Source organism: Doryrhamphus excisus, chromosome 17 (genome assembly GCF_030265055.1).
Source record: "Doryrhamphus excisus isolate RoL2022-K1 chromosome 17, RoL_Dexc_1.0, whole genome shotgun sequence".
Taxonomy (NCBI): domain Eukaryota; kingdom Metazoa; phylum Chordata; class Actinopteri; order Syngnathiformes; family Syngnathidae; genus Doryrhamphus; species Doryrhamphus excisus.
In genome coordinates, this window is record NC_080482.1 from 17,637,486 (window position 1) to 17,709,574 (window position 72,089).

The window sequence follows — 72,089 nt, forward strand, 5'->3', positions numbered from 1 at the left end:
AAGGGCAAATACACACATGGCATGATGTGGGGACACTGTAGGACTGCCCCAAACTTTTCAGGACCTGAGGCTGTTTTGCTAGGTGTTAGCATGGTAGCCGTTAGCATGTTAGCATTTTCGCTAATTTTCTAAAGTTTAAAGGCAAATACACACTTGGCATGATGTGGGGACACTGTAGGACTGCCCCAAACTTTTCAGGACCTGAGGCTGTTTTGCTAGGTGTTAGCATGGTAGCCGTTGGCATGTTAACTAATTTAATCACATTTAAAGGCAAATACACACTTGGCATGATGTGGGGACACTGTAGGATTGCCCCAAACTTTTCAGGACCTGAGGTTGTTTTGCTAGGTGTTAGCATGGTAGCCGTTAGCATGTTAGCATTTAAGCTAATTTACTCATGTCTTCAGTCAAATACACATATGGCATGGTGTAGGGAGGTTATAGGACAACCTTGGCACTTTCTAAACTTGAGGCTCTCTTGCTAGGTGCTAGCATAATGATTGTAAGCATGTTAGCATTTAAGCTAATTTACTCACGTTTAAAGGCAAATACACACATGACATGATGTGGGGAGGTTATAGGACAACCTTGGCACTTTCTCAACTTGATGCTCTCTTGCTAGGTGCTAGCGTGGTAGCCGTTAGCATGTTAGCATTTAAGCTAATTTACTCATGTCTAAAGGCAAATACACACAACGCATGATGTAGGGAGGTTATAGGACAACATTGGCACTTTCTAAACTTGAGGCTCTCTTGCTAGGTGCTAGCATAATGATTGTTAGCATGTTAGCATTTAAGCTAATTTACTCAAGTTTAAAGGCAATTACACACTTGGCATGATGTGGGGACACTATGCGACTGCATCAACTTTTTCCGTACTTGAGGCTTTCTTGCTAGGTGCTACCGCGGTAGCCGTTGGCCCACCGGGCCCGAGGTTCACAGCACAGGTGGCCAGTCCATCAAAATTTCCGCGGGAATTTTCTAGTTATTCTTATATCTTAATCTTCCACTTTTTGTGCGCGTAATGCGGCCAAAACCGCAAGAAGGACCCCCACACATGTTACACCGTCGGAATCGTGACGCTCGGGACTACAGCGGTATTTATTTTTTGGAACGTTTCGTGTAACCATGGCGACACTATTTGCGATAGAAAAAAAAATCGGCCACTAGATTAGGTACACCATTCTATTTTTAGAACAGCCGCATTCCAGAGAAAACGAGAATTTACAGACTTTTCACAGCCTTGTAGCTCAGCCATACGGCCACATAGAAACGTGGTTGATGGCTCATTTTTTAGATAAACTTCTGAACACTCTCTGTGGCTAAATGCTAATTGCTAGCATGTTAGCATGTTAGCATTTAAGCTAATTTACTCATGTCTAAAGGCAAATACACATATGGCATGGTGTAGGGAGGTTATAGGACAACCTTGGCACTTTCTAAACTTGAGGCTCTCTTGCTAGGTGCTAGCATAATGATTGTTAGCATGTTAGCATTTAAGCTAATTTACTCACATTTAAAGGCAAATACACACATGACATGATGCAGGGACGTTATAGGACATCCTGGGCAGTTTCTAAACTTGAGGCTGTCTTGCTCGGTGCTAGCATGTTAGCCGTTAGCATGTTAGCATTTAAGCTAATTTACTCATGTCTAAAGGCAAATACACACATGGCATGATGTAGGGAGGTTATAGGACAACCTTGGCAGTTTCTAAACTTGAGGCTGTCTTGCTAGGTGCTAGCATGATGACTGTTAGCATGTTAGCATTTAAGCTAATTTGCTCATGTTTAAAGGCAAATACACACATGCATGATGCAGGGACATTATAGGACATCCTTGGCACTTTCTAAACTTGAGGCTCTCTTGCTAGGTGCTAGCATAATGACTGTTAGTGTGTTAGCATATAAGCTAATTTACTCACGTTTAAAGGCAAATGCACACATGGCATGATGTGGGGAGGTTATAGGACAACCTTGGTAGTTTCTAAACTTAAGGCTGTCTTGCTAGGTGCTAGCATGTTAGCCGTTAGCATGTTAGCATGTTAGCATTTAAGGTAATTTACTCATGTCTAAAGGCAAATACACACATGGCATGATGTAGGGATGTTATAGGACAACCTTGGCACTTTCTAAACTTGGGATTCTCTGGCTAGGTGCTAGCATGATGACTGTTAGCATGTTAGCATTTAAGCTAATTTGCTCATGTTTAAAGGCAAATACACACATGCATGATGCAGGGACGTTATATGACATCCTTGGCAGTTTCTAAACTTGAGGCTGTCTTGCTAGGTGCTAGCATGTTAGCCGTTCGCATGTTAGCATTTAAGCTAATTTACTCATTTCTAAAGGCAAATACACACATTGCATGATATAGGGAGGTTATAGGACAACCTTGGCACTTTTTAAACTTGAGGGTCTCTTGCTAGGTGCTAGCATGATAACTGTTAGCATGTTAGCATTTAAGCTAATTTACCCACGTTTAAAGGCAAATACACACATGGCATGATATAGGGAGGTTGAAGGACAACCTTGGCACTTTGTAAACTTGAAACTCTCTTGCTGGGTGCTAGCATGTTAGCCGTTAGCATGTTAGCATTTAAGCTAATTTACTCATGTTTAAAGGCAAATACACACATGCATGATGCAGGGACGTTATAGGACATCCTTGGCACTTTCTAAACTTGAGGCTCTCTTGCTAGGTGCTAGCATAATGACTGTTAGCGTGTTAGCATATAAGCTAATTTACTCACGTTTAAAGGCAAATACACACATGGCATGATGTGGGGAGGTTATAGGACAACCTTGGCAGTTTCTAAACTTCAGGCCCTCTTGCTAGGTGCTAGCATGGTAGCCGTTAGCATGTTAGCATTTAAGCTAATTTACTCATGTCTACAGGCAAATGCACACATGACATGATGTAGGGAGGTTATAGGACAACCTTGGCACTTTCTAAACTTGAGGCTCTCTTGCTAGGTGCTAGCATGATAACTGTTAGCATGTTAGCATCTAAGCTAATTTACTCACGTTTAAAGGCAAATACACACATGGCATGATATAGGGAGGTTATAGGACAACCTTGGCACTTTGTAAACTTGAAACCCTCTTGCTAGGTGCTAACATGGTAGCCGTTAGCATGTTAGCATTTAAGCTAATTTACTCGTGTCTAAAGGTATATACACACATGGCATGATGTAGGGATGTTATAGAACAACCTTGGCACTTTCTAAACTTGATGCTCTCTTGCTAGGTGCTAGCGTGGTAGCCATTAGCATGTTAGCATTTAAGCTAATTTACTCATGTCTAAAGGCAAATACACACAACGCATGATGTAGGGAGGTTATAGGACAACCTTGGCACTTTCTAAACTTGGGACTCTCTTGCTAGGTGCTAGCATGATGACTGTTAGCATGTTAGCATTTAAGCTAATTTGCTCACGTTTAAAGGCAAATACACACATGCATGATGCAGGGACGTCATAGGACATCCTTGGCAGTTTCTAAACTTAAGGCTGTCTTGCTAGGTGCTAGCATGTTAGCATGTTAGCATTTAAGCTAATTTACTCAAGTTTAAAGGCAATTACACACTTGCCATGATGTGGGGACACTATGTGACTGCATCAACTTTTTCCGTACTTGAGGTTTTCTTGCTAGGTGCTACCGCGGTAGCCGTTGGCCCACCGGGCCCGAGGTTCACAGCACAGGTGGCCAGTCCATCAAAATTTCCGCGGGAATTTTCTAGTTTTTCTTCTTATTATATCTTAATCTTCCCATTTTTGCGCGCGGAATGCGGCCAAAACCGCAAGAAGGACCCCCACACATGTTACACCGTCAGAATCGTGACGCTCGGGACTACAGCGGTATTTATTTTTTGGAACGTTTCGTGTAACCATGGCGACGCTATTCGCGATAGAAAAAAAAATCGGCCACTAGATTAGGTACACCATTCTATTTTTAGAACAGCCGCATTCCAGAGAAAACGAGAATTTACAGACATTTCACAGCCTTGTAGCTCAGCCATACGGCCACGTAGAAACGTGATTGATGGCTCATTTTTTAGATAAACTTCTGAACTCTCTCTGTGGCTAAATGCTAATTGCTAGCATGTTAGCATGTTAGCATTTAAGCTAATTTACTCACGTTTAAAGGCAAATACACACATGGCATGATATAGGGAGGTTATAGGACGACCTTGGCACTTTCTAAACTTGAGGCTCTCTTGCTAGGTGCTAGCATGATAACTGTTAGCATGTTAGCATTTAAGCTAATTTACTCACGTTTAAAGGCAAATACACACATGCATGATATAGGGAGGTTATAGGACAACCTTGGAACTTTCTAAACTTGAGGCTCTCTTGCTAGGTGCTAGCATGATAACTGTTAGCATGTTAGCATTTAAGCTAATTTACTCACGTTTAAAGGCAAATACACACATGCATGATATAGGGAGGTTATAGGACAACCTTGGAACTTTCTAAACTTGAAACCCTCTTGCTAGGTGCTAGCATGGTAGCCGTTAGCATGTTAGCATTTAAGCTAATTTACTCATGTCTAAAGGCAAATACACATATGGCATCGTGTAGGGAGGTTATAGGACAACCTTGGCACTTTCTAAACTTGAGGCTGTCTTGCTAGGTGCTAGCATAATGATTGTTAGCATGTTAGCATTTAAGCTAATTTACTCACGTTTAAAGGCAAATATACACATGACATGATGTGGGGAGGTTATAGGACAACCTTGGTAGTTTCTAAACTTGAGGCTGTCTTGCTAGGTGCTAGCATGTTAGTCGTTAGCATGTTAGCATTTAAGCTAATTTACTCATGTCTAAAGGCAAATACACACATGGCATGATGTAGGGATGTTATAGGACAACCTTGGCACTTTCTAAACTTGGGACTCTCTTGCTAGGTGCTAGCATGATGACTGTTAGCATGTTAGCATTTAAGCTACTTTGCTCATGTTTAAAGGCAAATACACACATGCATGATGCTGGGACGTTATAGGGCATCCTTGGCAGTTTCTAAACTTGAGGCTGTCTTGCTAGGTGCTAGCATGTTAGCCGTTAGCATGTTAGCATTTAAGCTAATTTACTCATGTCTAAAGGCAAATACACACATGGCATGATGTAGGGAGGTTATAGGACAACCTTGGCACTTTCTAAACTTGAGGCTCTCTTGCTAGGTGCTAGCATGACGACTGTTAGCATGTTAGCATTTAAGCTAATTTACTCACATTGAAGGCAAATACACACATGGCATGATATAGGGAGGTTATAGGACAACCTTGGCACTTTCTAAACTTGAGGCTCTCTTGCTAGGTGCTAGCATGATGACTGTTAGCATGTTAGCATTTAAGCTAATTTACTCACATTTAAAGGCAAATACACACATGGCATGATGTAGGGAGGTTATAGGACAACCTTGCCACTTTCTAAACTTGAGGCTCTCTTGCTAGGTGCTAGCATGGTAGCCGTTAGCATATTATCATTTAAGCTAATTTACTCATGTCTAAAGGCAAATACACACATGGCATGATGTCGGGGGGTTATAGGACAACCTTGGCACTTTCTAAACTTGAGGCGCTCTTGCTAGGTGCTAGCATGATAACTGTTAGCATGTTAACATTTAAGCTAATTTACTCACGTTTAAAGGCAAATACACACATGGCATGATATAGGGAGGTTATAGGACAACCTTGGCACTTTCTGAACTTGAAACCCTCTTGCTAGGTGCTAGCATGGCAGCCGTTAGCATGTTAGCATTTTAGCATTTAAGCTAATTTACTCATGTCTAAAGGCAAATACACACATGGCATGATGTCGGGAGGTTATAGGACAACCTTGGCGCTTTCTAAACTTGAGGCTCTCTTGCTAGGTGCTAGCATGATAACTGTTAGCATGTTAGCATCTAAGCTAATTTACTCACGTTTAAAGGCAAATACACACATGGCATGATGTAGGGAGGTTATAGGACAACCTTGGCACTTTGTAAACTTGAAACCCTCTTGCTAGGTGCTAGCATGGTAGCCGTTAGCATGTTTGCATTTAAGCTAATTTACTCATGTCTTCAGGCTAATACACACATGGCATGGTGTAGGGAGGTTATAGGACAACCTTGGCGCTTTCTAAACTTGAGGCTCTCTTGCTAGGTGCTAGCATGATAACTGTTAGCATGTTAGCATCTAAGCTAATTTACTCACGTTTAAAGGCAAATACACACATGGCATGATATAGGGAGGTTTTAGGACAACCTTGGCACTTTGTAAACTTGAAACCCTCTTGCTAGGTGCTAGCATGGTAGCCGTTAGCATGTTAGCATTTAAGCTAATTTATTCATGTCTAAAGGCAAATACACACATGGCATGATGTAGGGAGGTTATAGGACAACCTTGACACTTTTTCAACTTGATGCTCTCTTGCTAGGTGCTAGCATGCTAGCCGTTAGCATGTTAGCATTTAAGCTAATTTACTCATGTCTTCAGGCTAATACACACATGGCATGGTGTAGGGAGGTTATAGGACAACCTTGGCGCTTTCTAAACTTGAGGCTCTCTTGCTAGGTGCTAGCATGATAACTGTTAGCATGTTAGCATCTAAGCTAATTTACTCACGTTTAAAGGCAAATACACACATGGCATGATATAGGGAGGTTTTAGGACAACCTTGGCACTTTGTAAACTTGAAACCCTCTTGCTGGGTGCTAGCATGGTAGCCGTTAGCATGTTAGCATTTAAGCTAATTTATTCATGTCTAAAGGCAAATACACACATGGCATGATGTAGGGAGGTTATAGGACAACCTTGGCACTTTCTAAACTTGAGGCTCTCTTGCTAGGTGCTAGCATGACGACTGTTAGCATGTTAGCATTTAAGCTAATTTACTCACATTGAAGGCAAATACACACATGGCATGATATAGGGAGGTTATAGGACAACCTTGGCACTTTCTAAACTTGAGGCTCTCTTGCTAGGTGCTAGCATGATGACTGTTAGCATGTTAGCATTTAAGCTAATTTACTCACATTTAAAGGCAAATACACACATGGCATGATGTAGGGAGGTTATAGAACAACCTTGGCACTTTCTAAACTTGAGGCTCTCTTGCTAGGTGCTAGCATGGTAGCCGTTAGCATATTATCATTTAAGCTAATTTACTCATGTCTAAAGGCAAATACACACATGGCATGATGTCGGGGGGTTATAGGACAACCTTGGCACTTTCTAAACTTGAGGCGCTCTTGCTAGGTGCTAGCATGATAACTGTTAGCATGTTAACATTTAAGCTAATTTACTCACATTTAAAGGCAAATACACACATGGCATGATATAGGGAGGTTATAGGACAACCTTGGCACTTTCTGAACTTGAAACCCTCTTGCTAGGTGCTAGCATGGCAGCCGTTAGCATGTTAGCATTTTAGCATTTAAGCTAATTTACTCATGTCTAAAGGCAAATACACACATGGCATGATGTCGGGAGGTTATAGGACAACCTTGGCGCTTTCTAAACTTGAGGCTCTCTTGCTAGGTGCTAGCATGATAACTGTTAGCATGTTAGCATCTAAGCTAATTTACTCACGTTTAAAGGCAAATACACACATGGCATGATGTAGGGAGGTTATAGGACAACCTTGGCACTTTGTAAACTTGAAACCCTCTTGCTAGGTGCTAGCATGGTAGCCGTTAGCATGTTTGCATTTAAGCTAATTTACTCATGTCTTCAGGCTAATACACACATGGCATGGTGTAGGGAGGTTATAGGACAACCTTGGCGCTTTCTAAACTTGAGGCTCTCTTGCTAGGTGCTAGCATGATAACTGTTAGCATGTTAGCATCTAAGCTAATTTACTCACGTTTAAAGGCAAATACACACATGGCATGATATAGGGAGGTTTTAGGACAACCTTGGCACTTTGTAAACTTGAAACCCTCTTGCTAGGTGCTAGCATGGTAGCCGTTAGCATGTTAGCATTTAAGCTAATTTATTCATGTCTAAAGGCAAATACACACATGGCATGATGTAGGGAGGTTATAGGACAACCTTGACACTTTCTCAACTTGATGCTCTCTTGCTAGGTGCTAGCATGCTAGCCTTTAGCATGTTAGCATTTAAGCTAATTTACTCATGTCTTCAGGCAAATACACATATGGCATGGTGTAAGGAGGTTATAGGACAACCTTGGCACTTTCTAAACTTGAGGCTCTCTTGCTAGGTGCTAGCATAATGATTGTTAGCATGTTAGCATTTCAGCTAATTTACTCACGTTTAAAGGCAAATACACACATGGCATGATGTAGGGAGGCGATAGGACAACCTTGGCACTTTCTAAACTTGGGACTCTCTTGCTAGGTGCTAGCATGATAACTGTTAGCATGTTAACATTTAAGCTAATTTACTCACATTTAAAGGCAAATACACACATGGCATGATATAGGGAGGTTATAGGACAACCTTGGCACTTTCTGAACTTGAAACCCTCTTGCTAGGTGCTAGCATGGCAGCCGTTAGCATGTTAGCATTTTAGCATTTAAGCTAATTTACTCATGTCTAAAGGCAAATACACACATGGCATGATGTCGGGAGGTTATAGGACAACCTTGGCGCTTTCTAAACTTGAGGCTCTCTTGCTAGGTGCTAGCATGATAACTGTTAGCATGTTAGCATCTAAGCTAATTTACTCACGTTTAAAGGCAAATACACACATGGCATGATGTAGGGAGGTTATAGGACAACCTTGGCACTTTGTAAACTTGAAACCCTCTTGCTAGGTGCTAGCATGGTAGCCGTTAGCATGTTTGCATTTAAGCTAATTTACTCATGTCTTCAGGCTAATACACACATGGCATGGTGTAGGGAGGTTATAGGACAACCTTGGCGCTTTCTAAACTTGAGGCTCTCTTGCTAGGTGCTAGCATGATAACTGTTAGCATGTTAGCATCTAAGCTAATTTACTCACGTTTAAAGGCAAATACACACATGGCATGATATAGGGAGGTTTTAGGACAACCTTGGCACTTTGTAAACTTGAAACCCTCTTGCTAGGTGCTAGCATGGTAGCCGTTAGCATGTTAGCATTTAAGCTAATTTATTCATGTCTAAAGGCAAATACACACATGGCATGATGTAGGGAGGTTATAGGACAACCTTGACACTTTCTCAACTTGATGCTCTCTTGCTAGGTGCTAGCATGCTAGCCTTTAGCATGTTAGCATTTAAGCTAATTTACTCATGTCTTCAGGCAAATACACATATGGCATGGTGTAAGGAGGTTATAGGACAACCTTGGCACTTTCTAAACTTGAGGCTCTCTTGCTAGGTGCTAGCATAATGATTGTTAGCATGTTAGCATTTCAGCTAATTTACTCACGTTTAAAGGCAAATACACACATGGCATGATGTAGGGAGGCGATAGGACAACCTTGGCACTTTCTAAACTTGGGACTCTCTTGCTAGGTGCTAGCATGATGACTGTTAGCATGTTAGCATTTAAGGTAATTTGCTCACGTTTAAAGGCAAATACACACATGCATGATGCAGGGACGTCATAGGACATCCTTGGCAGTTTCTAAACTTAAGGCTGTCTTGCTAGGTGCTAGCATGTTAGCATTTAAGCTAATTTACTCATGTCTAAAGGCAAATACACACATGGCATGATGTAGGGAGGTTATAGGACAACCTTGGCACTTTCTAAACTTGAGGCTCTCTTGCTAGGTGCTAGCATGATAACTGTTAGCATGTTAGCATTTAAGCTAATTTACTCACGTTTAAAGGCAAATACACACATGGCATGATGTAGGGAGGGTATAAGACAACCTTGGCACTTTCTAAACTTGAGGCTCTCTTGCTAGGTGCTAGCATAATGATTGTTAGCATGTTACCATTTAAGCTAATTTACTCAAGTTTAAAGGCAATTACACACTTGGCATGATGTGGGGACACTATGGGACTGCATCAACTTTTTCCGTACTTGAGGCTTTCTTGCTAGGTGCTACCGCGGTAGCCGTTGGCGCACCGGGCCCGAGGTTCACAGCACAGGTGGCCAGTCCATCAAAATTTCCGCGGGAATTTTCTAGTTATGGACTGGCCCAGTAGCCAGCCCATAGACTGCTACTTGCAGTAGCAGTCTATGGGCTGGCTACTGAGCCAGCCCATATTGTTATTGCTGTTTAGTTATTATTATTTTTTTTATTCTTATATCTTAATCTTCCACTTTTTGCGCGCGTAATGCGGCCAAAACCGCAAGAAGGACCCCCACACATGTTACACCGCCGGAAACGTGGCGCTCGGGACTACAGCGGTATTTAATTTTTGGAAAGTTTTGTGTAACCATGGTGACGCTATTAACGAAAACGTTAAAAAATGGGCCACTTGATTAGGGAATTTCTTGTTCTATTTTTAGAACAGCACATAGGAAACGAGAATTTACAGACTTTTCACAGCCTTGTAGCTCAGCCATACGGCCACGTAGAAACGTGATTGATGGCTCATTTTTGAGATAAACGTCTGAACTCTCTCTGTGGCTAAATGCTAATTGCTAGCATGTTAGCATGTTAGCATTTAAGCTAATTTACTCATGTCTAAAGGCAAATACACACATGGCATGATGTAGGGAGGTCATAGGACAACCTTGGCAGTTTCTAAACTTGAGGCTCTCTTGCTAGGTGCTAGCATGTTAGCCGTTAGCATGTTAGCATTTAAGCTAATTTACTCATGTCTAAAGGCATATACACACATGGCATGATGTAGGGAGGTTATAGGACAACCTTGGCACTTTCTAAACTTGAGGCTCTCTTGCTAGGTGCTAGCATGGTAGCCGTTAGCATGTTAACATTTAAGCTAATTTACTCATGTCTTCAGGCAAATACACATATGGCATGGTGTAGGGAGGTTATAGGACAACCTTGGCACTTTCTAAACTTGAGGCTCTCTTGCTAGGCGCTAGCATGTTAGCCGTTAGCATGTTAGCATTTAAGCTAATTTACTCATTTCTAAAGGCAAATACACACATGGCATGATGTAGGGAGGTTATAGGACAACCTTGGCACTTTCTCAACTTGATGCTCTCTTGCTAGGTGCAAGCATGGTAGCCGTTAGCATGTTAGCATTTAAGCTAATTTACTCACGTTTAAAGGCAAATACACACATGACATGATGTGGGGAGGCTATAGGACAACCTTGGTAGTTTCTAAACTTGAGGCTGTCTTGCTAGGTGCTAGCATGTTAGCCGTTAGCATGTTAGCATTTAAGCTAATTTACTCATGTCTAAAGGCAAATACACACATGGCATGATGTAGGGAAGTTATAGGACAACCTTGGCACTTTCTAAACTTGAGGCTCTCTTGCTAGGTGCTAGCATAATGATTGTTAGCATGTTAGCATTTAAGCTAATTTACTCACGTTTAAAGGCAAATACACACATGACATGATATGGGGAGGCTATAGGACAACCTTGGTAGTTTCTAAACTTGAGGCTGTCTTGCTAGGTGCTAGTATGTTAGCCGTTAGCATGTTAACATTTAAGCTAATTTACTCATGTCTTCAGGCAAATACACACATGGCATGGTGTAGGGAGGTTATAGGACAACCCTGGCGCTTTCTAAACTTGAGGCTCTCTTGCTAGGTGCTAGCATGATAACTGTTAGCATGTTAGCATCTAAGCTAATTTACTCACATTTAAAGGCAAATACACACATGGCATGATATAGGGAGGTTATAGGAAAACCTTGGCACTTTGTAAACTTGAAATCCTCTTGCTAGGTGCTAGCATGGTAGCCGTTAGCATGTTAGCATTTAAGCTAATTTACTCATGTCTAAAGGCAAATACACACATGGTATGATGTAGGGAGGTTATAGGACAACCTTGGCACTTTCTCAACTTGATGCTCTCTTGCTAGGTGCTAGCATGGTAGCCGTTAGCATGTTAGCATTTAAGCTAATTTACTCATGTCTTCAGCAAATACACATATGGCATGGTGTAGGGAGGTTATAGGACAACCTTGGCACTTTCTAAACTTGAGGCTCTTTTGCTAGGTGCTAGCATAATGATTGTTAGCATGTTAGCATTTAAGCTAATTTACTCATGTTTAAAGGCAAATATACACATGACATGATGTGGGGAGGTTATAGGACAACCTTGGCACTTTCTCAACTTGATGCTCTCTTGCTAGGTGCTAGCATGGTAGCCGTTAGCATGTTAGCATTTAAGCTAATTTACTCATTCTAAAGGCAAATACACACATGACATGATGTCGGGAGGTAATAGGACAACCTTGGCGCTTTCTAAACTTGAGGCTCTCTTGCTAGGTGCTAGCATGATAGCCGTTAGCATGTTAGCATTTAAGCTAATTTACTCATGTCTTCAGCAAATACACATATGGCATGGTGTAGGGAGGTTATAGGACAACCTTGGCACTTTCTAAACTTGAGGCTCTTTTGCTAGGTGCTAGCATAATGATTGTTAGCATGTTAGCATTTAAGCTAATTTACTCATGTTTAAAGGCAAATATACACATGACATGATGTGGGGAGGTTACAGGACAACCTTGGCACTTTCTCAACTTGATGCTCTCTTGCTAGGTGCTAGCATGGTAGCCGTTAGCATGTTAGCATTTAAGCTAATTTACTCATTCTAAAGGCAAATACACACATTACATGATGTCGGGAGGTTATAGGACAACCTTGGCGCTTTCTAAACTTGAGGCTCTCTTGCTAGGTGCTAGCATGATAACTGTTAGCATGTTAGCATCTAAGCTAATTTACTCACGTTTAAAGGCAAATACACACATGGCATGATAGAGGGAGGTTTTAGGACAACCTTGGCACTATGTAAACTTGAAACCCTCTTGCTAGGTGCTAGCATGGTAGCCGTTAGCATGTTAGCATTTAAGCTAACTTACTCATGTCTAAAGGCAAATTCACATATGGCATGATGTAGGGAGGTTATAGGACAACCTTGGCACTTTCTAAACTTGATGCTCTCTTGCTAGGTGCTAGCATGGTAGCCGTTAGCATGTTAGCATTTAAGCTAATTTACTCATGTTTAAAGGCAAATACACACATGGCATGATGTAGGGAGGTTATAGGACAACCTTGGCACTTTCTAAACTTGGTGCTCTTGCTAGGTGCTAGCATGTAGCCGTTAGCATGTTAGCATTTAAGCTAATTTACTCAAGTTTAAAGGCAATTACACACTTGGCATGATGTGGGGACACTATGGGACTGCATCAACTTTTTCCGTACTTGAGGCTTTCTTGCTAGGTGCTACCGCGGTAGCCGTTGGCGCACCGGGCCCGAGGTTCACAGCACAGGTGGCCAGTCCATCAAAATTTCCGCGGGAATTTTCTAGTTATTCTTATATCTTAATCTTCCCACTTTTGTGCGCGTAATGCGGCCAAAACCGCAGGAAGGATCCCCACACATGTTACACCGCCGGAAACGTGGCACTCGGGACTACAGCGGTATTTATTTTTTGGAACGTTTTGTGTAACCATGGCGACGCTATTCGCGTTTGAAAAACGCAAAAATCAATGGTTCAAAAAAATTAGGGACATTTGGGCTATTTTTAGAACAGCTCATGCCAGTGAAAAGAATGAGAATTTACAGACTTTTCACAGCCTTGTAGCTCAGCCATACGTAGAAACGTGATTGATGGCTAATTTTTGAGATAAACTTATGAAGTCTCTCTGTGGCTAAATGCTAATTGCTAGCATGTTAGCATGTTAGCATTTAAGCTAATTTACTCACATCTAAAGGCAAATACACACATGGCATGATGTAGGGAGGTTATAGGACAACCTTGGCACTTTCTAAACTTGAGGCTCTCTTGCTAGGTGCTAGCATAATGATTGTTAGCATGTTAGCATTCAAGCTAATTTACTCACGTTAAAAGGCAAATACACACATGACATGATGTGGGGAGGTTATAGGACAACCTTGGCAGTTTCTAAACTTGAGGCTGTCTTGCTAGGTGCTAGCATGTTATCCGTTAGCATGTTAGCATTTAAGCTAATTTACTCATGTCTAAAGGCAAATACACACATGGCATGATGTCGGGAGGTTATAGGACAACCTTGGCACTTTCTAAACTTGGGACTCTCTTGCTAGGTGCTAGCATGATGACTGTTAGCATGTTAGCATTTAAGCTAATTTACTCATGTCTAAAGGCAAATACACACATGGCATGATGTAGGGAGGTTATAGGACAACCTTGGCACTTTCTAAACTTGAGGCTCTCTTGCTAGGTGCTAGCATGATAACTGTTAGCATGTTAGCATTTAAGCTAATTTACTCAGGTCTAAAGGCAAATACACACATGGCATGATGTAGGGAGGTTATAGGACAACCTTGGCAGTTTCTAAACTTGAGGCCGTCTTGCTAGGTGCTAGCATGTTAGCCGTTAGCATGTTAGCATTTAAGCTAATTTACTCATGTCTAAAGGCAAATACACACATGGCATGATGTCGGGAGGTTATAGGACAACCTTGGCACTTTCTAAACTTGAGGCCCTCTTGCTAGGTGCTAGCATGGTAGCCGTTAGCATGTTAGCATTTAAGCTAATTTAGTCATTACTAACTGCAAATACACACATGGCATGATGTCGGGAGGTTATAGGACAACCTTGGCACTTTCTAATCTTGAGGCTCTCTTGCTAGGTGCTAGCATGATAACTGTTAGCATGTTAGCATTTAAGCTAATTTACTCACGTTTAAAGGCAAATACACACATGGCATGATATAGGGAGGTTATAGGTCAACCTTGGCACTTTCTTAACTTGAAACCCTCTTGCTAGGTGCTAGCATGGTAGCCGTTAGCATGTTAGCATTTAAGCTAATTTAGTCATGTCTAAAGGCAAATACACACATGGCATGATGTAGGGAGGTTATAGGACAACCTTGGCACTTTCTAAACTTGAGGCTCTCTTGCTAGGTGCTAGCATAATGACTGTTAGCATGTTAGCATTTAAGCTAATTTGCTCATGTTTAAAGGCCAATACACACATGCATGATGCAGGGACGTTATAGGACATCCTTGGCAGTTTCTAAACTTGAGTCTGTCTTTCTAGGTGCTAGCATGTTAGCCGTTAGCATGTTAGCATTTAAGCTAATTTAATCATGTCTTAAGGCAATACACACTTGGCATGATGCAGGGAGGTTATAGGACAACCTTGGCACTTTCTAAACTTGAGGCTCTCTTGCTAGGTGCTAGCCGTTAGCATGTTAGCATTTAAGGTAATTTACTCTCGTCTACAGGCAAATAGACACATGGCATGATGTAGGGAGGTTATAGGACAACCTTGGCACTTTCTAAACTTGAGGCTCTCTTGCTAGGTGCTAGCATAATGATTGTTAGCATGTTAGCATTTAAGCTAATTTACTCATGTTTAAAGGCAAATACACACATGGCATGATGTAGGGAGGTGATAGGACAACCTTGGCACTTTCTAAACTTGGGACTCTCTTGCTAGGTGCTAGCATGATGACTGTTAGCATGTTAGCATTTAAGCTAATTTGCTCACGTTTAAAGGCAAATACACACATGCTTGATGCAGGGACGTCATAGGACATCCTTGGCAATTTCTAAACTTAAGGCTGTCTTGCTAGGTGCTAGCATGTTAGCATTTAAGCTAATTTACTCATGTCTAAAGGCAAATACACACATGGCATGATGTAGGGAGGTTATAGGACAACCTTGGCACTTTCTAAACTTGAGGCTCTCTTGCTAGGTGCTAGCATGATGACTGTTAGCATGTTAGCATTTAAGCTAATTTACTCAAGTTTAAAGGCAATTACACACTTGGCATGATGTGGGGACACTATGGGACTGCATCAACTTTTTCCGTACTTGAGGCTTTCTTGCTAGGTGCTACCGCGGTAGCCGTTGGCCCACCGGGCCCGAGGTTCACAGCACAGGTGGCCAGTCCATCAAAATTTCCGCGGGAATTTTCTAGTTTCTTCTTAATATCGTTTTCCATTCAGAAAACATGTCTTCAATCGGGTTAAATTGTGGTGTGTAAGGAGGAAGAAACATTAAAGTGTGGTTTTTTTCTAAAAGCAGTTTAACATCATCATTTGCGTCAAATGGTACATTATCCATCACAAAAATGCATTCATTTAATCCTTTTGATTCCACAAAATCAGCAAGCTCAGACATATAGTTAGAAATTAAACCTCCATTGTAGGCTGTGTTTTGAGATTTGTAAAATTAAACCCGTTTTTGTTTATTGCACAGCAGATTGATATGTTCCTCGAGCGTATGCTTTATGCAGTTTTTATTGGTGTTTGTCCGACAGGTGCTCGTCCATATTTTGAACGCATCGACACACAAAAACCTACTTCATCAACGAAAAAAATACGCTCTTCAGCTACATTAGTCACTAAATCTTGAAATCTTTGAGCATATGCAGCTCTTGCAATTTTTTTGCTTCTGTTTCAACTCTTTCAGCAACAACTTGTATCCTTTTGAATGAAAAATGTAGATTTTTTTAACGTTCTGCATATTGCAGATTCACTTACTGTTATATAATATTTTTCCAAAATTTTTCTTTTTAATTGCCCAAGTGTAATATTTTACTTTACATCCACCTCATCTCTTATGAATTCGCGCATTTCTTGAGTAATTTTTATATTTTTGGCGCCTCCCATAGCTTTTGTTTTGATTCTTTGCTCATTTATATAAGAATAGACAATACTTTTTATTGTTGATTTCTTTGTGTTAAAAGTTCCGACCAATGTGGCAAAATTTGCGCCTTTTTCATAGTTTTCAATCATTAATATACGCAAATCATTAGAAACCATTTCTTTGAGTTTCTTCAGTCATATTAAGGTAAACATAACGCAAATTGATTAAAATCCGATTTTACCTCCTTAAATTCAAAGAAATAAAAAAAAAATTGTAAATAATTCATTTTTTTCTATTTTCAATTTAATCAATAAGGTAGGACGAAATTGAATGCTTAAGAGTCGAAATTGAATGCGGATCTGGTCGAAACTGAATGCAAACCCCTGTATTGTTTTTTTAAAAATATTGTGACATCCCTCGATTGCGTTATTGGTTCTTGGTAAATGATTGAGAAATATATTCGGGGGCAAGCCAATATTTTAAAGGAAATCGACTCGATCGAACAAATAATTACGTCTAAAGTAATCATATACAGGTTCTAAGCAAATAAGAAAATTTGGAGATGCTAATAAATTAGTAAAATCAGTTACCACTCTATCTTTTCTATCAATAAAAACTGAAGATGCCGAACAAATTTTTAGTTCAAAGAACAAATGTGATACCAACGGCAAAGCCGTCAGACTGTACTCTTCTGTATATACTCGGACTAGGTGAAACATACAGCCAGAAATAATTGTAATGGAGATAAGTATTCCATCACGTGAATAGCTGACATTTGTTATTCTATTTTCACACATCTGCATTGAATCAATAGTACTAGTCGTAAACGAATGAAAAGCTTAAATATAGGTTCAAATTTGATTATTCATCCTGATTATGAAATCGACTGGAAACACGTTCATGTAAATTAATGTCGAGATTATAAAAATACAAGGTAATCTTTTGTCACAATCCCAAAAATCCCATCCAATGTCCAAATAGTTGCTTGTTATAGTATTTGTATGCAACTCTGTGAAAAGTTGAGTAAAAAATCCTCATTCTTTTCAAATCTTTTACAATTTTCGATGCCATATTTAGTTAATTCTTCATTTTTCATTGTTTTAGAAAGTCTATCTGAAAATTCAAGTTTTCTATAGCGATATGGAGTTTGATTGAACATGGATAGACTGTAGTGTAGAGAGTCTTTTTTAAACTATCAGTAGATTAAAATATTAATTACTCTTCAGCATTGCATCTTGCAATACCCGGTTGAATGTATACCGTAAATTAATAAAACTATCGTCCAGAAAATTATTAGCGGTTATTTTCATGACCATGTGAGACATTTTCAATCATAAAAGATTCTAGGAACTGCTTTTCAGCGAGAGATGTACTCACTCGAGCAAGACAGACATCGAAAATGAACCTCCAAATCTTTTCAAATTGATAAGTTTCGAATCTTTATATAATATCAGGACATGAATTAAGAGCCTGGCTCCTCGTTCTGATATATGAAAGAACAATTGCTCTTCAGTCATCAGAATATTGGGTGAGAAAAAATCTCACATTTTGTCCAAAAAAAATCGGCAGTAAATTTTGTTTATCTTCGATCCATTTTATAGTGGTTACTTATGAAATCCGTAGAATTTTCCTGGCACCGTTACAATCATCAGACATTTGAGTTTCGACTTTGTGAGATCCTCAGCTGTGCAATTGTCTTTCATTCATTAAGAGTTAAAATTATGAATTCAAATTGCCCTTTTTTCGATTATTTAAATATTCACGCATACAAAATGCCATTAATGTATCGTGCGTCCATCAAATTTGAACGAAATGGGTGTATTATTTTGTTTTTTATCTAAAATTTATTTTTTCGGAGTATTGTAATCATTTAGAAATTTTGTTATGGTTTTTCGCGAGATCGTGAAACGGTGCAAATCAAATTTGGACCAAATGATTCTTTTTTCTTTAAAATCGGGAAACTGAAACTTAGAATTTTTATTCAATGCCTGACTAGGTTTTTGATAAGTTGCGTTTCTGACATGGTGATTGGTGGATTTCTATTCTTTCTATATATTGAAGAAAAAATCTATTCTCCTTTGTTTTTTTGCTCATCTTATCTATTGAAGAATTCATTCGTTGAAATGTCAGAATGAATCCTTGAAAAAAGTCATGATAAATTATATGCACCACCATTCATTTCGACTAAAATGTTTGTGCCTTTAAAATTACTAGACATTTTAAAACATTTTTATGAAACCTTCTACTGTTGAAATATTTTCCTCTTTAGCCATTTTTTCATGATGTGAATCTTTGACTATTTCATCTCGAGTTTTTTGAAACCTTTTTTACATCAATCTCGCTCATGATGTTACGCATAAAAGTTTCTTTTAAGAGATAATTAACTAATAATAAATCATTCAGCAGAATCACAAGGGAAAAATTCATAATGATATTTTAATCATAAAATGATCAAATCTGATTAAGCAAATCCCAAATAGTTAATTTTGCATCGAGCCACCCCAGTCAACAAAAAAACAACAAAAAGACACCCCCTCCATATACTGCAAGCTCCCATACGCCGAGGGGGTCCCCTCGCACCGGCGTTAAGTGAGAGAGCTCTTATTTATAAATTCGAAAATATCTTTTTGAATATTTTAACGCATCTGATTTGAATTTAACATCAATTTCTATCATAAAAGCATTATTTAAATTTTTTTTCTCGATAATAATAATTGTCATTCTGCTATGAAACATGGTCAAGTTTGCACAAATGGAATGTAACTTCAAAATTTTGAACAATGACAAGTTGAACGATCATTCTGCTCAACTCTCACATATGTTCATGTACAAAATGTACAGAAATTTCCCTTTTACAAGATTCTGAATACACCACAAATCTCACATTTTACCAATAATTTTCCTGTTATTATGTAAAAGAATAAGTTTAGAAGCTTTTTTTCATCAAATTTAGCTCAAATCCAATCACGACGACAGTAAGATAACACATTTGGACTTTTCCTATTATTCCCCCGGATATAAAAAAAGTCATAGCAATTTAATTAAGACTTTTCAAATTAAATCAAATCGAGATATTTTTGCACAATATTATCTTTGAATGTATCATTAAATGAAAAGAAATTAGAAATTTCGCCTTTTCTTTCGTAGAAACAACCATTTGATTCTTTCAATGATTTTTTTATCTTATTGTTGGAACTTTCAACATTTTGTGTGTGAACACCTGTTATTGGATCAACAAAATTATATTTATGACAGATAGTTCTATGTTGATAATTTCCATTCCTTGAACGTGCATTATATGCTGCCTATTCATCCGTGTGAATAGTTGAACCAGGAAATACAACGCGTTTAAAAATACTTTTCAAAGTATTTGTTGTTCTGTCGGGTACAATTGTAGCATATCCTTGTGCTGGTTTTGTAGAGCAATCAACAATCACAAATGCCCATATTTGACTGCTAGGTGCTCTTCCTCTATGAGCATTTACTTTGTGATTAAGCATTGATCCGAAACAGTGGATTATTACTCCAGATCCTTCCAGTTTGATTTCTTTTTTTCTGAAATACATTCTTATTCTGATAGAAATAAATTTTTTTTTTCAATTTTCTAAATTGCTAATTTTCGCTGATTTAATATCAGCAGCAAAATGCATACATAACTGCTTTAAGAGCCTTTCTTGTTTTAAGGGGTTAATTTTCTAAAAAAAACTATTAGTGAAAATACTTTGTGTTGTCTGATATTTATTGCAGATTTTGTACAGACATCTCCAATTTTTTCCTATTTTGGTATCTTTTGTGTTTTTCAAGACAATTTCGAAGCCACAACTTGAGCAGGGCATCCTATCTTTCATTATTCTTTTCTCATCAACCAATTTATGAAATCTACATTTTTTGATGATTCAAAAAATGTTAAAGGCGCTGAAACCTTCTTTTCGGGAAAATGTATTAAAAATATTTAAAAAATTTATTTTTATACCCCGATGTCCTAGTTTTCCCTCTGTCGGGGTGAAAACTAGGAAGGTCCCACATTTCACCGCCTTTACAAAAATCGAACGAGCAAGGGTAATATTTCAAAGCCGGCAGAATTATCGCTGAAATTTTTTCTTCTTAAACCCATAAAAATAAGGTATAGAGCAAAGGATTATAGGAACAAAAACAAATGAAGGAGGTATAAGAATAGTATATCAAAATACATTGTTTACATACGATTATGAATTGAACAATTCAATAAGGTAACGTAACTAACATCGACAAGGGTGTCGTGCAGAGGTTTGGACCGATAATAATTCAAAATATAAGTACTTCATTTATAAACACCATCATACTATCGATCTCAAAGAAGTTTTGAACCATAAATCATATACAGTATTCAAAGAAAATATTACTAACAGAAACGACGAATCATAAGATGTTCCCACCAATGTTACTGAAAAATGGCACTAGGATAAAATATATCTAACACTGATTTTTCAAAAAAAATACAAGGGTTCGAAAAAAAATTAGCTTTAGAAATGTCAGATCTTCTAGAATACAAAGAGGATCAGTATTTTCTTTTTGAGAATTATTTTAATTATCGTATTAATATTCAGACAGAGCATTTCGTTTTTTGGCGTTGTGAAGATCGAAATTGCACTGCAAGAGCAGTTTCAAATCTAGATTTTGTTGAGAATGAATCTTTCGTGTATAATGGTGATCATAATCACCCAGCAAATGCCAATGATATCCAAAAAGCGACAATAATCGAATTCATGAAAGATATAAGCTCATTTATTCATATTCCGGTAATAGAAATAATTCTCGGCCGGCTATTCGGACGAGGTGCTCACTGATAATCAATGCGGCACGATCGAAACGCTATCTCGAATGATCCGACGAGCAAGAGAAAAAGTCATGAATTCAAGACCATACGCATATACAGAATTATCACTTTCTTAGAGCCTTACTCGGACATGTAGAGGTGAATTTTTTTTCAATTCGGACAAGGGAATTTTCCAGCGAACATGTACCACATAAATGAGAATTTGTTCATCTTTTACTACCAATCTCAGTATAATATATCAAGGATAAGGATATTCGTGCACTTGATGGCACTTTTTATGTAGCACCTCGAGGGTACAATCAGTTGGTGAGAATATCATTTATTAAGAATGATCATGTTTTCCAGTGGTCTATTGTCTCACAACTGACAAAACACAGAGCACTTATTTATCTATTTACCGTTCATTGCACACCTCACATGGTCGTCTGAATCCGAGAATCTCAAAAGTGGATTTGAGTCGTCAAATATGAATGCTTTAGAAGTTTTTATCCAACAGCACATATAAGTGGCTGTAGCTTTCACTTAGGTCAAAGCATATACTGAAAGGTTAAAGAATTAGGCCTAAGAAATAACTATTATGACCCATTGGATCATACTGTCAAAAAAAAATACAAAATGCCATTCAATTCTTTCATTTATTCAACCGGAATTTATTGAGCAAACATTTGAGGAGTTATAGAGATAAAATGACTTTCCACCGTAAGGGACTGTTCGCCTAAGTGTAACTCAAGGTATAATTAGCGACTATTCGCCAATATGCAAAAATAAAGTTGATATCAATCATAATATTCTGAACTTTTTGCGAGTAAAGATCCTTTACTAATTCATGATAGGCTTTTATGTCATGAGTTCATCATGAAGAAACGTATGAGCCACATCATAAACAATTTCAGGGCTATCTTTCTCAATATGAAGACGAGCGAGACATTTACGATGCTCGCATCGCCATTTTCAAAAATCATTTCCTTTTTTCTTAGAGTTGAAAATGTAAAAATCTGTCACACGCATCCGTACGCCTCTTTACTAGTCATTTTTGTATTAAGATTTCTTTTCTTGCTTCACATCACACAATTGAGGTTTTGATTAAAAAAATTTACAATTAAATTCGATAAGGTGAACAGTCGCGTTTTTTATAAGTAAACACGATTAGACGAATATGACGACTGTTCACCTAAAGGCGAACAGTCATTCAGCCAAAATGCCTTTCAATTCTTTTTTTCATTGAACCGATTCTCTTGAGCCAACACTTGAGGAGTTACATAGACAAAATGACTTTTCACATGATTTGCAACCACTTTACAGCTATAATCATGAAAATTATATATAGCTCTAGATCATGATATTCATTTTCGAAATGGATTCTATTTTTGTATATGTCACGAAAAGTCCCTCATACAAATAATGAAATCGACGGATTCCACAGAGCTTTAACACGGAATTATCCTCTTGCAGCCGTTTGCCGCTTTTTGATTATTTTATTAGAAATGAAGAAGAAAGAATACAACAGAAAATATTAAGAGATGAACACAATGAGCAATTTTATCGTGTTTGGAGATATCCATCTTGGAAACTCTTTCTTCAATGTCTTTGATTATACCGAGCGCAAACATGGTGTCGAATTCAAACTAGGTTGTTTGCATTTGATTACTATCAAAATTGACTCAATTTTCTTCAAAATAATATTTTCAACTACCAAAAGTTTTTTGGAAATTTTATTTAGCCATTTTGTACGATCACCGAAAAAATGTCTCTCGAGTTGGGATATAACATTTAAGATTGCAATCATATAAAAAGATAGATATCTGCCAATAAAAAAGCGGTTTGATGTCAAAATATCTACACTGATGATATTACCGAAGAATACAAAACGACCTTGAGAGGAGATTCATTTCAAAGGTATAATTCAGGACCAGCAAATCCAGTAAAAAGAATTGTAATTTTTATGTCTTCCACTGTGGAGGATGCGGTATAAGATGCGATGCATGCCTAAAAGATGGCAGTTCTCTGAACGCGCCTGATGAATAGTTTCAAATGCTTTTTATAGATGGTGAATTTTTTGATGCCATAGAGCCACTAATCTTCAATATAAACATATTTTTACAAAGCAGTGTTTAATCAACTAAGCAGAATGCATACGTTGAGGCCTTCAAATCTGATCCTTGATTTCAAGAATGCTTTGTATAATGCTGTGAAAAGTACATATCCAACCGTCGACTTGCATGGGCTCTCTATTTCATTTTTTACAGAAACTTTGGCTTAATGTGCAAAATACGAAAGTTTTTACCGAATTCTTCACTAACATCAACGTAAGACAAATTTCGGGAAGGCTGATTAACCTAGAAATTTATTCCCGTAGACTGCATTGTAGACAAATCTTAGTTAATTGTTCTTGAACTAAAATACGGCAGTTAGATGATGTGTTTAGAGTATTCTTAGAATACCTCAAAAAATATACTATTTGATAAACTCATTCAATTACAAGCCAGTATCAGCAAACAGTTTTCCGATTGGATTCTTGAATGTCTTCTATCACGTTTTAGACGATATTACGAGAACAACAAAGGCTTGCGAAATATTTTACAGTGCATTGACTGATTACTTGGCAAAAGCTCATCTAAGAATTGGAAAATTGATTGATTGTCTCAAAATATATGAAGAAGGTGCATCCTAGAGGTGCACGGAAATATATCTCTTGAAAGTGGAAAAAACATAAATGACAATCTTTTTTGGAGATAGTTCTGAAAAATTAAAGTAAGTTCACTGTAATACGTTTTTTATTGCTATGAGTAAGATTTTTCATTACGAATATGATTAAATAAACAATTATAAGCTGCTTCTGCTTTTTCTTCTCTCATTTGATATCTTTTTTATGTTTTTTGAAGGGCAAAAATTAAAAAAATTCGCAGGTCATTTTGGCGGATCGGCAAAAATGACCCCTGTTTAAGGGTCGGGGCTCAGGAGGAATGATGAAGATTCGATTGTGGTGCAATATATCAAATCAAATGAATAGAAACACCATGAAATATCATTTTTTATTTATCTTGAGGAAAATATGAGTGAAATAATTTTCAGATTTGATGATTCTCTTGTGGTTAGAAATCATCCTTCTTAGAACCTAAAATCTTCCTTCTACATCCAAATTTGTTAAGTTTACTCAGTTGAGGGAGTAACCAGAACTAGAATTTGCATTAAAATCCTCTTCTATGATTGTGAGGAGGTCAGGATTGCCAATAATGATCTATTATATTCGTTGAACTAAAACTTGATTTTTGCATCTCGTCATTACATTTTTAATTATTGTACACTTTTATAATACAGTCAAATTTCTTTTCTCAAGCACTGTAATTGCATCTGCAATAGATTGAGGTTCACTCGCAAATTTGAGTTCTGACATAACATTTGGATAGCTACTGAGTGTCTTCTTCAGACGTGTAATTCTCGTATTCTGACTTTCAAGCTTCGATAAATACTTCATTTTTTCGGAAATATTATGTTTTAGGAAATCAGCACATCTGAGGAAAGTTCGCCATCTGGTTGTCACTGGAAAAGAAATCTTACGGAAACATGTTTCATTTGTGTACATTTTCTTGTTTTTAGAACTTCTGATAGTGACGTCCTTTAACAATGAAATAAAATCATTCAGTTTCGAACATTCTTCTCGAACAGTTTAGCTAAATAAATGTAAGTTGTGGCACAAATACACAACAATGCGCATCTCCGAAGAGAACATCTTATTTTTATTTGCTGATGAAAGACAAACTGGTGTTCCGTCTGCAACAACCAGTTTAAAATTAAATAAATCAGCATTTTTCGGTAAAATTTGACCGAGAGACAGATTCACCATTGAAGTGTATGTATCACCCGTGTCATCTAGCATTTTCAAGCTATCTATCAATAAAGGTTTTGTAAAAACTTCAGTGTTTATTGATCTGGCCATTATATGTAAGATTTTTGGCTGTTCACATCAGTAACCTCATCGAAATATACGGCTAAATCTTAATTTTGAGAGTACTACGGATATATGTTCGCATTTCTTTTTCAATTCTTGTAAAATATGTTTTCCTGTATGTTGTTTCTGATTTTAAATTAAACCGAATTCATCACAAGAAGATTCTCTATTATCGTCATCTTCATCGACAAATTGCATCGAAATACTATTTCTAAGTAAAAATTTACCGAATTTAAAGTGAGTTTCGTCATTATATCTACGTTTATTTTCATGATCCGTTTTCTTTTTCATGAGCTCTTTGAGTGCTTCTTTGTGTGGATCTCTGGTTAAATGCCGTTTTGGATTCAATTTTTGGCTTTTTCCTGGACTGAAAGATTCATCACAAATCGTGCAATTTACAAAGCCATCAGTTTGTTTTGAAAAGATTAGATTCTGTGATAGATAGTTATCTATAGCCGTATTTGACTCCTTTTTCTTGTTCAGTGAAGTTTCTTTTATAGAACAGCCATTTTTTCTCTGGAGGAAAAATTCACGTTTCGTAAAATAGAAAATTATATTTTTGCCTCCGAAAATACCCGGGAAAAAACAAAAACCATCATAAATGTTGGATGTGGTCATGTCAGAGATGACACAACATCATCCCGATAAAACAGATAAAAGGAATCTGTTTCAGAAAGGAGGTCGTTTTGAAATCGTGATATCAGGAATGACGTAGTAATGATAAAGAAATCATTAAATTCCGCCAATTGAGAAAAAGGGCTTACATCAGTGTTAGACATCTCTGGATAATCAGAGATAACACCGATGTGAGATTAATCTCATTCGTAGACGTTTCTTATCAGTGTTTCAGAGAAACTATATAAGAAACGGAAAAAGAATAAATTATCTTTTTATCCTCAAGGCATTTTTATTCACAATAACAACAAGAACAGCAGAAGAAATCATTACAATGGCCAAAGGTAAAGAAACTGGCACGGGAGGTGCCCAACCTCCCAAGCATAAATATAACTTTATATTCTAAAAAAAATAAATTCATTCAAACCCTATAATTCTCCATTTAGGAGCTTCGCAAAACTCAAATTCCCCCGATTTCCGACCCTTACCCCTGTTGAACCAACCTCAAAAAAAAATCAATCATAACAAGGTTGTAATCTTAAGTAAATTTCATGAAATCAACCAAAAATTTTTCATAAGAAACTTTTGTTCTTAGATGACTTATACCTTTTCAATGATTATTATCATAGGAACTACACGATATACATGTTTTATATATCTTTTTTTTTTATCATTTTTGCTAGATTTTATGTACTTGCTTCTTAATAATGGTAAAATGTTCTTTTGAAGAAGATTGTCAGAATGTATGGGCATATTAACTTCAATAATAGAATCATCTTATTTGAAAAAGACCTAATCAATGTATCTGCGTCAATATTTTAACTTTAACCTTGTAAATTATTGCGAATTAAAATTCTTTGAATCTCAACAACCATTTGTGAAATTTTGTTAGCATAAATTGTATCTTCCCTCAAAGTGTCGTGAATGGCTTATGTGCAGACAATCCTATGAACATGCGACGATGCAAGCAGTATTGATACTTCTCTATTTCCAACAATAACGCGAGGAATAGCTCTTCTGATATAGCATAACCTTCTCGGTATCAAGTATCCCATTCATGGTAAAGCAATCAGAGTGACATCTCGTCGGAAAAAAAACAAATACCAGACGCATCAGTTGCGATTATGAATGTCTTATTCAAATTCAAGTATTTTAAATTTAAAAAAATTCACCAACTATTTTTTAATTTGAATAAACGAGTTTATTTTCCACTGCATCTGCACAAAATTTCTCTGATTAGATGTTATATTATTAATGCTATACAAAATATCTTTTATTTTTGTTTGAAAATAGTCTTTGTTAATTGATTAATCCAAAAAACCGCTCAAATCAAATTTATCTTATTGCACCTTATGATCTAATATTCCTTGAATCCGAATCTGCATTCGTTTAATTGTATTATAAAAAAGTTCCATTCTGTAGAATCTATAACTTTCTTTCTGTATATACTATTATCTTTATTCACAATTAAGACGGATCTTTTCAGACATCAAAAATTTAAAATTGATTAATCCCAAGATTCCTTTCAATTTACCGAAGAATAATACTGTCATTTGAATATTCTTAAAATATATTGTTTATCATTCCTTTCGAATAAATTTTATAATACGTTGAAAAACAACCGAAGAATTTTTGCACCTTGCATAATGACTTTGAATTGATAAAGATTGTCTCATCATCTGGAAATGCGGTTTTATGCCTATCAATCTCGCTTAAAGGAATTTGAGATTTCAATCTTTCAAATCCAGATTCGTGAAAAATTTCTGATTTTTTGACATTTTCAACATCTCATGGATTTTTTCAACGAATATTTTACTATCTTTACAGAAGAGCCTCGATTTATGCGGCCAAGTGTGCTGAGATATATAAGACAAAAAACGACGCCGAATAACCAAAAACAGTACAGAGAAGATATAAAAAAATAGGAATTTAATTTCACTGATTCGTATAATCATTTTGGAAAAATCAGTAATTTTTCTTGTTTCTTGCTAATTCGTTTCTTTTTATAGAAAAGTTTTGTATATGGGTAGAAGCCCGTATCGATACGATTCAGAAAATCGCGTCTTCTCGCATGATCGTTCTCGATACTATTGGAAAAAAGCTTGACCTTATCACACATAATTCTGAGGGCTTCCATGTCAATACAAAGGAGGCGCATTCTGTTCTTCTCTGAAATTACTTTGAACATTATCTGAAGTTGTTGTTTAAGGTAGCTATTAGATCTTCAAAATTATGTTCTTCCTTTGTTATCTCATGTAAAATTGAAACATCTTCTGGATTTCTAAAAGACCCAAATCCAGACCGATTTGAAACTAAGCAGGTTTCATGGTCTCTTGATCGTTGAGATCATTTTTCTATCTTGCTCAATATTTTCAAGAATATTTTTGAATCCTGATTGAGCACATTTGACCGAAATTTCTCACCAGCAGTCCAAAAATATCTTGATCGCATCTAAAATGTGAATGCTTTCCAAAAACCCGCAATTAATGTACGAATTTTCATCAAGATTTAGTATGGATTTGGAAGCTGTTTTTTGATATTGGCAAATATATTCTTTTTTTATTGGTTGTATTGTTGAACTCATTCTTGGCGGAATGAAAATCACTTCGATGTTTTCATTCAATCGTATCAAGTCTTTTCCGTGTGATCCCACATTGTCTAACAAGAGGATTGATTAGAATTCTTGATTTTTAGACATGCAAAATTGTCCGACTTTTAACGTGAGACGTTTAACAAACCAATTTTTGAAAATATCTTTTGTCATCCAACTCGACTCATTGTTATCATGTATGTATTTTGAATTTTCGACGTTCGTTATTACGATAGCATAAAGTGTGCTCAGATTTCGGCTGTAAGTCGACTTGCCTTTTTGGCGAGTCGAGTAAAAGTCGCGGAGGTAAAATCTCGACTTTAAAAAAAAAACGGAATTTATTCCAAACTATTAAAAATACTACTTATTAAACAATTACAATGCATTTGAATAACCACTATCGCTATATTGGTTGATATGACTCAAAGCCATCTTTCGTTTGTGTTTCAAATTGGAATCTGTGTACGGTAATACTATCATAGAGCAAAATTTTATTTGTGTCACTGTATAAAAGACTTCGGATTCATAGCCTCTCAAATTTCGATGAAAAGAGACAAATTTAGATGTGCAGTTGCGAATGAGTAATTAAGCTCACGATGGAAGCCTTCGAGAGCACAGTTTGATGTTGAAATGTCATTCATAATGCATACATATGCGCTTGAAAATTTCAAATTGTAAATTGTAGGCTTATTTATCTCACCGTTATAATATTTCTTTACATACTGTAGAAAAACTCGATATTTTTCACCTAATCCCTTCACCAAAAACGCTGTCTCGACGCGAGAAATCTCATTTTGAACCTTATCTGGTGGGAAATAAATCAGATTAAGGATCTGTCTTGCAATTTTTCCCAAGAAATTATCGTTTCTGTATTCTTATGTAAAGCCTACCATCTGAATCTCCCGCCATATTGATTGGCCGTAATGAAACACACGGCCAAAAGAAAATGATTCCGGATAAATATCTCTAATTGCATTAATCAATGCCATTTCATAATCTGTCACAATAAAAGCAGAATAGAAATCATTCAATAGCATTCATAATTTAAGTAAAACTGTTTTATAGCTCGAATCTGTCCTTCGTTTCATTAATACGAAGGCAAGGGGATATGTTTTACCGATTATTTCTCCATGAATAATAAAGTTCTGCATAAATCCATGTGAACATGAAATAAAAGTAGCATCCATAAGCCATGTAGAAGTCTCCTTGAGCATTTCAATACAAAAATCTGTGACATAAATTACTATCCTCTCTGCATAATTTCGTCCTGAATCATATCTTAAAAACGATTCGTTTCTAGAATTGTGTTGTAAAATCGCGGGTATATCATCATTTCTTATATCAAATGGTGGATTTTCTGAAGCTCGAGTACGAGTTACCGAATCTCGATGCGCTCTTACGGGCGGCAACATATTTACTTTATCTGGATCTAATTTTTAATTTCTGTTTGTACGATTTGTCGACTGCGCTCCCTTGTTGTTTTTGCTCGAATTCGTAGTCGGCTTCTAACTCGAGCGGCCTGGCATAAAGTTGACGATGCTATATCTTTGTCATGATCACGTGCACGCACTACACTTTCTCCTCTTATATACGCTCGCCACTTGCACTGTCGTATACGACATCTCCATATGTCATTCTCATCGCGTGTACAATCAAAATGATACATAAAATCGTTATATATTAGTATTCTGCTACCGCTACGACGGCCATCGATAAATTCTTGTTCGGTCATGTAAGGGGGTAAAATATTTTCTTTTTTCAAGATCGATAACTTTTTGGAAAAATTGGATTTTCTAGAAAAAATAAAAAGATCAATGTATTCTTAGAAGTCGAAATCTTTACCTATACGGCGAGTCGACGTTGAGCGCTCGACTCGTTGTTATCAAGAAAGAATTTTGAATTTTTGATGTTCGTTATTACAACAGCATAAAGTTAGCTTAGATTTTCTCATGATTAGTGGGTTCAATTTGCAGGTTCCCGTTGCATTAGATCCTGCGAGAATGGTTATGTGCTTTTTATTTTACTTATGACCTTAAATTTTTGTTCATTCTTAGTTACGTAACTGTTTTTTTGTGCCGATTCATAATAAAGACCTGTCGCATCGACATTAAAAATTAGTTCTTTTGAAATTGTATTGTTCTTAACGAAATTCTGCAGCCATTTTTACAAATTTTTTGCGGCTTCTTTATCTGCATAAGCCTTTTCACCTTTTATTTTAATTCTATGTGTATCATATCGCTTTTTAAAATCTTCAAACCAGCCTTTGCTTGCGCTGAAAACAATTTTTTTCTCATCATAAGCTTGGATGTCATTTGAATCTTTGACTTGAACATATAAACTTTTGCCAGCGCCTAAATGATAGTTTTATTGACTAGTATGTTCTTTTCTACTTCGTCTATTATCCTTTTTTCGAGAATTTATTGGGCTTTTTGTATAGTATTGTTTCTTGTGTAAGAACTCTGTGATATTACAGATGTTGAATTTGTATTTGCAACGGATGATATAATAAAATCTTCATTTTGAATTATATGGCGGACAGTAGATTCTCTAGGAGAATATATCTGCAATATTTGAAAATTTTTGCTGCCTTTAGAATGAAGTTTAATGATATCTTATTACAACTGATGGTGATTACCTTCTTTTTTCATAACTGTGAAGTGTTGTTTTGGTCGATTTCTTAACCTTTAATCCGATAGGGATCTATAAAAACCTCAAACTCAAAGAAAGTTGTAAATAAAAAGAATCGAAAATGTTTTTCTAAAAAACTGATTGAATGACCACATAAAGCAAAGTCGCCGTCTTCTAGAACGTATAGAAAAAGGTTTCACTGTATATCTATTTCATTCCACAAAGTCAACAAGTTCAAACATGAAGTAAGAAAATATAATTTATTTGTAGGCCGTGTTCCAAGATTAATCAAATTTCTACCCGTTTTCTATTATTGCACAGCAGATTGATGTGTTCCTGGAGCGTATACTTGCTGCGGTTTTTATCGGTGTTTGTCCAACATGGGCTCATCTATATTTTCAACGCATCGACACACAAAAACAGACTTCATCAACGAAAAAATACGATTTTGAGAAATATTAGTTACTAAAACTCGGAATCTACGAGCAAATACCAATCTGATAAATAGAGTATCTCTTGTTTCTGCTCTTTCAGCAATAACTTGTATCCTTTTGTATGAAAAATGTAGAGTTAACAACGCTCTGCTTATTGCAGATTCACTTACTGTTATATCAGATTTTCAAAAAAATACCTTTTAATTGTCAAAGTGTTATATTACACTTTTCGTCCACCCTATCTCGTATAATTTCGCACATTTCTCGAGTTTTCTTTTATATTTTCAGCTACTCCCATAGCTTTTTTTTCGATTTTTTTTTTATTTATATAGGAATAGACAATACTTTTATTGTTGATTTCTTTGTGACAATGTCTCGACTAATGAGGTCTAATTTGCATCTTTTTCATATTTTTCGATGATTAATTTACGCAAATCATTCGAGACCTGATTCATTAAGTTTCTTTAGTCATATTGAGCCAAACACAGTGCAAATTTATCAAAATGCCATTTTACCTCCTTAAAAAAAAAATCAAAAATAATTCATTTTTAATATTTCCAATTTCATCAATGAGGTAAGATTAGGGCTTTCCTATATGACGAACAGTTCGAATTTCCGGGAACCGGTAATTGAAATTGTTGTTATGAAAAATCCATGGAAATTCCCATATGCAATGCAGATCAAATTTTCAATATTTTGTTATGAATTTCGGAGAATTACACGTTTACTGATTGTTTTCCTTCTCATCTTGGTAATACGATCGCAAGAATGTGAGGCAATCGACGCTTTGTCACTCAAACATGTTCGTGATCGAGTAATGTATTGTCTATTTTCCGAGAAGGCTCGCTCTGTTTCTACTTACGTGGGTGGTTTGGATTCCAATACCTGGATCAGATGATTGATTGTTGTTGTTGTTTTGAATTTTTTTTCGAAACTCTGAAGTTCAAGTGTGATTTTCTCTTTTAATGAAGGTAATCTTCATCTTTTACGCTTTCTTCCCCGATCCTTTATGGCAGCGTCCAATCATAATTTCAGATCAGAAATCGGGGTTTCGATGACAAAATCTTGATCGATTGTCCCGTATTCTTCACCTATCAACTAAACTGTCGACTCATCTCTTTTAAAATCCGGTTCAAACAATCTAGAAACGAGATATTCGGAAGAAGAAATGATCATCAATCTCGGTGGACATGAATATTATTTTCATAATACGCTAGACGTTTCAGATTGCTCATTACTTTCAATTTTTCCACTTTTTAGTAATTTAAACAGGCCTACTAAATGCGTCACTCTCCTCTCATTGAACCGTCTTTGTTGTGATTTTTTCAATTCTTCTATCTGTGAGGTTTGATCACTTAGTTCGCTTTGCATAAGAGAGAATACACCTTCAGAATTGAGCGGTGTTATTTTTCGACTACAAAGCCTGGTTGAACCAAGAACAATAGGTTCCAAGGCTCTCACCAGAGTATATAGCCATTCATATTCAGATTCAAAAAGTGTTATATAAATTTAGTAATCAATTAGAGGTTTCTTATTCGCAGACTGAGTTCTAGAAAACGTTGAATCATCGAATAAAGACTGTTCCATCATGTCTTACACTCTAACAGCAATACTGAATTCTTTGTATCGGTATATCTTGTTATGATATTTAATTTTAGCGGCGACGATTTTATTCTCTTTATAATTTTTCTAACTATTTGAATGACAAGCTGAGCTTCGATATCATCAGTATTTAAATTTCCGAGACGATTGAACCTTTATCGGCTAGTTTGGTTTGTTAAATGAATATGTTGAAAAAAAAATTTCCATCTTTTCCGACAGATTCTAAATCTGAACTGCACTCTCTTTGTCGAAGCTACATTTTAAACCGCTTGACTGTTTCTTCGATAAATTACATCACAAACTTTCAAATGTATAGCATGCGCGTAACACAACTGTTGTTCTGTGAGAATCAACCAGCCAAAATGTTTAATAACACAGCAAAATCACAAACCACGGCAATAAGATGTTTGTCGAACGAGATGCCAAATTCACTCAATTTTCCTTCGACTTTAATTTTCATTTTATCAGCAGGAAAGCTTTCTTTACTGCAACCATCCTTAGATTCCAGAAATTTGCAGCATTTTGATTCAAATTGATATTCAAATATCGCTTTCTAATTAAAGAGGTATAATCATCAAGCGTAACACGATACCTTTCTCAATTTTTAATGCTATAGATATTTGATTCTTGATTTTATCTTTAAAATCTGTAGAATATTTCAAAACCAATTGCATTGCAGGTCCAGGACTTTTTATAGCACCAATGATCTCATGTATCTAAATACCTAACACACTCACTTTTGAGTAGGCTCGGGTTGATATTTGGGACACCTCACCCCTCTACGAAAAAAATGAAAAAATGAAAAAAAAAACGATATGAATTCCATAAACTTTTCCTCATTTTCTTCACTAATTTTTTGCAATAAATTTTGATATGCATTTTTGAAATTTTCACAATTTCTTATTGAAAAGTTTCTTCTTTTCCATTAAAATTCGGTAATAAAATAGATCATTGATGTTCTGCTTACACCATTTCTTTGTTGATAAAGTTGTTTCATATGATACATAAAATTCTTGATTGTGTTAATATGATCATAATCTTGATTAACAAATTGATCATTATGTATGACGTTCGGTATTCATATCCTAAATCGTAGCTACATGTGAGTATGATGTCAAACAATCTGTTATGTAAATTGATCTCTCATTGACGTTATTTCCGAGGACGTTTTTCATGGTTTCAATTGTCCTATTTTGTACCAATTCAAGAAAAAAATTCTTTAATCTCTTTATATGTACCTCCAACGAGCCATAAAGCCTCGGGTATGCTCTCATGTGTATTCGTTGTATATGTAATTATCCTCACTCTATAGGTGACTGTTTCATCTATTTGCACTCATAATACCTCACTTCCTAGTTCACTTATCGCTGATTCTTAAACTCTTACAATTGTGGTCGTTATTTTTTTCTTTATTCGAATATATTTTTATTAAGCAAGACCACAAAAGGTAAGTGATTGAGCAATATCAAGCTCCATACTAAAACAAACTAAGCACTTTAGTTGCAACTTTATTTCAATTTTTGGATAGAAAAACCAAGAAATACTCAATCCTGCCTCATTTTTTAGACAAAATGAATTTCTACAGATCAAAATAAATCCACCACGTATTTATTCGCGATTTTTTACTGATATTTCTGTTCAACAATTTAAACAAGATCGATTTTGACTAATAATTTCTTTTTTTAGAAGAAAAGTGGGCGCTTTCTGCTCGTTTTTTAACTTTTCATCAAAAATATTGAAAATATCTAACATATAATGAAGCCATAAAAAAGGTTTTTTATTAACCGCTCAATCGTGGCCAGGGATAGTTGGAGCCTCATTTTTTCTTAAGTCTGTACTTTGGGACATTTCACTTAAACCCTTCTTAAAAATAAATAGACCCTAAGTGAGGTGTCCCAAAGTACAGACCAACGTCTTCGGAAATGCATGTATTGGAAATCCGTCGATTGCAATCAATTTTGCTGAATTTTCTTTTCTCTTGGGCTTTTTTTGAAATGAACAAGATTCGATTAATTTCTATTATTTTGAGTTTTTGACACATTGGTTTAAACTTGATTAGGATTTCTAACTGGAATAATCGTTTTCGTTTTTTATATTGTGTTATGTGTCCAAATGGCGAATCAAACTGCTCGTCGATTCACCATTGCACTTTTTGTTTTCGCCACAATGTGTGCACTGCGCTTCACCATCTTTGAATTTGCCTGTCTTAGGACATTTTACTTTGCGAGAGTGCTTCAAGACAAACTCCTTGCTCTGGTTAGAAATATCCTCATCCTTGTGGTTCTGGGTTAAAAAATGAAAAAAAAAAAGAACGGAAAATTTTCATAAATTTAAAAAAAAACGGGGAAATATAACTGCAATTTTTATTGATTTGCCCGGGAATTTCCACTCCCCTGATCCCGGTTCGAAAGCCTTAAGTAAGACGAAATTGAATGCAAAATTCGAAATTGAATGCAGATCACGTCTAAACTGAATGCAAACCCCCTGTAAAGACGAATCGATAAGAAACTTGTTTTAAGATAATTTAGAAAAAAATCTATGGAACAAAAGGTTAACATCTAGAATGCTTATTTGAACCGCATTGAGTGTCGATCACCCACTCTCAGTCAATAAGTATGATAACATTTATTTCTAAGGTGCAAATAAAAATCTTTTATTTATCTATGTTTTGTCGGAAAACCGTACGTAGATCATATAATTGGAAACCCATAAGTACTGAAAATCCTATTTCAAAGAAATACACATTCCAATGTAATTGACAACATTTGGAGTAGGTCTAATGATCTTTTGAACATAATGATATCATATCATCTTTTTTCATCATTTTTCATGCAAGAAGTGAAAAATAAAACCGGGCACCGATCAAAAAGCAATTGAAAGGATTGCAAGAAATATGAGGTTATCTTCTTATCTCAGAAATACACTAATCAGTAAAATAATTTTTCTATATTGAAAATAAGCCTCCAAAATTGATGATGTAAATCAAAAGAAACAATAAATCTAATTCAAAAGCAAAAAAGGAAGAAAAATAAGAAAATAGTCACTCTCTTATGTCTTGATTTGTTGTATCACCATCTGTTCGTGATACACAATAAAAATAATCTATAGTTCAAAACGGAAACTTCAGAAATAAAGTTATAATTACAGATACAACTAAATAAAGTATCTTTAACACTTTTGAACCTTAAACCTTTATTGTATACCTTCTACATTTAGATTTTACCAGTCGCTTTTTCAACCAAATGCATTCTTCTTTTCCGTATACAAAAAAAGAACAATTCCTCATAAAATCCTCGTAATAATTACCAGAGAAATACAATTAAAATTAAAATTATATTTTCTCTTTACACCGAAGGTTTAGATATTAGGTCTGTTCATTTTTTATAATATATAATTTGGGTGACCCTAAATTTTTCAATTGAGAGCAATATTTTACGATTGAGGTGAAAGGATCTCATATAAATGAAATGTCGCTTTTATCTCAGAATGCTACAATCTTTTTTTCGCTTTACCTAACTTTTTTTATGCCTGTCAATTAAAATGATGTTCTATATTTTCCATATCTATCATAAAAATGGATAAACGTTTCAATTTTTATAATATGAGAAATGATGATGATATGTTTTAGAATTCTATAACGTAAAATACCCCTTATAAAATATGGAAAAGCGAAAGAAGAAAATCAAATGATTGCAATTTGCAACAAAAAAGAGATCAAACAAATGATAAGAGAAGAAACGAACGATTAGATAAAATTGAGACCTTCACCAGAGTTCCTAGTTAAATTTAAAGCTGCTAAAAGTAATCCATTTTTTCTTCAACTCGCTTGGGAAGAACTCGCAACTGAAACGAATATGAAATCAAGAAACAAAAAGTTATTACTGAATATTCGCAACTTTTATCAAAATATCGAATAGAATTAAGTAAACAGGAAAAACTGGTAATCAAGCACCGCAGGGGACATATTGAAACCTATTTCATGAGACTTTCTCAAAGGATAAAAATATAATCATGAAAAATGTGACTGATCTTGGGTCTAGCAATGAAATCACTTTTTTTACATTTGATGAAACGATGACATCAAGAATTCAAGCGGAACTGGAGGAAATTTGCACTGATAATAAAAGGCAGCGAACGATAAAGTCCGCAAAAAGTGAATACATGGTGACTAAAATCTCTATTTTAAGACAGATATCGTCTTTAATGAATGAGGATATATCAAGTCAACAAGAAATAAACTCTTTAGCATCGCATGTTGGACGGATTGACATGAAAATGAACGTAATTGAGTCAAAAATTGATGATATCATCTCAGTGATCAATGTTGGTGGCAAAATCGAATTTTTTTGCGCAACAAATATTATTTGAGCAAAAGTAATTAAAATAATCAACTTTTTTTTACTTTAAAGCAATTATATTTTTAAATATTCTTGCCTAGTATGTTTTTTCGGCCATCAGTCATAACACTATTCATAACAAAAAGTTCGCTCAACAGCTACGTTTTTAGCTTTTAGAAACTTATATATAGTATTATTTAGATCATTCATTCTTATAAATTTTTCTAAATCAACATTTTTTTGTTTAATTTGCTCAAAACGTTTGATAAGATTACAATCTATTAATTTTTCATGAACTGACTCATAGATTGCAATTTATCGACCAATAGCATATCGTCTCTTTCTAGGCATTTTATCTCTTTCGATATGAAGAATAGTTGTGAACTGAATTTAACTTGTGTCTTAGATTTATATTACTGATCATGGTTTTGAGTTTTTTAAAGCGTAGATCGTCGTTATTCTTGCTGCTTTCTCGGATGTATGCACATATTTTTGCAAAATGGATATGAATGAAACTGGCACAGTTTAAATATGTTCCCCATCTAGTAAGTATGGGAAACCTTATATGTGGGATTCTTGTTATACTGGAATAAATGGCCATGTTCGTTTTATTCTTTATTAAAACATGTTTTAATTTTCAAATAAAAGTATTCAAGATCGAATTCAAAGTTCTTATTGCTTCTGCTAAATTGTGCAAATTATGCAAAAGGCAAATGACATGAGACATTTCTAGAAATGATTTCTTGAGTATGGCTCCAATTTTTCTGCAGTAAGCAGCACCATCGGAAATAATGACTTTGAATCTTGAAACGTTGTTTCCATCTCCGAGTATTGTACGAACTGTTTGAATTAAATGGGTAGTGCAGGTATCTGCATTCGTTTTTTCTAATTCAATCGACTGTAGGTGATAGACGCGCTCGCAATTGCCGGTTAATGGCACTCCCATCATATTTAAAATATATCTGCCTTTTGAATCAGTCGATTCGTCAAAATCTATTAATAAATCGTGGTTTTTGAATTTTGAAAGGACTTCTGCTCTTTGATCTTTGACTAGCTGTTCACAGATCGTATTGCAATATGTGTTTGATTAATAAAGATCTACGTTGAATCTATCCTTGAAAAACTATTTTACTTCAAAATCATCAAAAAAGTTTAGAGATACTGCTTTTCTAAGCATAAGCATGCAAAAATCGTAATGAAATAACTTCTTGGATGTTTTTGTTTGCTTTTATGTTCTTTTTTTTCTTTGAAATTTCTGATAGAGCATCTTTGTGGTCTTTAGTTGTGAGATGTGACTCCAAATTACGTTTTGTATTTTTTTGTTATTTTAAATTGTTCGAGATGACGCAACAATCGATTGAGTTTTCATTTTGTACAAAAAAAATTGAATTCTGAACGTATAAATCTAGACAGCTCTCATTTGAATTGATACTACCTTTCTTACAGCCCATTTTAGTAAAAAAATAAGGGCTTGGCCAATTTTCGCCGCGGAACTTTTATTTTTTCTATCATAATTTGGAGGCAACTTTTAATACATATCAAGTAAATAAAAGTTAGATTTATTTTTTTCCAAACAAAATGAATGTTTTTTGCGAAAAAAAAAGTTTTTCAGGTTCTGATTTCTCATTGAAAAAATCAAAGTTGCGTGAACTGCGTACCCTAGTGATCAAGTCGCTTGTAAAGAAACCTTTTAAAGATGAAGAAACACAGAGTAAATCAAACTTTGAATGATAAAGTATTTTATTCTTCGTAATCAATTATAAATTGTAGATAGCAAATCACTTTTGATTATCTTTATCCATTTTAACTTTGGATTCAAGAAGTGTTTGATTGTCAAATCTCTTAAATTTTCCTTTGAAAAGGCAAATGCGTTTTCTATTCTCAGTCGTGCTTCAGATAAGTTATGAAGTTCATTCTGTGAAAATGGCTATCTCTGTGTCGAAATTGTTGCTCTTATGCCTGCAAAACCAGTGAAAGCTGAGTCACCAACTCCATAAAAAAGAATATATCGAATCGAGATTATTTATTTAACCGCTAAAACTAGAGCTACGTAATATTAAATTGTCGTGCATTGATCCAAAACCAAAGTAACAAATCTAAAGCGCATTTGATGGTCAACAGCGGTTTCAAAAGTCAAGGAAAAAACGCTCTTCCTATTGTAATAAGAAAATGGCCGATTGGATGGCGTTGTGATTTGAATTTCTGTACCATTCATTTCAAGGCTACAATTTTAAAAACCTGAAATTCGTTCGAATACTGCTTCCAATTCTTTTACTTCAGCCAAAGCAGGAAATTAGATATCAAGATGTGCTAAAGTGCACAATAATTCCGCAATTTCATTTATATACGAGAAAATGGTCTAATGAGGCTTCCCAAATAATTCTCTTAATTCACGATACGTACTGTCATGGCCAATACAATAAATATATAAGTGTAAATTTTATATAATCCTTCTTATAGTGGGTTTTAACTGTGATATTCTATCTATTAGAGCCATCATACAACCCGATCCATACGAAAATCTTCGTAATATTGAATGTCAGATTGCTCATCAAGACGATCAAACCATTGATTTGATAAGATCATAGAATCCTCGGAACTCGAATCTATGATTAATAAAAGAGTTGCTTCCTGATGCATACGAGGTTTTTTGCGTCTCATTTTTTATATGATATAAAAACCTGAGATAGTATACAAGGGTCAGGTAAATTTTCATATATTATGAAAAATGAGACAAGTCTATTCTCTATCAAAAAGATGTAGAACAGACAAAAATAAAATATTGTGCCAACAAAAAAGTTCTCAGCAGTAAAAATCAATATGTAGGACAATACTTAAGATGAAGATGTCGGACATTTAAGATTTGAACCCAATAATATTGAAGTGTTGTCTATATAAATTGTAGGACACTCGGAGCATTTTAACCGAACCAAGATATCGCTCGACGAACGAGTTGATTTTATGAAGATAAGCAAAAACCGAAAAGTTTGCATCCCAACCAGGGGTTAATTAATTCTTCTCGTTGGTTGACTGAAAGTTCTTCAGCAGACTTGAATTAAATCAAAGTGTTTGGATGGCTGAAGTCCATGATCAAATATACCTGCTTATAAACTGTTCATCTTCAAGCTTACACAGATTTTCTACAGCAATATAAAGATGCCTTAAACACTGCTTGCTCACGATACTACTCCAATCTGATTACATCTAGTTCCAACAATCCTAAATCCCTCTTTTCAACAATCAACACACTGCTAAAGCCAAATGACAACTCCTCCTCATCCTTCACCACCACCAAATGCAACAACTTCTTAACCTACTTCCAGTCCAAAATTACCAAAATATACAGCTCCCTAAACCCCCCCTCGACTCACTCGCTTCCTCCTGACCCTCCACTATTTGGCTCCACCCAACGACTCTCCAAATTCACACCTATCTCACCCGTGCAACTCACTGAAATACTAACCGGTATGAAGACTCCAACATGCTCCCTGGATCCTATCCCTTCTTCATTCATCAAACCCTGCCTCCACATCATCTCCCCGCTGATCACAAGTATCATTAACTCCTCCCTTATCACTGGATCCGTCCCACAGTCTCTCAAGCTGGCGGCAATCACCCCAACACTCAAAAAGTCTGGTCTCGATCCCAATAACCTCTCCAATTTCCGTCCCATATCCAACCTCCCCTTTCTGTCCAAAATCCTTGAACGTGTCATAGCTGCTCAACTTCAATCTCACCTCAACTCCAACAGCCTGTTTGAATCCTTCCAGTCCGGTTTCCGTCCCAAACACAGCACTGAAACAGCTCTTCTTAAAATCACCAATGATCTTCTTCTCTCCTCCGATTCCGGCCATCTTACCATCCTCATCCTCCTAGACCTCACCGCAGCCTTTGACACCATTAGCCACTCTATCCTCCTGTCCCGCCTCAAAACCAGCCTCAATATCACCGATTCTGCTCTGTCCTGGCTCCAATCATACCTCACCAACCGTCAACAGTTTGTGCACATAAATAGCTGCTCCTCCTCCATAGCCCCTTTACCTCAAGGTGTTCCCCAAGGTTCGGTGCTTGGTCCTCTTCTCTTCATCCTCTACATCCTTCCACTTGGCAATATCATCCGTCGACATGGCCTCAATTTCCACAGCTACGCTGATGATATTCAACTATACATTTCTACCACCTCCATCAACTCCAACATCTACTCCACCCTCACCAACTGCTTAGCTGATATCAAAACTTGGATGGAACAAAATTTTCTCAAACTTAATAGTGACAAAACAGATATTATCATCATCGGTCCCAAAAACACCACGGCGCCCACCCATAATTTCCATCTTCAATTTGACAGCGCCACCCTCACTCCATCCCCGCTCATCCGCAACCTTGGTATCCTCCTAGACCCCACCCTTTCATTTGAACCCCACATCAAACAGTTAACCCGGACTGCATTCTTTCATCTTAAGAACATAGCCCGACTCCGTCCATCACTTCCATTCTCTGCCGCTGAATCCCTGATCCATGCATTCATCACCTCCAGAATCGACTACTGCAACAGCATTATCTACGGTGCACCATCCAAAACCCTCAACAAACTACAATATATTCAGAACTCCGCTGCCCGCCTCCTCACCTCCACCCGCTCCCGTGAACACATTACCCCTGTCCTCCAAAACCTCCACTGGCTTCCCGTCCCCCAACGCATTCACTTCAAAATTCTTCTCATCACCTACAAAGCCCTCCACGATCTGACCCCCCCATATCTCACAGACCTCCTCCATCCACATAATCCCCCGCGTCCCCTTCGCTCCTCAGACTCCAACCTCCTGGCACTCCCCTGTAAGACCAAGCTCCGAACCTGGGGAGACAGAGCCTTCTCCATCGCTGCTCCCACTCTCTGGAACTCTTTGCCCCACTCACTCCGTGCTTGCCCTGACCTTCCCACCTTCAAAAAACAACTCAAAACCCACCTCTTTAAATCTGTTTTTAATGTCTAACCTTCTATATCTGACTGCTGTGCCCCGCCCCGCTTTTTTAACTGTGTACTATCCAATGAATGTTGTATTTTGGTGTGTCTTTTATTCTGTTTACTTGCTCTATTCAACTTCATTCTTCTGTAAAGTGTCTTTGAGTATCTTGAAAAGCGCTATACAAATAAAATGTATTATTATTATTATTATTATTATTATTAATAACAAATATTATTCTGTTGAAATGTAGAACTATAGAAAGAATACAATATTTTCTAGCATCAGAATAATAATGATATGAACGAATAAAATCATCCAAATACTTACACACAACAATTGGCATTTGGTGCGCAAAGCTTGCACCTCCGGGTTGGTGGATGTGGGCGATTTCGCCGGAGAAGAAGAGCTGGCCATTCTAGACACAAAAAGAGATGATAAAATGTGCAGATGTTCACATTGACTTAAACATGAATTGCATTCAATGGTCAAAATAAGGGCAAATAATAAGAAAGCACTTACCTTTCAGCTGTGTTAATTGGGAGGCGACTGAGGTGGAAATAAAAAATGACCAAATGGCTTCTTATTTATAATACTGTGTCATGTGACCATGTCATGGGCGTGACATTGCTGGACACCAGACAGTTAGGCGACATTCTTCGACGCTCCAGATGTGTTGACGTTATTTTAATAAATTGTATATTACACCATTTCTGTTGTTTTTATAATTAATGTGATATGTTTTGCTCATGAACTGCACATCAATTCCACCTTGAAAGAGCGACAGTTCCGTAGAAAAAAACAAATATATATATATATATATATATATATATATATATATATATATATATATATATATATATATATATATATATATATATATATATATATATATATATATATATATCGCACAGTAACCATGTGTAATGATGTTGTAACATCACAATCTCAGCAAGTTGTAAATGAAAATGAGATGATTTTTCATTATAGAAAAAATCAAATCTGCTCCATTTACTCTGTCTTTAACAGAATGTAATAATGGACTATCAAATAGAGAAAAAATATGAACTTGATGATGTATAATGCATATTTCTTTAATCTTTTTCAGTACTTCAAGTCAATATTTGAAACAAACAAAAACCATGAAAAAATACGCTAAACATGTATTAGTCTCCTTTGACAAAGATAAAATATCTATTTCATCTTTGAACAGTAGTGACTTTACAAGAGGTGCCGGGGCCTCAAAGCGTGTGTCGAGTTATTGAGTGGGCACTTCCCGGAAGCGTGGACCGAGGGGTGATTCATTGAGGGGAGGGGCCTGAATCGATGACATCCGAAGCCTCGCTGCCCGGCTGTACCACGTGACGGATTCCGGAAAACGTTTAGAATTTGCCGCGATGTTTTCCTATCAGTCGGCGATATAAACCCCTCAGGCTTAAACATTAAAATGTGGGGTTTTGTGGTGAGAGTCAGTCTGTTGAGCGTGTGGATAGTTTGTCGATTCATTGTCGACATGTATCAAAAAAGAGGAATCGCCTGAAACCAAAAATTGGTAATAAAAAAATATTATTGAATAAAAAAATAATTATATCTTTCATATTCTATCCAGGTTACACAAGCATACATCTTTTAGTTACACAAGCACTTTCCCTGAAACCATGGCCGCCAGGTGACATAAAACCATGATGAAGATAGCCATATCACGATACATGGCATTGATGGACAATAAAACATTCAGTATGTTATATATACTGTATATTTAATCTTACGCTTTTTAGGTTAATTAAGTGGTTCTACAATGTTTTGTAGTACATAATCATATCCTAGAGCCAAAACAGATCAGCATTTAATGCATCACACATGAAGATACAGCCGCATGTAATTCTATCCAAGGCCAGTAGGTGGTTTCGTGTGCACATGAAGCTTGAAGAAATGAATCATTTGTCAAACCAGTTGATTGAAATGGTTCAAAGCCTCACGGGGTGACATCTTGCCATCATTATTGGACATAGTCTGAGAAATCTCCATTTGAATTATATAACCTCAGGGTACATCAACATCAAAACGAGCATATGAGCATCTGGTAGAAATTGTTGCAACACATGGCTGAAATGCAGAAAGAATGACATTTTCATGACCTTAAGACACTTGAATAAACATTAACACATGAAACTTCTATACTTAGGACAGGTAAACTTCACCAACCAAAAATCACTCAGAAAGCCGCCAACAACATCCATTCATTTTCTCCTGCTTTGTCCTTACGGGTGCTGGAGCCTATCCCAGCTGTCTACGGGCGAGCGGCGGGGTACACCCTGGAATGGTGGCCAGCCAATCACAGGGCACATATAGACAACCATTCACTTTACGGGAGCCAGGCAACAACATTTCGTTGGCAAAGTCTTTGAAAGGTTTCCATAAATCCAGATCCAGCAGTACTAACTGGAACACCATAAAACTGGATGACAGGGTCTCGGGGAATCGCAGGTCTTGGCATACGTCAGTCCCATCAGATAGTAGCGGGCTTGGCTAAGATCCCCAAGATTGCTGTGGACGGTGCTGCCCTCAATCACTATGCCATCTTTTCTTGAATGCTGGTTGATCCATCCCCGGCATCCTGCAGATATTGTAGACAGCTGTTAGGAGTCCACGTTCAACTTGCACCTCACAAGAGAAATAGCACGTACTCTGTTCTGTTGTCCACAGCTGCTTTATGGCAGGGGTGTCAAAGTCAAGTGGACGGAGGGCTAAATAAAACATTTGGCCATAAGCCGAGGGCCGGACTGTCCAATCTTCATTAAAACCAAGATTTAACTTACTGAAAACATAACAAATATATTACCATATGATTGGATAAATAAAGCAATATTTTCTTATGACTCTGTCAGTCATTTTTAATTTCAGCCATGTCATCTTATATTCTTTCATCACCGCCACACTTTGTCCACATAGAAGACACACAGGTTTTCCAGCTACCTCTGTGACATGTACTCTAACTCCCACCTTGTTTGAAAGCCCTTGTTTTCACTGTCCACCTTCCATTTAGCCATTGTTGATGGGTATCTGTAAATTAACTTTTGATGTTGTGCTAATGACTGATGCTGAATGACTGCTGAATAAATTAAGATGCCTCCCGCTATGCTCTTGCACACGCGTCCCTGTTGCATTGTGGGAAATGTAGTACAGTTTATCTGCGGGCTGAATTTAATATTAGATTAATATCATCAAGCGGGCCAGGTAAAACCCTCTCGCGGGCCTGATGTGGCCTGTGGGACTTAACTTTGACATATGTGCTTTATGGCATACAAAAAGCAGCTCCATCTTTGTGTGCAATTGTTGTGGAAAAATTTCTATCATCCTAAGTAGGATAGAGAATGCCTGAAATAAATACATAGCTCTGGTGGTTTTATTACCTTTGCAAAACAAAGGGGTCAGACAACACACAGTATGCATGGCGGTCTGTAGGTGTCTGGCCAAGAGTGGCCTCTTGGTGGGAACTTTGCTACTCCATAGCATGCAAATGAATTACATTACAATAGAAAAGAGACATTCAAAAACTGTTCAAGGGGCTGTATGTAAGATTGTGGCTATTGTGGCTGTTGCTGGAGTGAAATAAAAAAATCTGTATTGCAACTAGCAGCAGGAATGAAGCGGCAGTATCTGTTGTCACAGTGATATCTATTCAGGCTTCTGTGGCTTAAGCGGGTAGGATGGACGAGTATTTAGCTTCTTACTATCAGTCACAGTAACTAAAAGCAGAGGTCATGTCACTCAGGTGCTGTGCGGGTTATTGTTTCACTTTCACCGCCCTGACATTGTGTCTGTGCGCTGTGCACCTGCAGAAGGCTTGTTGTCACATCTTTATTTCAAATTAACATGTTTTCTTAGTCTCTGATGACAGACATATTGTGCGATATTTTGTTTACTTGATGTGAATTTCGTACATACGTACAGCTCCTTTGAGAAAGACGGGAGGAAAGGATGAGTAATAAATAGGAGGGAGAGTCAGACAAGATAAATGTCAGCTGTATGATGTGAACAGAGAATGGAGAGAAATGTGAATGAGACAGGTGGAATGATGACTATTGCAAGTAAAGTACAAATTGAATAGGTGGAGGATGGTTTTAATACCTGAAATAGATTGTTCGTCTGTGCTTGAATTCTTGCTCTGACAACATTTTTCTTCGCTGCAAACAAGGATAACAGTTTTGGTGTCCTTTCACCTCCATTCTGGCACCTTCCTCTCCTGAAAGAGAGATATGAAAGAAGATACAAAAAATCAGTGACAACAAAAAGTGAAGTGCATACTTAAGTATAACTGTGAAACATACAGTAGTTGTTTACAGTCCATAATGTGTTTAACACAAAAGATCCAAATACTCACCTGTGAGACATTAAACAAGGTAGGCCACCTGTGCTTCATGTCACTGATGCTCATGTGTATGTTGTATGTTCCTCTATGTGCAAAAGTTCTCCACATCAAGTCCTTAATGACTGGGCTGTCGCTCTTCTTTAATTGGTGATTAGTTGGTTTTGGTTCAGCTCCTGGAGGATAGCGAGGAAGAATACCACTTCACCACTGTTCCATGTTTTAAGGGAGCAAGGACATCTTAAATGAAGACAGGGTACTTACAGCCACATCCATAAATACTGTGCTTGACTTGGTAATGCTTGAGAAGCTCCCCTTTTGAAGTATCCTCCAATGTGCAGCGCCTACATTGCCAGGCCACGGGCCGCCACCTTAAAAAGGAGCATAAACAGTGTTAGGATGGTTTGTTTTTAAAAGTGCTGTCTAATTTCATGTACATCGTTTTTGGATTGCGTTTTAAATCCACAGTTGTAAAGAATGAATTAAAATGCACATTCATTCATGCATTCATTTTCGATTGCTCATCGATTGCTGTGAGGTCTGCACGCTAATCACTTGCCTGCCAAAAATGCACATTGACATGAATTATATCTGCAAATATAATTACAAAATACATGCATTAATTCATAATTTGAATTAATATTTTGTATATGAAACCATGAATAAATAATTTTAATGAATACTGTTGCCCATCTCTGTGTGGAGTTTGCATGTTCTCCCCGTGCATGCGTGGGTTTTCTCCGGGTACTCCGGTTTCCTCCCACATTCCAAAAACATGCAAATTTAATTCTAAGTAGACTCCAGCACCCCCCCGCAACCTTCGTGTGGGTGAGGGGTAGAAAACGAATGCTGAAAACTCTTGTATTACATTTGTAATGAGCTCCAGAAGTACCTCGGCTGTTCCTACAAGAGATTCCGGAGCATATCGACATGTTATAAAAACACAAAGTAAAACTAAGCAAAACACGGCGTACACACAAAGAGAGCGCCGTTAAAAGCTAAACTTTTCCGGTTCGATGGTCCGTTACCTGTTAAAGTATGTTCGCCCAACGAACCATGTTAGCTGAGCTCTTTGGTGGCTAGCAAACATAGCTAAAGTTAGCTTACGCACAACAGAATAGCGGTGACATTAAAACAACAACACCCAGCGTATTTGAAGGAAGACGGGGTCGCTATTAGTTTAAAAATTGCAAGTGCTCTACTTACCGATGTATTGTCGTCCATATAACTTGCCGTGTTTCCATACCTTCGTTGGAGTTGTGTTGCCGGAAACTGCCAAGAGACCTATCATAACTCCACCCCTTTGGCCGCGAAGGGGGCACGTCATGACGGTCTACGTCACCAAGCTTAAGCTCTGGACTTAAGCATTTATTTATGTAAGCGATTAAATGATTTTCAGAGATTTTACAAAGTTAGTAAACTTTATTATTGTTATATTTAATAAGGCTCTGGGTCATTTTCTGAGTGTAGTATTTTGTATATCATTCTAATCGGTCAGATCCTTTCGACAACCATTTGTTTACGTTTTATTCTGAAGCAGTGCGTTGCGGTGTGTGGAATGCATTGGAACATTTTGCTCTTTATGGAAAAGTGGATGGCTCTTAAATGAGCCGTTGTGGTGAATCTACCCACTTTTTGTGTGCCACAGAATTGCCCAAACAGGAGGTGATTGCTGGACACAAATTTGAGTTTTGTGTGAAGGATGATTATGCTTTAGGTGATGTCAATGTAGTTTCCAGCTATTATATTGAAAACGGGATTCATGTCACTCTGCATGATGCTTTACAAACAATGTTTGGCAAGTACAGCACATGCATTTTTACGGTCTGTCAAAGTAGTTGTGCCATAATTTGTGATGCTGGTCAGTATTGTCTGGTGGATTCGCACTCGCGTAGCTGTAATGGCATGGTGTGCAGTGATGGAACCAGTGTTGTTCTGTGTTTTGGTAGTCTCGATGATCTTGCTAATCACATTAGCAATTTGGCTGCAGGGTTTGGTGGAACAGAAAAACTTTTTGAGATAGCTGGTGTTGTTGTGACTGTTGTGGCTGATAGAAAACGTCACTTGGAGGTGACTGATGTTTCCAAAAAGTTTAAAATGGCTGACATTTCTAGTACATGTGCATCTGATGTCGAAGTAGTCAGTGTTGTTACCACACAGCATGCCTTTTGTCCAATGCTTCAAAATGACTCCAAAGATGTGTGCCAACTTTTGAATATAGATTGTGAAGTCAAAACTGTGCCTGTCAATTTGCGTGTTGGACCCTTGGGAGCTCCCTGTAAAAAGGAGAGCATTGTTGCTGATGGCAACTGTTTTTTCCGTGCCATATCACAAGCGGTGAGTGGCACACAGAAAAATCACAGGAAAATTAGACTCCATGTGGTTAAACATATGGAAAAGCACTGTGAAGATTATGAGAAGCTTCTCAGGAGTGAGTACAATTGTTTGACAGAGTATATTAGTGTTTCCAAAATGAAATATGTCAATAGCTGGGCAACAGAGGTGGAAATTCAGGCTGCAGCGGATAGTTTAGGAATAAATATCTTTACTTTTTACGGTGGTCATTGGTTGAGATATAGTTCAACGTCAGAATCCAGTCGTGGGATTTATTTGGACAACTCGAGTGGTAATCACTATGAGTGTGTGACATGTGTCAATGAGGGCCTGTTAGGAAGTTGCTTTGGCATTTGTCGGAGTGGTACACCTGATAGTCAGCATGTTACCAGGTCTCACAAGCATTTGGACAATCAAGAAATTTGTGAAGATATTGGTTCAAATGATGTGAATAGGGCTGTTGAACCAATCAAAGAAAAACGCCAGTCCATGATTACACTTATCAAATCAAATCAAATCAACTTTATTTGTAGAGCACTTTTCCTGCAAGGAGATGCGACACAAAGTGCTTTCCAGAATTAAAACAATTACCACAATTAAAAAGGAAAACAATGAAGAAAAAAGAAAGCCCCTCCTTCCTACCCTCCATACTAGACCCACACACACACACACGCAAGCACACAATCACCCACATTAGGGAGACATGGCATGGTACTGAGGAACAAGGAAACGCCACCTTTGGGGCCGTCCACACTGGGAGAAGCTGCAGGCCGTGCCATCGGAGGACCAGCACCCGGGCCCTCCGACTCCGTTAGACGGGCGGACCCCCACATTAAAAGGGAGGAACCCCCCAGCCGGCCGTGTCGAAGGGACCCAAGGATGGCACCCCCTCAGCATACCCAAACAGCCCCCAGTGTGGAGGACCCCCCTGAGGAAACACTGGAGTTGGAGCTAAAGACTAAGACCATAAAATAGGACTAAAAGATAAAACATAACACTGGAGTTAAAAACTGAAGATTAAGAGCATAAAATAGGACTAACAAGATAAAAACAAAACACTGGAGTTAAAAGGTGAAGAATAAGAACATAAAATAGGACTAAAAGGATGAAAACATAATAAAAGCTTAACAATATTAGTTAAAAGCCTGATTAAAAAGGTGCGTCTTTAATCTTCTTTTAAAAATATCAACAGTCTCCGCAGTCCTGAGGCTCTCCGGCAGGCTGTTCCACAGGTGGGGGCCATAGTGGCTAAATGCTGCCTCACCGTGGGTTTTTGTTCTGGGTTTTGGTTTCGCTAAAAGGCCAGTGCCGGAGGACCGCGGGGTCCGCGGGGGTTGATATGGTAAAAGCAGATCAGATAAATAAGAAGGGGCAAAGCCGTTAAGACATTTAAAAACCAGTAAGAGAATCTTAAAATCGATCCTGAAGCGGACGGGGAGCCAATGCAGCGACTTTAAAACCGGTGTAATGTGCTCCCGCCCTCTGGTCCTCGTCAGCACACGTGCGGCTGAGTTCTGTAATAATTGGAGATTTAAAATACTTTTTTTGGGAAGACCAGAGAGCAGGGCATTACAGTAATCTAAACGACAGGATATAAAAGCATGCGTTAGCACCTCCGTACTGGCCTGAGAGAGAAACGTGCGGACTCTGGCTATGTTCTTAAGGTGATAAAAAACTATTTTTGTTATATTTTTAATATGTGGGATAAAATTTAGCTCAGAGTCAAAAATCACGCCCAAATTTTTAACAGAGTCGGCTAGTTTAATATCCTGTAATTTTGGTAAAAGTTTCTCTCTCTGGCCTTCAGGACCTATGACTAAAACCTCAGTTTTGTCCTGGTTGAGCTGCAGGAAATTCTCTGCCATCCATGACTTGATGTCTACAGTGCAGTTAAAAAGGGCATCAAGTGGCCCTGAGTCATCAGGAGACACGGCGATGTATAGCTGTGTATCATCAGCATAACTATGGAAGCTGATGCCGTGCCTCCTGATCACGTCCCCAAGGGGACGCATGTACAGATTAAAAAGGAGTGGACCTAAGATTGAGCCTTGAGGAGCCCCACATTCAATTTCATGGGTTCCTGAGGAACATGTATCCATACTTACATAAAAACATCGGCCTGTGAGATAAGAACAAAACCAGTTAAGAACAGTACCAGAGAGGCCGACCAGGTATCTAAGTCTATTTAATAAAATGTGATGGTCCACTGTATCAAAAGCAGAGCTTAGATCCAGTAGAACCAAGACTGTGAGATTCTTGTTATCTAAATTCCACCTGATGTCGTTTAAAATCTTTAAAAGTGCTGTCTCGGTACTGTGGTTCCTCCTAAAGCCAGACTGATGTTTCTCTAAAATGCTATTTCTGTTTAAAAAGTCATTAAGTTGGTAAAAAAACAGTTTTTCTAAAATTTTACTTAAAAACGGCAAGTTGGATACGGGTCGGTAATTATTAAGATTGTTGGGATCTAAATTGCTCTTCTTCAGAAGGGGCTTCACCACCGCCGTTTTGAAGGCGGTGGGGAAGACACCCGTCTGAAGAGAGCAATTCAAGATGTTTAAAAACTGCTCCTCAAGGAATCCATAAAGTGATTTTAAAAGTGATGTGGGAATTGGATCTAAAAGGCAGGTTGTTGGGCTTACTTGGGAGAAAACTCGACCAAGTGTCCTTGCATCAACCAGGGCAAAACTCTCCAGTCTCTCCTCAGGCAAGGACAACAGTCCAGGTGTGTTAACAGGCAAAACTTTCTGGGGTAACAGGCAGGATCTGATGTCCTTGATTTTAGTTCTGAAGTGGTCTGCAAAGTTTTCACAAAGATCGTCTGTTGGTGTCTTAAAAACTTTATTAAAATTTGTGCCTGTTAAAATATTAAAGGTGGAGAAGAGGAACCGGGGATTGTTTTTATGGTTGGAAATGAGTTGTGAGAAATGGGAAATTCGTGCCTTTTTTACTGTATTATTGTAGGTTTTGAGTTGTTGACATAAAATCTCGTAATGAACTGTCAATTTAGTTTTTCTCCATCTTCTCTCAGCACTCCTGCATTTTCTTTTCAGTTTATTGATCTCATCGTTATTTCTCCACGGGGGTGTAGGTTTCCTTTTTATTGTTTTTGTTACAAGTGGAGCTACTGAGTCCAGAGTTGACTTCAGTTTACTGTTAAAATTATCAACGATAAAATCACAAGGTGCAGGTAAAATTTCAGCAGGAGTGCTCTGTAAAATCTCAATAAAATTTGCAGCCACTTCAGAAGTTAGATAGCGTCTCCTCACTGTTCTCACCGGGGCCTCCTCCTGGTTAAAACTGGTGATGCTAAAAAATACACAGTAGTGGTCGGACATAGCCAGGTCAACAACAGAGGACACACCGATGGACAGGCCATGGGTTATGACCAGGTCCAGGGTGTGTCCTCTGTTGTGAGTTGGCTGTGTGACGTGCTGCTTAAAATCAAGACAATTTAAAAGGTTTAAAAACTCTCTGGATATTGGATCCGAGGTGTCATCAACATGTAGATTAAAATCACCAGATAATAAAATCCTGTTATAAGAAGTGTGAATGATTGATAAAAATTCCGAGAATTCACTAATAAAAGAACTAGAGTGATGGGGTGGTCTGTATACAGTGACACAAAGAATCGGAGGGCTGCTAAAAGTAAAGGCATGGTGCTCAAATGACTTGTAACTGTTAAAATACACTCCATTTGAGGTCAGTGAGTCATTTGTGATGGATGCCGTCCCACCTCCTCTTTTACCCTCTCTAGTAGAATATAAGAAAATAAAATTTGGTGGGCAGGCCTCAGTGAGAACAACGGATGCGTCAGTACCAAGCCATGTCTCAGTTAAAAGAAGACAGTCTAACTTATTATCTAAAATCATGTCATTCATTAAAAAGGTTCTATTTAAAAGAGAGCGGACATTAAAAAGTGCTACATTGATGGTGACAGGTGGCTTGTTGATCATGGAGGTGGGGTATGGGTGTCTATTGAGTGGTCGGAGGTTATGAGGGTTCACAGGGTGAGTATGGCGGTGTCTGATGTGTCGATATAGTGTAATGATTACTGGAATGGAAGTAGTGTTGATGTAAGTTTGAGGTCCAAGTCCAGTATTATGTGTATGGTGGTCAGATGTGGAACTGAGTGAATAGGAGCATGGACCTGGGGGACATCAATCAGAGTGGGACAGAGCAACAGGTGTGGGTTTGGGGATGATACCATGCTGAAGGCCAAAAGCCAGGTTGGATGAGAGCATGCGGGCACCTCCTCTGTTAAGATGAAGCCCGTCAGGTCCAAAGAGGTGTCGTCTCTCCCAGAAAACATCAAAGTTGTTGATGAAGCCGACGTGGTGGGAGTTGCAGGCAGAGGAGAGCCAGGTGTTGAGACTCAGCAGACGGCTGAATCTGCCGATCCCTCTGCCGCAGGTGGGGGTGGGGCCAGAAATAAAAACAGTCACTTTGGACTGTGAGATGGAATTAAAAAGGTGTCTAAAGTCCTGTTTTAAAAGTTCGGACTGTTGCCTGGCGATGTCGTTCGTACCTGCGTGGATAATAATCCTTTTCGCCTGCGGATGAGAGTTCAGGATGTCTGGTATTTTCCTGGTTACGTCGGAAACGGTGGCTCCGGGGAACGACAAAGTTAACGCCTCCCTCATGCGGACATGCCTCACAATGGAGTCCCCGATGACCAGGGTTGTCGGAGCGGCCGCTCGGTCTTCAGGGGAACAGGCCAGCTCAGCCACCCCACCACCCAAACCAGGGCCCCGTGTGTGATTCCTCGCCAGGTGGGAAGAGCGGGACGAGTGGTGGCGCACCGCATCCCTCACGAGCTGCTTACGCCGAGTTGCGGAGCGGGTCGGCGCCTGTGCCGGCAGACGGCTCCCTGTTGGACACCCACCAACCGGAGGGCTGCTGGCCGTGAGTGGAGGGAAGGTTGTGGTGTCCGTCAGCGGGGGCATGGTGCCTGTGGCCACAGCAACAGATGTTGACTCTTGGTGTGGGTCCCGGGTCGCCGACTTTTCGCTCACGGACAGAGCCGCGTATTTATTGGAGAGCGGTAACGGAGGAGAAGCAGCCCCGCCGTGAGTCCCGCTCGGAGCCCTCTTCCGCCCGCGGACAACCACTTCGGTCCAGGGGGTCCCCTTGTTTGGAGTGGAGCAGGCGGGCCGCCGACAGGGGGAGGACGGGTCCCAAAGAACCGTTTGCCCGAGCACGGAGGTGGTGTTCGGCGGAGCGAACTCACCGAATCGAGAGGTCTCCAGCCAGTTGGTCAGCGTCGGGAAACGGGTCTTGAGGGAGATCAGCACTGAATCCTTCCTCTGGAGTTCATTTGACATCCGCTCGATGTCCTCGAGAAGGTGAGCGATCTTCTCGTATGCTTTGTTCAGCATTTGTTCCAACTTTCCCGGCGAGTCGGCAGCGTCCAATGTTGGCATAATGAGGTACAAGCGTCACAGCTAAAAAGTTAGCTAGCTACGTTAGCTTCCACGGCTAACGACTTGGGCCACCACCAAGCCACCTCTGTCTCGCGCCGAGCGTCACCAAATGTGGAGGAGGCCCATCCAAGTATATTCAAAAGAAGAAGGCCCTGGACCAAAGATCCAAATATGTGGCAGAAATGTTGGAAAGGGAGAAGAAAATAACATTGAGTGTAAAGAAATACAAAGAACAAGCTGTCTTTAGGCAGAGAATGAAGTCAAGGAGTGTAGCAAAATATAGAAGTGATGTAGTGCATCAAAACATAGTTAAAACATCTAGCATCAACAAGTATAGAAGTGACAGCTTGCACCGGGACAGAGTCAAGACACATAGCATCCAAAAGTATAAAAGTGACAGTTTGCACCAGGACATAGTCAAGACACGTAGCGTCCAGAAGTATGAAAGTGACAGCTTGCACAGGGACAGAGTCAAAACACGTAGCGTCCAGAAGTATGCAAGTGACAGTTTGCATCGGGACAGAGTCAAGACACGTAGCGTCCATAAGTATAAAAGTGACAGCGAGCACAGGGAACAGTCACAGAGCATCAAAAAATATAAAATAGATACAAGGCACCGGGCCGTTGTAAAACTTGCTAGTATTAAGAAATATCACAGTAGTTTAGAACGTAAAATGCGTGTCATTGCAAATGTGAAGACACAAAGGCATGCTGCAAAGTTGCGAGAGGAAGAATTTGATGTTGTTGTAGAGAATTTTTTAGAGAAGGTGAAGAATGGGCCCCAGTTTGTCTGCTGTGTGTGCCATAGGTTGATGTTTAAACATCAGGGCCTGCAGTGTCACAGAGAGCATTATAGCAAAAGTAGTGCAAGTGCTTCTCTTGTGAACATGTGCATTAATGAGCAGTATTTGCACAAATGTGATGTAGAGTGCACAGTACCATGTGTGTTGTTGGAGTCTGGTAGGGGGCAGCTGTGGATTTGCTACACTTGCCATTATAAAGTTAGCAAAGGGGAAATCCCACCTGAATGTGTTGCAAATAATTTGAGTGTGGACCCGATTCCTCCTGAGCTGGCTTGCTTAAACAGCTTAGAGCAACACTTAATTGCACTAAATATCCCCTTCATGAAAATGCTAGCATTGCCCAAAGGGGGGCAAAATGGTGTCCATGGGCCTGTGACTTGTGTTCTGGCCAATGTAGTTGAAACGACAAATTTGTTGCCACGGTCCAATATGGAAGGCTCTATGCTCCGTGTCAAGCTCAAAAGAAAGTTAACTTACAAAGGACACTATGAGTACCATTTTGTAGACAGCATGCACATTCGAGAAGCCTTAAGGTATTTAAAAGAGTCAAATGTGCATTATGAAGATATAGAGTACAACGAGGAGTGGGTCAATGACTTTTGTAGGGAACCTGATGCCTCTCAGGTGGAGGACAGTGTTCCTGCAGTAGATGTCACACCGCCTCTAGATGCAGAAGATGAACAGCTCCATGATAGACAGCAACACTGCATGTTTCAGGACACTTGTTTAATGCCAGTTGACATTGGTCAGGAAGCGCTAGATCAGTATTACGACAATATATTGAATGTGGCTCCGGCAGAAGGCAATAATCCTGTAAGGTTGCTTTCTGACCATTCAAATGAAGCTAGATGTTTCCCAGTGTTATTTCCACGCGGTCGTTTCACATTTCATGATACACGGCAATATAGACTGACTGCATCCAGATATTTTAATAATCGTGTCATGCATGCTGATAAGCGGTTTGGGCAGAATGTGGAATACATATTCTATGCTCAGTATTTGTGTGAACTTCTGCAGGTGGTGTCGAGCATTTCCATTGCTTTACGCAAAGGAATTGCTGGTTTGGTGGCAAAAATGGCCAAGGATTTGTTGACCAACGATGAGTCGTTAAAGACATTGTTGGAATGTGACCAGGGCTATCGTTTTCTGAAGCCCATCAGAGGCACTCCAGCCTTTTGGCAGAGTACGCAGCGCGATATATTGGCTTGTGCGCGTCAGCTTGGTGTTCCCACGTGGTTTTGCTCTTTTTCGTCTGCTGATTTACGGTGGCAAAACATGTTAGACTGTGTTTTGATACAAGAGGGAAGAACGCAAACAGCTGCAGAGTTGGAGTGGGCTGATAGGTGCGACTTGTTGCGACGCAATCCTGTGACTGCTGCACGTATGTTTGATTTCCGGTGGCATGTTTTTCTGAGAGAGGTGATAATGTCTAAGAGCCAACCGATTGGCAAAGTTGTGGACTATTTTTACAGGGTCGAGTTTCAACAGCGTGGTTCTCCACATGTCCACTGTTTGTTCTGGGTAGACAAAGCCCCGAAGATTGATGTAAACACTGATGAGGAAGTTACTGACTTTATTGATAGATACGTCACCTGTGAATTGCAGACACAGGATGAAGTATTGTCAGACACGGTGTCGTCTGTGCAGCAGCATTCAAAGCGACATTCCAAAACATGTAAAAAGAAAAATACCACGTGTCGTTTTGGTTTTCCTAAACCTGTGTCTGGCCGAACATTCATTAGCCGTCAGTTTGAGGGACAAGGAGACAAAACGTGCAGTTGCCAGAGTAGCCAAACTGGCATTAAAACATGCACATGTCCGAAAGTCTCCAAAAATTCTGTAGACATGAAAGCAGAAGAGGCATCAGAAATCATAAAATCCATAAATCCGAGAACCACACTTATCAAAGTGTGGAACATTTGTTCCATAGTCTGGGTATAACCCAATAAATTTTTGAGACTGCACACCGCCGCTTGGGTCGGCGTACAGAGGTCATAATAAGGCGCCAAATAAATGAAATTTGGATCAATCCGTACAGCAAACCTCTGCTGAAATGCTGGAATGCAAACATGGACATCCAGTATGTAGTTGATGCATATGCCTGCGTAGTGTACATCATTTCGTACATTTCCAAAGCTGAAAGGGAGATTGGATTGCTGCTGAGTAATGCCCAGAAAGAAGCATCCAAACAGGCAAACGTCAGTGCCAAAGTTTGCCGTTTAATGACATGTGCTTGGCACAATTTGCTTCGGAATACCGCATCATCAGCAAAAACGAAAGGTCGGCATCCAAAATAGAACTTAAAAACAACTACGGACATGTGACAAAACGTACACGGACCAAACCTGCCGTAGTACGCTCTGCGTGTTTTTCTCAAACAAAAAACCCAGAGTTATACTATCGTAGCCTTTTGCAGTTGTATCTGCCATACCGGGTGGATTTGCAGTTAAGACCTGCCAACTGCCCAACATTTGAAGAGTTTTACAACAACGGTGCAATCAGATTAAATGACGGGTCGATGCATTCTGTCCGATCCATCGTGGATGTAAATCAACAACACTTTGACAGTAGCGGGGATGAACTGGACAGCATCCAAAGATCTATTGATCACAGCGGTGTTGCTGAGGATGCGTGGTGTCTGTTGTGTCCCGAACAAGAATTAGAACGGCTACAGTGTGAAGAAGAGCGTCAGAAAAAACATCAATTAGTAGAAGAAGAGGCAGAAATAATACCTGATTTGGCAAATGAAAATAGACCAGCTCTAAATATCCAAAAACAAAACTCATTGAGTCGAAATGATGGCTTGGCATTGATCCGCTCCCTAAATAACACTCAAATGGACATTTTTTTACAAAATTAGACAGTGGTGCCTCGAGAAAGTAGGTGGGAGAAAACCCGAGCCTTTACACTTATTCATCACAGGTGGTGCCGGGACAGGAAAAAGCCACCTAATTAAAGCCATCCATTATGAGGCTACCAGGTTGTTGTCAACAATGTGTCGGCAACCCGACAACATTTCTGTATGTCTGACGGCTCCGACAGGTATTGCTGCGTACAACCTGAATGCCACAACCATCCACAGCACCTTGAGCATTGGCAAGGATACCCGTTTGCCTTACACACCACTGGGTGAGGAAACGGTGAATTCCTTGCGTGCCAAGTTTGCGGACCTCCAAATTTTGATAATTGACGAAATATCAATGGTAGATCACAAGTTGTTGACATACATTCATGGTAGGTTGCGACAGATCAAACAAACTGGGGACTATGCTGCTTTCGGCAACGTCAGCATCATTGCAGTAGGTGATTTCTACCAGTTGCCGCCAGTCAAGGGAAAACCTCTCTACGTCGAAGATGCCACTTTTAACTTGTGGACCAGTCTCTTTCTTGTGGTCGAACTCACAACGATTGTGCGTCAAAAAGATAATGTATTTGCAGCGTTGCTAAATAGACTACGCAAACAGCCAAAAGGCGCGGCGTTGTTAGAAACAGATGTCGCACTTCTAAAGCAGTGGGAAACAGGTGAAGTCAGCACCGCATTACATATTTTCCCAACCAATCGTCAAGTTAATGAATACAACTTAAACCAGCTTTTCAAAATATGCCCGCAGTACACAACAGTGAAAGCTCAGGATTACAGCCATAACAAAAAATCAGGAAAATTAGAAAGAAAAGTAGGGCACCACAGCAAAGTTTACAACACGTGTTTAGAGGAAACTCTGCACATCGCTAAAGATGCACGTGTAATGCTTTGCAAAAACATCGATATTGACGACGGCTTAGTTAACGGGGTTAGTGGCACTGTCTCTGATGTTCTTTTCCAAAAGGATGACACATTTCCGAGTAAGATATATATAAAGTTTGATGATGCCAAAGTAGGTCAACAAAGGCGCGCACAAACTGCTGAGTCTGTCACGCTAAAAGACAGTACATTTATTCTGCCAGAGGAAGAAAAAGTAACTAAAAGTGGTGGCATGCGTCGCCAGTTCCCTCTGAAGCTCGCTTGGGCTTGCACGGTACATAAAGTCCAGGGTGTTACCGTGAGCAATGTAGTTGTGTCTCTAGACAGGGTGTTTTCCGCAGGGCAGGCGTATGTTGCATTGAGTCGGGTCACAGCTTTAGACGGTTTGATTATTGAAAAGTTTAATGCCGAAAAGATTTACTGTAATGATGCCATTAAGAATGCTGTAGGTAGGATGCCAGCATTTTTGACAGAAAGTGAACCAACACAAACAAATGTACAACCACCACATTTCACAATTTACTTGATGAATGTCCAAAATTTGACAAAACATGCGTCAGATTTGGCAGCATGTACACAGCACCTGCAGCCTAACTGCATCGCTGTGACAGAAACGTGGCTGCCAACGGCATGTACACCCAGCAGTGTAACCATTCCTGGGTACCATTTCCATAGCCAACCACGATGTTTGTCTTACTCCAGCAGTAACCCTGCTTTGGTAGAATTACAAGGGCAACAGCATGGCGGAGTTGGCATGTACATTGCAGACCACCTGCACTGTAGTGTTGTCTCCGCCCCAAACTTCAACTTGGAAGTTTTACTGGTGAACTGCTCCGCACCCAGTGTGTTAATAGCAGTTGTGTATCGACCACCGTCCTATCCAATGGCGTTGTTTCAAGGTCACCTTGGCACGCTGCTGGATTGGTTGCACCAGAAGTACGCCAGCATTGTCATACTGGGAGATTTTAATGAAAATTTGTTAAAATCTTCCACTATCAGCACATGGCTAGGAAAGGGTTCTGCCAGTCAGTCAAACATCCTACCACAGAAAAGGGTACACTAATTGACCATGTTTATGTCAAAACATCACACTTTGATGTAGAATCGGTTGTAATGCCCACTTATTTCAGTGATCATGAAGGGATTTTGTGCTCTTTTAAACGCCAAATTTAAAACGCGCACACACAGGCACACACACACGTTCCACTTCAGCATTCTTCTGGCAGACTTATAGTGTGTAAAATGGGTTCAGGTGGTCTCACATGTTTAGCCAGTGGACAATTTACAAGCCACGAGTTTGCTCTTCCGAGAACGGTGGATTGTATTTGTCAATCACTGAATAAAAGTGAAACCACAGTGAAACTATTTGCCTTTTCTGAAAACAAACTGGTTATTTGTCAAACCAGTAAATGAACTTGTACATATTGTAAACATGTACATATTGTAAATATTTTATATTTATATAATATTTAAATAGTGTACATATTATATGTAAATATTTTATATTTGTATAATATTTAAATAGTGTACATATTATATGTAAATATGTAAATATGTAAATATGTAAATATGTAAATATGTAAATATGTAAATATGTATATAGTATGTATATAGTACCTGATGAAATGATCCCAGTGCTGCCTCACTCACCTGTCCTCTTGTCTTGATTGTTACCACCTGTCTGCCTTAAAGTAAAATGCTAAAGGGATTCAAACCTTTCAGAACTTTTTGAGTAGAGAAATTGTATTAGTCATGCACTGGCGCAAAATTCAACACTGGCCAAAATTAAGATTCAAAGGGATTAAAACTAAGACTTTTCTGAACACATAGTTGGTATTTTTCTAACAGTGGACAATTTACAATCCGCGAGTTTACTCTTCCGAGAACGGTGGATTGTGTTTGTCAATCACTGACGAAAAATACGTTTTTTCAGACGCGGTAATGCAAACAATGAGGGCTATGTAAATATGTAAGTGAATATGTGAATATGTGAATATGTGAATATGTAAATATGTAAATATGTAAATATGTAAATATGTGAACATGTGAATATGTAAATATGTAAATATGTGAATGTATATTGTGACTAACCTCTGCTCTTGTCTTCCTAGTTGCCGCCTGTCTTCAGTTCCACACACATCTTTATATTAAACATAGTAGAAGTGCATACGTATATTGACATAGTAGCAGTAGAAGTACATGCATATATTAGTTAACATAGTAGCAGTAGATTAGCATAGAAGTAAAACTAATCCCATAAGTGCATCATACCAACTATTATAATAGCAATGTAGTCGTTTGCATGCATGTGAGTTTTCATCAACAGGACAAGACCCCTCTGACGGTGTGAGTGTCCTCTGACAACTGCTGCATGTGGTAAGATATGGAGCTGTTTTCACTTTTCATATTGGTCAAATTCTGTTCATGTGTGAAACACTTGCCCTTTTTGCCACTTGACATTATACTCATGTGATTTCTCCCGATACGTAAACCGAGCTCCAGACCACAAATAAAACTTTGTTTGGTAAATAAAATACATCTTGAAATGTTGCCAGTCACATAACACTTTATTTTTGACCAAGTAGCTTTAATTAGCTGGAAGTTGGAAACACCTCCACTATGCTAAATGGGACACAGAATCTTAGATGAGTTTATGTTCTGCAGGGGAAAAATGTTAACCTGTTAACCAAAATGTATGGGGGCCTTGTGCTTGTGCTACTAAAATTATACATAAAATGCCATGGTACTTGTAGTACAAAAAACCTTCCTCATGCTGTCTTCTTTGACCTTTTTATATGATCATAGCAAGTTTACTAACGCATTTGTTTCACGCTTTGTCTGACCTGTAGTGAATGCTTCCTGCTTCCAGAGGAGGTCCCACCATTGCACCTTGACATCCACCCATTGATGACTGGATAGGATACTGGTGATTCCGGGAACTGGTCATCGTGGGACTGCAACTGCTGATCCTTTCCTCCACCCATTCTTAACCCTCTGTCCTTTCTTCACCACTGTCTACCTACCATCTCTCCGTCATCCCTCTCAACCCAACCGGTCGAGACAGAAGGCCGCCCCATAGAGCCTGGGTTCTGTCCAAGGTTTCTCAAAGAGTTTTTCCTTGCCTCCGTTGCCAAGTGCTTGCTCGTGTGGGGTTCAGTTGGTTCTCTTTCTAGATAACTTCCATATGATTTGAATTGTCACTATATAAATTGGCTGGACATAAACCTCTCCTTAAGGGCATTGGTTTTGACTGTATATGTGAGGTACATACTTCTCTTGTGCACACACCAACAATTATGACAATATATATAGATAAAAAAATTTAATGTCCAATTTAATATCTACATATTGTATCCAGACCTTTGAGGCAAATGTGTGCTGTTATTAAAGTAATTATCCAAAAACAAAATTTGTGTGTATTTATACTTGCAAAGTAAAATTGATGTTGATGAAAAATTGACTGTAAATGGTTGTCTATATGTGCCCTGCCATGGGCTGGGATCAGTCCAGGATGTACCCCACCTCTCCGCGAAATATAGCTGGGATTGGTTCCAGCACACCTATGACCCATGTGGAGGATGAACAGCATAGAAGGATGGTATAATGATGAATGTCAGCATAATTGTGTCCATACTTGCCTGTGTGGAAGGGTGTTATGACAGATATTGACTACTCTTTCAAAGGTGGGTATGTGGTCATGTCCTGTTTGATGTCACAGCTCCCTAAAAGTCTCGGGCCAGACAGACCATGTAAAATGTAGTTATACTTTTCCAGAGGTTGGTAGCGCTATACAGTCTAAGGTGGGTACATGGTCATGTCCTGTCGGTAACACCATGGAAAAAATCAGACCATATAGAATGGAGTTATACAATTTAAACAGTTGGTGGCGCTATATGTACATAGTCAGACTGATTTGGAAACGATCTGACCATGTGGAGGTTATGGCAGATATACATTTCAAGCAGTTGGTGGCGCTATAGAGTCTATGTACACACAGTATAACAAACTAGAGATTGACCCCCCAAAAAATTTCAAGACAATCTGACCATGAATCAGGAAGTTACAGCAGATGTACATCTCTGCCTGTTGGTGGCGCTATACAGTCTATGTACACACACAGTCATAGACCAGAGGGTACCCCAAACCACCAGAAAAAATGTGGGGCCGATCCGACCATGTGGAAGGAAGTTACAGCTGATATACATTTCCACCAGTTGGTGGCGCTATAGGTGTATGTACACACAGTATAACAGACCAGAGAATGACCCAACACATCAAAAAAAATGTCAAGACAATCTGACCATGAATCAGGAAGTTACGGCAGATATACATTTCCACCAGTTGGTGGCGCTGTGTTTTGAACATGGGTTCTGGAGCGTTAGGTGCGTCCTGTCATGATAGACGTCTCCACCGAAAATCATAGTGATACGTGCCACGGGTGGCGAGGGATAATGAATTGAAACTTCTAGGTGGCGCTAGTGTGTCAATTTAGATTGGTGTCACATGGGAGCACCACCAGGGCGCTCAGGCCTGGATTCTGACCTTACGTGTAAGATTTTAGCAGCCTGTGACCTTCTGCGGGCAAAATATGAGCCTTCGATGGTCAATGGCGAAGGCTGACCATTTGCCGTGGCCACGCCCACCACATGTGCTTTACACACATCATATTCCATCAACTGACATCATTAGTCTGTCAGTCAAACTGTGTATTGACTTTGATGTACATTGCTTCAAGGCAAGGCCAGACACCAGGCAGGGCCAGATAAGGTAAAAGTTAAGGTTAAAGTAAAAGTTTGGTGGCGTGCCACGCCCACATCCTAAGTAGCAGCCCAAAATCCTTCGCAATTTAACGTGGGCCATCCGTCTAGTGTCCGTTGATGCTACAACGGACTCATTCGGTCAAACCCCCTAGGAGGAGTTCGTCGAAATACGACCCCTACATCCTCCCCCAAATGGCCGCCGCCACCTAAAATGGCGGACTTCCTGTTGGTTTTTGAACATGGGTTCTTGTGACTTTTTTGTGCGTCCTGTCACGAGTGATGTCTCCTCCGAAAATCATGCCCATACGTGCAACGGGAGGCGAGGGATAATTATTTTAAAACTTGTAGGTGGCGCTAGTGAGTCAATTTGGCTTGGTTTCAAATGGGGGCCCCACCAGGGCCCTCAGGCCTGGAATCCGACCCCCCTTATGAGTTTTCAAGCAGATGCGACCTTTTGCGGGCGAATGATGACCCTTTCTTTGTAAACGGCGAGGCCTGAGCATTCGCCGCCAGGCCACGCCCACCACGTGCGCTTTTCCTGCATCATGGTCCATCAACAGGCTTCACCAGGCTGTCAGGCAGTGACCTTGTGACCTCGGTGTTCATCTGATGAATCTCCTGCCAGAAAAGGCCTCATGTAGATGACACGCCTTTAGCCTGTCGCCAATAGGTGGCGCTGCGACGAAATCAGGAAGTGACCTACGGGGACCTTCGGGGCGGGAACATGATCACATGTACCAAGTATGATGAAGATCTGACCACGTGGAGCCAAGTTATTCACGTCTACAGTTACGCTCAGCGTGCAAGGCCCGGACAGATGAAAAAGGGCAAAATTTGGGGGCGTGCCACGCCCACATCGTATGGAATATCCCAAAATCCTTCGCAATTTAACGTCGGCCATCCGTCTAGTGTCCGTTGATGCAACAACGGACTCATTCGGTCAAACCCCCTAGGAGGAGTTCGTCGAGATACGACCCCAACTTCTGGCCCGAAAAAGGCCGGCGCCATCCAAAATGGCCGACTTCCTGTTCGTTTTCCAATATGGGTTCTTGAGACTTTTTGGTCCGTCCTGTCACGATAGACGTCTCCACCAAGTTTCGTGACGATCGGTGAAACTGGTGGCGGGGGCTAATTTTTTTTTAAATTCAAGGTGGCGCTAGAGAGCCAATTTTGGAACATTATATTTGAAACCCATAAAATATCAAATTTTTCGCCAGACCTGATGCGCTCGCCAAATTTGGTGAGTTTTCGGGCATGTTAAGGCCCTCAAAATGGCCCTCAAAGAGGGAGAAGAATAATAATAAAAAGAAACGGAACGATTACAATAGGGCTTTCGCACTGGTCAGTGCTCGAGCCCTAATAATAAACATTACGATTACAATAGGGCTTTCGCACTGGTCAGTGCTCGAGCCCTAATTAAAACTGCAAGCAGTGATGAGCGGGCTCGAGCACCCCGACGCGGTCGGGGGTACGCGCGGGTCGGGGGTACGCGCGGGTTGGGGGCGGGCGCGTGTCCGGACCGGCGCGCAGATGCGCCGTACGAAAAACCGCGGCGATGGGATAAGCGGTAAGGGAGTTACGGCACTTGCAATTTTCCACCAGGAGGGGGCGACGCCGGCGGCGAGGCGGGTGCGCGGTCACGTCCCGTCCGACGCCCCGAACAGCCATAAGAAAATTAGCGACGATCGGACCGTGCGGTAGGTACTTGCGTCGGATATACGTTTCCGTCTGTGGGTGGCGCTATACAGTCTATGCGCCCACACGGTAACGGACTGGAGGGTACCCCGAACCACCAGAAAAAATTAGGTGCCGATCCGACCGTGCGGAAGGAAGTTACGGCAGATATACATTTCCACCAGTTGGTGGCGCTATAGAGTCTATGGACACGCAGATTCAAAGAGTGGAGGGTGACCCAACCCAGCAAAAAAAATTGGGACCGATCCGACCATGTGGAAGGAAGTTACAGCTGATATACATTTCCACCAGTTGGTGGCGCTATAGCGTATGTACACACACTGTCATAGACCAGAGGATACCTTGAACCACCAGAAAAAAATTCGGGCAGATCCGACCATGTGGGAGAAAGTTACGGCAGATATACATTTTCACCAGTTGGTGGCGCTGTGTTTTGAACATGGGTTCTGGAGCGTTAGGTGCGTCCTGTCATGATAGACGTCTCCACCGAAAATCATAGTGATACGTGCAAAAGGTGGCGAGGGATAATGAATTGAAACTTCTAGGTGGCGCTAGTGTGTCAATTTAGATTTGTGTCACATGGGAGCACCACCAGGGCGCTCAGGCCTGGATTATGACCTTACGGGTAAGATTTCAGCAGCCTGTGACCTTCTGCGGGCAAAATATGAGCCTTCGATGGTCAATGGCGAAGGCTGACCATTCGCCGTGGCCACGCCCACCACATGTGCTTTACACACATCATAGTCCATCGACTGACATCATCAGTCTGTCAGTCAAACTGTGTATTGACTTTGATGTACATTGCTTCAAGGCAAGGCCAGACACCAGGCAGGGCCAGATAAGGTAAAAGTTAAGGTTAAAGTAAAAGTTTGGTGGCGTGCCACGCCCACATCCTAAGTAGCAGCCCAAAATCCTTCACAATTTAACGTGGGCCATCCGTCTAGTGTCCGTTGATGCTACAACGGACTCATTCGGTCAAACCCCCTAGGAGGAGTTCGTCAAGATACGACCCCTACATCCTCCCCCAAATGGCCGCCACCACCTAAAATGGCCGACTTCCTGTTGGTTTTTGAACATGGGTTCTTGAGACGTTTTTGTGCGTCCTGTCACGAGTGATGTCTCCTCCGAAAATCATGCCCATACGTGCAACGGGAGGCGAGGGATAATTATTTTAAAACTTGTAGGTGGCGCTAGTGAGTCAATTTGGCTTGGTTTCAAATGGGGGCCCCACCAGGGCCCTCAGGCCTGGAATCTGCCCCCCCCTTATGAGTTTTCAAGCACATGCGACCTTCTGCGGGCGAATGATGACCCTTTCTTTGTAAACGGCGAGGCCTGAGCATTCGCCGCCAGGCCACGCCCACCACGTGCGCTTTTCCTGCATCATGGTCCATCAACAGGCTTCACCAGGCTGTCAGGCAGTGACTTTGTGACCTCGGTGTTCATCTGATGAATCTCCTGGCAGAAAAGGCCTCATGTAGATCACACGCCTTTAGCCTGTCGCCAATAGGTGGCGCTGCGACGAAATCAGGAAGTGACCTACGGGGACCTTCGGGGCGGGGCCATGATCACATGTACCAAGTATGATGAAGATCTGACCACGTGGAGCCAAGTTATTCACGTCTACAGTTACGCTCAGCGTGCAAGGCCCGGGCAGATGAAAACGGGCAAATTTTGGGGGCGTGCCACGCCCACATCGTACGGAATATCCCAAAATCCTTCGCAATTTAACGTCGGCCATCCGTCTAGTGTCCGTTGATGCAACAACGGACTCATTCGGTCAAACCCCCTAGGAGGAGTTCGTCGAGATACGACCCCTACTCCTGGCCCGAAAAAGGCCGCCGCCATCCAAAATGGCCGACTTCCTGTTCATTTTGCAATATGGGTTCTTGAGACTTTTTGGTCCGTCCTGTCATGATAGACGTCTCCACCAAGTTTCGTGACGATCGATGAAACTGGTGGCGGGGGCCAATTTTTTTTAAATTTCAAGGTGGCACTAGAGAGCCAATTTTGGAACATTATATTTGTAACCCATAAAATATCAAATTTTTCGCCAGACCTGATGTGCTCGGCAAATTTGGTGAGTTTTCGGGCATGTTAAGGCCCTCAAAATGGCGCTCAAAGGCGCGGAAGAATAATAATAATAAGAAAAAGAAACGGAACGATTACAATAGGGCTTTCGCACTGGTCAGTGCTCGAGCCCTAATAATAATAATAATAATAATAATAAACATTACGATTACAATAGGGCTTTCGCACTGGTCAGTGCTCGAGCCCTAATAATAATAATAATAAACATTACGATTACAATAGGGCTTTCGCACTGGTCAGTGCTCGAGCCCTAATAATAATAATAATAATAATAAACATTACGATTACAATAGGGCTTTCGCACTGGTCAGTGCTCGAGCCCTAATAATAATAATTAAAACTGCGAGCAGTGATGAGCGGGCTCGAGCACCCCGACGCGGTCGGGGGTACGCGCGGGTCGGGGGTACGTGCAGGTCGGGGGCGCGCGCGTGTCTGGACGGTCGCGCGGACGCGGCGTACGAAAAACCGCGGTTTTGGGATAAGCGGTAAGGGAGTTACGGCACTTGCAATTTTCCGCCAGGAGGGGGCGACGCCGGCGGCGAGGCGGGTGCGCGGTCACGTCCCGTCCGACGCCACGAACAGCCATAGACAAATTCGCGACGATCGGACCGTGCGGTAGGTACTTGCGGCGGATATACGTTTCTGCCTGTGGGTGGCGCTATACAGTCTATGCGCCCACACGGTAACGGACCGGAGGGTACCCCGAACCACCAGAAAAAATTAGGTGCTGATACGACCGTGCAGAAGGAAGTTACGGCAGATATACATTTCCACCAGTTGGTGGCGCTGTGTTTTGAACATGGGTTCTGGAGCGTTAGGTGCGTCCTGTCATGATAGACGTCTCCACCGAAAATCATAGTGATACGTGCAACGGGTGGCGAGGGATAATGAATTGAAACTTCTAGGTGGCGCTAGTGTGTCAATTTAGATTGGTGTCACATGGGAGCACCACCAGGGCGCTCAGGCCTGGATTCTGACCTTACGTGTAAGATTTCAGCAGCCTGTGACCTTCTGCGGGCGAAATATGAGCCTTTGATGGTCAATGGCGAAGGCTGACCATTTGCCGTGGCCACGCCCACCACATGTGCTTTACACACATCATATTCCATCGACTGACATCATCAGTCTGTCAGTCAAACTGTGTATTGACTTTGTTGTACATTGCTTCAAGGCAAGGACAGAATCCAAGTATCGTAGTTTGAAGGCGTGCCACGCCCACATCCTAAAGAGCAGCCCAAAATCCATCGGATTTTAACATTTGTGTAGTGTGCATTGATGGAACCCCTTTGGAAGAGTTTGGTGAGATATGACCCCTCGCCCCCAAATGGACGCCGCCAAGCAAAATGGCCGACTTCCTGTCGGTTTTTGAACATGGGTTCTTGAGAGTTTTTTGTGCGTACTAGCATGAGTGATGTCTCCTCCGAAAATCATGCCCATACGTGCAACGGGAGGTGAGGGATAATTATTTTAAAACTTGTAGGTGGCGCTAGTGAGTCAATTTGGCTTGGTTTTATATGGGGGCCACACCAGGGCGCCTAGGCTTGGATTGTGACCCCCCTATAAGTTTTCAACCACATGCTACATTCTGCAGGCTAATTATGACCCTTTGAGGGTCAATGGCGAGGTTTGAGCATTCACTGCCAGGCCACGCCCACCACGTGTGCTTTATTCAGATCACGGTCCATCAACAGTCTTCACCAGACTGCCAGTCAGGGACCTTGTGACCTTTATGTCCATCTGATCAATCTCCTGTCAGAAGAAGACTAATCGTTAGGCTAGTTGTTGCCAATAGGGGGGGCTGCGCCAAAATCAGGAAGTGACCTATGTGGATCGTTGAGGTGTGGTCATGATCACATGTACCAAGTACGATGAAGATAAGACCACGTGAAGCCAACTCATTAACGTTTACAGTCTGCTCAGCATGCAAGGCGACCCGCCACGCCCACATTTCATGGCGCAACCAAAAATTCCTATCATTTGAACATATCGCACCCCATGCCACTGGGGGTGCGCGAGAGTTGACGGGCACGCGAATCGACGGGCGCTAGGACCCAGCACCCGGCATCGGCGTGTCCGGTAGAAAAAAACAGAGGCGCTCGGAGCGGAATTCACCATGCACCATATTTATCCGGAAGGGGGCGATGTGGAGCGCTCCAGCCGCTTCCTGAGACTTTGTTGTGGGTCCTATAATAATAATGTCTTTACTGGAAACATCCCTTTCCAGCAAATGGGCATATTCAGGTTCTCCCCGTGTTTTCTAACACCCACGAGTACTTCATGGGTGAAGTTCATATGCAAAGTGAAATGATTGAGCAATGTATTTGTTGCTGTGTTTTGTAAAGTCTACTTAAACCTTATTACATGTGTCAAAATGAATAAAGACTGGCTTTGTAAAAATAACTAACATGTTGTGGAATACCAGATGATGGATGAAAGCTAAAGAGATTTAAACAAAGTCGCGTACGAACAAAACAAAACACGTTTAATTATGTAACATACAAAAATTCAACAATCCAAAGCACAACATAACAACAACAATTTATTAATAATACAGATAAAAAACGTTCACACTCATATTCATACCTATGGACAATTTGGAGTCGCCAATTAACCTAACATGTTTGTGGAAGGGGGGATGTTTATTTGTTTTTTTTTGTCTCTTTTCCGGACGTGTTTTTTCTGGATGTTTATCCTGTCTTTCTGTGTTTTTTTCGTCGTCTGTTTGTGTCGCACAGTCACGGGTGTCTGTTTAGAAGAAATAACACGTGAGTGACATCTAGCGGTGAAACACTATAACATTTACCGCATTAACAACTACAATATATCATCAGAATCATACATAATGTTACGCATAAACATGGCAATATTGCAACATCAACACAATATATAACTTGTCATCAATGAAATATGAAGTATCTCACCATTTGGGTTCAAACGCTGTTGCCCCTCTGCTGCGTCAATTCGCTGTTTCGCCTCTGCCAAGGCTTCCTCAAGCTGGCTGATGGTGGCTTGATTTTTTTCCACCTGTTCTGCCATTAGTTGTTTGCCCCTGACACGTCTGGCAGCGAAGCCTATGAAGGTCTCGGCCAGCACGTAACTTTGTGAATATAAGTCTTCCCGGGACACGCAAGGGTCCTGGCACGAGTACTGTCAAAACAGACAGATAACAACACATTATTCACAGTAATTGATGGTAACCCATGGCATCATGTTTTTTACGACAAAATGAAGTGTACACGGACATCGAATTGACAATAACAAATATTATTCTGTTGAAATGTAGAACTATAGAAAGAATGCAATATTTTCTAGAATCAGAATAATAATGATATGAACGAATAAAATCATCCAAATACTTACACACAACAATTGGCATTTGGTGCGCAAAGCTTGCACCTCCGGGTTGGTGGATGTGGGCGATTTCGCCGGAGAAGAAGAGCTGGCCATTCTAGACACAAAAAGAGATGATAAAATGTGCAGATGTTCACATTGACTTAAACATGAATTGCATTCAATGGTCAAAATAAGGGCAAATAATAAGAAAGCACTTACCTTTCAGCTGTGTTAATTGGGAGGCGACTGAGGTGGAAATAAGAAATGACCAAATGGCTTCTTATTTATAATACTGTGTCATGTGACCATGTCATGGGCGTGACATTGTTGGACACCAGACAGTTAGGCGACATTCTTCGACGCTCCAGATGTGTTGACGTTATTTTAATAAATTGTATATTACACCATTTCTGTTGTTTTTATAATTAATGTGATATTTTTTGCTCATGAACTGCACATCAATTCCACCTTGAAAGAGCGACAGTTCCGTAGAAAAAAACAAATATATATATATATATATATATATATATATATATATATATATATATATATCGCACAGTAACCATGTGTAATGATGTTCTTGTCACGCCCTGTGTGGGGTCCTAAGTGACAGTTTGGGTTTGAGTTTACGGTCTGGGCTTTGGTTTCCTTTTGGCACGCTCTTATTTTGGTTTGACTTCCTGTTTTTCCCTGTCTGCCTCCGTTGTCTTAGTTACCCACACCTGTCCCTAATTTGAGTGTCTATTTAGTTCTGGTGTGTGCGTCTCCCTTGGTGGGATTATTGTCGTTTGTCCGTTTGCTACCTGAGTTGCTTTTCCTGCTGCTGCAATTATTGCAAGCAATAAATATTATTTACCTGCTATTGGTCCTGCTCTCTGCATCCTGGGGTCGAACTTTAAAGCTCTCGAGCCGAACCGTGACAGTTCTAACATCACAATCTCAGCAAGTTGTAAATGAAAATGAGATGATTTTTTATTATAGAAGAAAACAAATCTGCT

The 72,089-nt window shown here is 39.4% G+C and overlaps 4 protein-coding genes across 4 annotated transcripts in view; all 4 read left to right on the plus strand.

The window, feature by feature from the left end:
• Window positions 1-48,521: 48,521 nt before the first annotated feature.
• LOC131105297 (uncharacterized) lies at window positions 48,522-49,832 on the plus strand. Its single transcript, XM_058053280.1, has one exon. It carries the CDS (start codon window positions 48,522-48,524, stop codon window positions 49,830-49,832), a length of 1,311 nt encoding a protein of 436 aa, XP_057909263.1.
• Window positions 49,833-54,852: 5,020 nt separating this feature from the next.
• LOC131105295 (uncharacterized) lies at window positions 54,853-57,414 on the plus strand. Its single transcript, XM_058053277.1, has one exon. The coding sequence runs from the start codon at window positions 54,853-54,855 to the stop codon at window positions 57,412-57,414; it is 2,562 nt and encodes an 853-aa protein (XP_057909260.1).
• A 747-nt stretch (window positions 57,415-58,161) lies between these two features.
• LOC131105296 (uncharacterized) lies at window positions 58,162-60,366 on the plus strand. Its single transcript, XM_058053278.1, has one exon. It carries the CDS (start codon window positions 58,467-58,469, stop codon window positions 60,276-60,278), a length of 1,812 nt encoding a protein of 603 aa, XP_057909261.1. The 5' UTR covers window positions 58,162-58,466; the 3' UTR covers window positions 60,279-60,366.
• An 11,330-nt stretch (window positions 60,367-71,696) lies between these two features.
• The window catches only part of LOC131105294 (uncharacterized), a 17,387-nt gene continuing 16,994 nt past the window's right edge, over window positions 71,697-72,089 (plus strand). The window contains exon 1 of the mRNA XM_058053276.1: window positions 71,697-72,089. This exon is cut by the window's right edge and continues 6,095 nt beyond it. The gene's annotated coding sequence lies outside the window, so the exon portion shown is untranslated.

Excerpts from the sequence above, each read along its gene's own strand:
- LOC131105296 (XM_058053278.1), top strand. The coding sequence starts at position 58,467 with ATGTGTCGGCAACCCGACAACATTTCTGTATGTCTGACGGCTCCGACA.
- LOC131105297 (XM_058053280.1), top strand. The coding sequence starts at position 48,522 with ATGAGCCGTTGTGGTGAATCTACCCACTTTTTGTGTGCCACAGAATTG.
- LOC131105295 (XM_058053277.1), top strand. The coding sequence starts at position 54,853 with ATGTTGGAAAGGGAGAAGAAAATAACATTGAGTGTAAAGAAATACAAA.